Here is a 72,089-nt window from a genome sequence, read left to right as displayed (position 1 = left end):
CTTTGGGGAAGCCGTCTTTCAACTACCTACATTAGAAGTGCTTGAAACCTAAGAGAAACCTGAGCGCTAAGTGCCACACACTCAACTAACTGTGTGAAACAAAGGTCTGGTGAAACCATCTTTCAACTAATATCTGGTTTCCCTAAGGTAAAGTGTTTGAAAACTATGAGGGACCTATGCGGAAAGTACCACATAGTCAACACTGTGCTAGAACCCTGTGGGGACTCCATCTTCCAAACAATCTCTTGCTTTACTCAGAGGTGTTTGAAAACCATGGTGGCTCACAGCGAACGTGCCGCATACTCACCTCTGTGAAACAGCGTTGTCGGGGGACAATCTCCTGACATCTGGTTTCACTCAGTGACAAGTGTTTGAAAACACAGGCGGGGCTTATGCGGATATTGCCGTACACTCAACCCTGTGAAACAACACTGTGGGGAAACGGTCACAGTAGTCTTTCCACTACTCTCTGGACGCTCTCAGAAGTGTTCGAAAACCTAGGAGAAGCCTAACCGCTAAGTGCCATGGACTCAGCTGTGTGAAACAACGTTGTGGTGAAATGACCTTTCCACTAACATCTGGTTTCACTAAAAGTGTTTGAAAAGTACACAGGCTCTATGCAGAAAGTGCCAGGTACTGAACTTTGTGACCCAACACTGAGGGGAAAACATCTTCCAACTAAATCTTTTATAACTTAGAAGTGTTTGAAAGCTTGAGGTGCCTATGTGGAAAGTGCCGTAGACTCAACTCTGTCCAACTGCACTGCGTTAGAAGTGTTTGAAAACCAACGTGGGCAAAGATGTGGAAAGTGACATATGCCAGCCACAGTTAAAGAGTCCTGTAGAGAAACCGGCTTCCAACTAAACTCTTGTATAACTTAAGGGAGTAGTGTTGGAACACAAGTGCCACCTACCCAGCTCTGTCAAACAGCGCTTGGGGGAAACCAACGTTTTCATCGAACGTCGGGTTCAACTAACTTGGAAACTTGCAAACCTAACGCGGGGCCTAGACGGAAAGTGCCATACACTCACCTCCGTGAAACATGTGGTTTCACTAAGTTAGAAGTGTTTGAATACACATGCCGGGCCTAGCCGGATAGTGCCAAACCTTCACTTCAGTGAAAAGCTACTGTGTTTAAAAGAATCTTTCAAGAAGCCTCTGCTTTCACCATCATGGATGTGTTTGTGACCCTTTATGGCGCCACAACGTAAAATCCCATATACTCCACTCTGTGGGGCAACGCTGTGGTGAAAAATTCTTTCAATTCACACCGACTTCATTGAGAACTCTGAAGACCCATGCAGGGAATACAAAGTAAGTACCATATACTCTGTGAAACGACACTGTGGGGAAACGTTCTTTCAACTAACATCTCGTTTCTCTACATTAGAAGTGTCTGGCACTTCTAATTCATGCAGGAACACTTCTAGTTCATGCGGGAACTATGCGGAAAGTGCCATATATATGCTCAACCCGATGAAATAACACGGCGGGGAAACCGTCTTTCAACTATCACATTTCATTTCACTAAGAACTCTTTGAAAAACTATGCAGGGCCTATACCGAAAGTGCCACATACTCAACTCTGTCAAACCGCTCTTTGCAGAAGCCGTCTTTCAGCTACTGTCTTGTATCACTTGAAAACCTATGCGGGGAAGGATGCGGAAGGGGACATATACCAGCCCCTGTTAAAAAATCCTATGGAGAAACCATCTTTCAACCAACATCTTGTTTCACTAAGTTAGAAGTGTTGGGAAACCTATGCGGGGCCTAGGTGGAAAGTGCCATATACTCAACTTTGTCAAAGAGCACTTTGGGGAACATAACTTTCAACCAACATCTTGTATACTTAAGTTAGAAGCGTATGACAATGTTATTTCACAGCGCTGTGTCTGTGCCATTCCCCTATGTTTTCCGCATAGGTTTACTTCGTGAAACAAGAAGTTCTTTGAACGATGGTTTCTCCACAGTATTGTCAAACACCACTGAGTATATGGCACTTCATAATTTCTCGCGAATATTTTCAAAAATTTTACCTTAGTGGAACCGTATGTTAGTTGAAAGATGGTTTCACCACAGGGTTGCTTGACAGAGGTGAGGACATGGCACTTTCTCCATAGGCCCCATATAGGGTTTTAAAACACTTCTAAATTAATGAAACCAGACATGAGTTGAAAGATGGTTTCTCAAGAGAATTTTTTCCAGTCAAGTATCAGGTCACTTGCTTCATCATTCCCCACAAAGAATTTTGAACAATTCTAATTTGCTAAAACAAGATGTGAGTTGAAAGACGGTATCCCCAAAAGGCTGCTTGGCAGAATTGAGGTTATGGCACTTTATGCGTAAGACCCACAAAGTGTTTCAAACACCTCTAACTTAGTGAAAGAAGATGTTACTTGGAGAACGGTTTCCCCACAGTGTTTCATAGAGCTGAGTATATGTCACGCTCCGTGGAAGCCCTGTGTGGGTTTCCAACACTTCTAACTTAATGAAACTAGATGTTTTTTGAAAGTCGGTGTCACCACAGTGTCCTTTGACGGAGTTAATGGCCCTTTCCTTAGAGGCCCCACGTAGGTTTTCCAACCCTTCTAACAGTGAAATGAGATGTTAGTTGAAAGATGGTTTCTGCAAAGTGCTTTTTGAGAGAGTTGAACAAAATGTCACTTAATGCATACACCCCGCAAGTTTTTTTTTTTCAAAATTCTACCTTAGTGAAACAAGATTTTAGTTGAAAGGCTCTTCCCCCATAGTGTTTGTTACACGGAGTTGAATATACGCCAATTTCTTTGTAGCCCCTAGAAGCGTTTTCAAACAGTGCTACCTTAGTGAAACCAGACGTATGTTTAAAGATGGAAGCACCACACTGTTGTTTCACACGGTTGAGTACGTGGCAGTTTTGGTGTAGTCCCGCATGGGTTCTCAAACAATTCTGACTTCGTGTAACAAAAATTGGTTTTCCACAGAGTTGAGCATATGGCACTATCCCCCAAGGCCCCACAGGCGTTTTCCAACACTTGCAATTTAGTGATACCCGATGTTGAGTGAAAGGTTGTTTTCCCCAAGTGTTATTTCACTGGGTTGAGTATAATGGCACTTTCCCTTATAAACCCGCCTGGGATTTCAAACACTTCTAAGTGAAGCCTGAGGTTAGGCGAGAGATGGTCTCACCACTGGAATGTTTCACAGCGTTGAGTGTATGGCACTTCGTGCATAGGCCCCGCGTACGTTTTCAGACACTTGTACCTTAGCGACAGCCAGGGGTAGTGGAACGACGGTCTCCCCAGAGGGTCGTTTCACAGAGTTGAGTGTACGGCACAATCCCTATAGGCCCCGCGTGTATTCTCGAACACTTGTAATTTTGTGAAACCAGATGTTAAATGAAAGATTGTTTTCCCCAGTGTTTCACTGAGTTGAGTTTATGGCACTTTCCCTGCTAGGCCCTGCATAAGTTTTCAAACACTTGTAACTTTGTGAAATGACATGGTAGTTAAAGAAGCTTTCACCACATTGTTTTTTCGCAGTTCCGTTTATGGCAATTTCCGCATAAACACTGCAAGGGTTTTACACCACTGTCACTTAGTGAAACAAGATGTGAGTTGAAAGAGGTTTCACAAAGGGTTGTTTCACAGACTCTATAGAGCCATCCGCATCGGCCGGGCATGGGTTTTCAAAGACCTCTAACTTTGTGACAAAGAGATACTAGTTGAGAGATGTTTCCCCTCAGTCTTGTTTTGCGAAGTTAGGTATAGGGCACTTTTCCCTTAGGCCCCACAGGGGTCTTCAAACTCCTGTAACTTAATGAAACAAGGCGATACTTGAAAGAGGGTTTCCCCCACAGTGTTTATGAGCATGAGCACATGGCTCTTTCCGTGTAGGACGCGTGCATGTTTCCAAACTCTTCTCCCTTGGGGAAACAAGGTGTTACTTGTAAGAGGGTTACCTCACAGTGTTGTTTCAGAGTTGAGTATATGGCTTCTTCCACCTAGGCCCTGCATGGGTTTTCAAACACTTGTCCCGTAGTGAAACGAGCTGTTAGCTGAAAGATGGTTTCCCCACAATGTTTCATACAGTCGTGTATATGGCACACTTGATGTGGGCCCCGCTGCGGTTTTCAAACACACTAAGTTACGGAAACCAGATGGTAGTTGATAGACATTTCCATCAGACACCTCTTTCACCGGACACAAAAGTGAGCACAAAAGTGCCCCTGCGTGAGTTTTTAGACACTTTTCACGTGGTGAAACAAGACGACGGTTGAAAGATGGTTGCCCCACAGTGTCGTTTGCCCGAGTGGGCTACATGACACTTTATGCATAGGCCTCGCATAGGTTTTCAAACACTTCTAACAGAGTGAAACCTTATGTCATTTGCAAGATGGTTTCTCTACAGTATTTTTTTCACGGAGTCCAGTCCATGCCGCTTTCCACATAGTTCCCAGCATGTGTTTGAAACTCTTCTAACTTAGGGAAACAAGTTGCTAATTGAGACATAGTTCTCCCACAATGTTGTTTCACAGAGTTGAGTAATGGCACTTACCGCATAGGTGTCGGCATGGGTTTTCAGACATTCTAATTCTAAATCACACACTAATTTGTGGGATCAGATGGTAGTTGAAAGACGTTGCCACCACAGCGTGGTTTCACCGAGTTGAGTGTATGGCACGTCTCTCGGAGCACCCCGCGTAAGTTTCCCACCACTTGTAAGTTGGTGAAACCGAAGGTTTGTTGAAAGACGGTTCCCCACACTGCTGTTTCACTGATTCGAGTATAAGGCACTTTCTGCATAGTCCCCGACTTGCTTTTCAAACAACTCTTCGTGCAACCAGATGGTGGGTGAGAGATCAATTCCCCCCTCAGTGTTCTTTCATAGAGTTGAGTATACGCCACTTTCCCTGTAGGTCCCGCGTGGGTTTTCAAACTCTCTCAACGTTGTGAAACGAGAGGTTAGCTGAATGATGGTTCAGTAAACTGGTTCCCAGAGTTGATGTGTGGCATGTTCAGCGTAAACTCTGCATAGGTTTTCAAACACTTTCATCTTCGTGAAGACGTGTATGTGAGTTGAAAGTCAGTGTCGAGTATATGCCATCTCCTCAGAGTTTCCCTCGTAGGTTTTCAAACACATCTCAGTGGAACAAAATGCGTCTTGAAAAATGGCGTATTTATGGAAAGTGCCACATGCCCGGCGTTGTGCCAAATCACTGTGCTGAGACAGCTTTCAACTCACATGTTCACCAAGTGAGAAGCATTGAGATCCTAGACATAGAAGTATAACCAAAGCGGCCTTTACTCACTTTGTGAAACATCACTGCAGACAAACCAATTTTCAAAATGACACCTGGTTCAACGAAGTTGGAAGTGTTTGCAAACGCTCGTGGGGCCCACACCGAAACTGCCTGTGAAACACCAGTGTGGTGATGCCTTCTATCAACCAACATCCTGTTACACTAGGTTAGATAGAGTTGAAAACCCACGTGGGGTCTAAACCGAAAGTGCCATATGCTGAAGTGTATGAAACGCTGTGGGGAACCCACCCGTCAACTAACATCCTATTTCAGTAAACGTGAAGTGTTTGAAAACCTATGCGGGGCTTATGCGGAAATGCATACACTCAACTCTGTGAGAAAAGACTGTGGCGAAACCAATCTTTCAGCAAATATCTGGTTTCAATAAATGAGAATTGTTAGAAAACCCATGCGGGGTCCACACAGAAAGTACCATGTACTCAACTCGGCTCACTAGGTTAGAAGTATGTGATAACCAGTGCAGGGCCCACGCAGATCGTGCCATATAATCAACTCTGTCAGACAACACTTTGGGGAATCCATCTTTCAACGAACATCTTGTTTCACTTAAAAGGGCTTGAAAAGCCAGGCGGGGAACTATGAAGGGGTTGCCATCTACTCAACTTTGTGAAACAACAGGGTGGAGAAACATCTTTCAACTAACCGAAGGTTTCACGAAGTGAGAAGTGTTTGAAAACCCTCTTCCGCACATGCGGAAAGTGCCATGTACTCAGTTCTGTGAAGCACTGTGGGGAAAACATCTTTGGACTCACATCTCCTTTCCCCGTTAGAAGTGTTTGAAAACCTTTGCGGAGCCCAGGTGGAGAGTTCCGTATACTCAACTTTATCAAGCAGCTCTTTAGATCCTTCACTTAACATCAAGTTTCACCAGGTTGCAATTATTTGAAACCAATGAGGGGCCTACGCCGAAAGTGCTGTACACTCGGCTTTGGGAAATAACATTGTGGGGAAACCATCTTTCCACCAAAATCACCTTTCGGTTAGACTGGTTGGAAAACCAACGCAGGGCCTATGCAGAAGGTGCCATATGCGCAACTCTGTCCAACAACACCGTGGAGAATCCATCTTTGAACTAACATCTTGTTTCACTGTTAGAAGTGTTGGAAAACTTATTGGGCCTTCTGCAGAAAGTGCCGTATACTCGACTCTGTGAAACAAGTGTGGTGAAACGGTCTTTCAGCCAACATCTCATTTCCCTAAGGTGGAAGCGTTTGCAAAACCATGCGGGGCCCAGGGGGCAAGTGCCATATATAATACACTCAACCCTGTCAACCTGCACATTGCGGAAACCATCTTTGAAACTAGTATTTTGCATCACTAACATAGAATCGCTTGAAAACTTGTGCGGGGAACCACGGGGAAACTGACATATACTCGACATTGGGAGGGAATACCGTGGAGAAACCACCTTCCAACTAACATCCTGTTTCCCTAAAGGTGTTTGAACACTATGCAGGGCCGACCCCCCCCCACCCCCCCCAAAGGGCCATGTACTCAACTCTGTGAAAAAACACTGTGAGGAAACTGTCCTTCAACTACCATCTGGTTTCCTTGAGTTAAAAGTGTTGAAATCCTATGAGAGGCTTAACCCTGAAGTGCCACAGCCTCAAGACTGTGAATATCAGTGTGGTGAAACGATCTTTCAACTAATATCTGGTTTCACTAAGTTTCAAGTGTTTGAAAACACATGCGGGGCCTATGGGAATAGTGGCGTACACTCAACTCTGTGAAACTACCCAGTTGGGGAAATCATCTTTCAACTACCGTCTGGTTTTCGTAGGATAGAAGTGTTTGAAATCCTATGAGAGGCCTAAGCCTGTAGAGTCATAAACGCAAAAGTGTGACTATCAGCGTGATGAAACTACCGTCCAACGAGCATCTTGGTTCACAAAGTCAGAGTGTGTTTGAAAACCCATGCAAGGCCTGCATCGAAAGTGCCACGTAGTCAAGTCTGTGAAACAACGTTGTGGGGAACCCATGTGTCAGTTAACCTCTCGTTTCAGTGAGTTCGATGTGTTTGAAAACTTATTCGGTTCTACCCAGAAAGTGCCCTCTGCTCCACTCTGTAAAACACCAGTGTGGTGAGCCCATCTTTCCACTAACATCCGGCATCACTTTTAGACGTATTTGAAAACCCATGCGGGACCTACGCGAAAGTACCTTACACTCAAATGTGTCAACCAACACTTTGGGGACACCGTCCTTCAACTAACATCTTAGTTCGCTAAGTTAGGTGTGCTTGAAAACGATGCGAGGTCTACACCAAAAGTGCCAGATACTCAGCTCTGCGAAACGAGACGGTGGGGGAAAAACCTTCTTCCTCCTAACATCTGGTTTCACTGGGTTAGAAGTGGTTGCAAATCTGTGTGGTTAGGGCGATGAGAAGAAGTGTCACATACTCAACTCTGTGAAACAACCTGGTGGGGAAACTGTCCTTCAACCGACATCTGGACTTACCAAGTTACAAGTGTTTGAAAAGCCATGCTGGGTCTCTGAGGATAGTGCTATATTCTCACCTCTGTGAAACCACCCTTTGGGGAAGCCGTCTTTCAACTACCTACATTAGAAGTGCTTGAAACCTAAGAGAAACCTGAGCGCTAAGTGCCACACACTCAACTAACTGTGTGAAACAAAGGTCTGGTGAAACCATCTTTCAACTAATATCTGGTTTCCCTAAGGTAAAGTGTTTGAAAACTATGAGGGACCTATGCGGAAAGTACCACATAGTCAACACTGTGCTAGAACCCTGTGGGGACTCCATCTTCCAAACAATCTCTTGCTTTACTCAGAGGTGTTTGAAAACCATGGTGGCTCACAGCGAACGTGCCGCATACTCACCTCTGTGAAACAGCGTTGTCGGGGGACAATCTCCTGACATCTGGTTTCACTCAGTGACAAGTGTTTGAAAACACAGGCGGGGCTTATGCGGATATTGCCGTACACTCAACCCTGTGAAACAACACTGTGGGGAAACGGTCACAGTAGTCTTTCCACTACTCTCTGGACGCTCTCAGAAGTGTTCGAAAACCTAAGAGAAGCCTAACCGCTAAGTGCCATGGACTCAGCTGTGTGAAACAACGTTGTGGTGAAATGACCTTTCCACTAACATCTGGTTTCACTAAAAGTGTTTGAAAAGTACACAGGCTCTATGCAGAAAGTGCCAGGTACTGAACTTTGTGACCCAACACTGAGGGGAAAACATCTTCCAACTAAATCTTTTATAACTTAGAAGTGTTTGAAAGCTTGAGGTGCCTATGTGGAAAGTGCCGTAGACTCAACTCTGTCCAACTGCACTGCGTTAGAAGTGTTTGAAAACCAACGTGGGCAAAGATGTGGAAAGTGACATATGCCAGCCACAGTTAAAGAGTCCTGTAGAGAAACCGGCTTCCAACTAAACTCTTGTATAACTTAAGGGAGTAGTGTTGGAACACAAGTGCCACCTACCCAGCTCTGTCAAACAGCGCTTGGGGGAAACCAACGTTTTCATCGAACGTCGGGTTCAACTAACTTGGAAACTTGCAAACCTAACGCGGGGCCTAGACGGAAAGTGCCATACACTCACCTCCGTGAAACATGTGGTTTCACTAAGTTAGAAGTGTTTGAATACACATGCCGGGCCTAGCCGGATAGTGCCAAACCTTCACTTCAGTGAAAAGCTACTGTGTTTAAAAGAATCTTTCAAGAAGCCTCTGCTTTCACCATCATGGATGTGTTTGTGACCCTTTATGGCGCCACAACGTAAAATCCCATATACTCCACTCTGTGGGGCAACGCTGTGGTGAAAAATTCTTTCAATTCACACCGACTTCATTGAGAACTCTGAAGACCCATGCAGGGAATACAAAGTAAGTACCATATACTCTGTGAAACGACACTGTGGGGAAACGTTCTTTCAACTAACATCTCGTTTCTCTACATTAGAAGTGTCTGGCACTTCTAATTCATGCAGGAACACTTCTAGTTCATGCGGGAACTATGCGGAAAGTGCCATATATATGCTCAACCCGATGAAATAACACTGCGGGGAAACCGTCTTTCAACTATCACATTTCATTTCACTAAGAACTCTTTGAAAAACTATGCAGGGCCTATACCGAAAGTGCCACATACTCAACTCTGTCAAACCGCTCTTTGCAGAAGCCGTCTTTCAGCTACTGTCTTGTATCACTTGAAAACCTATGCGGGGAAGGATGCGGAAGGGGACATATACCAGCCCCTGTTAAAAAATCCTATGGAGAAACCATCTTTCAACCAACATCTTGTTTCACTAAGTTAGAAGTGTTGGGAAACCTATGCGGGGCCTAGGTGGAAAGTGCCATATACTCAACTTTGTCAAAGAGCACTTTGGGGAACATAACTTTCAACCAACATCTTGTATACTTAAGTTAGAAGCGTATGAAAGCCTATGTGGGAACGATGTGGAAAGTGACATGTATTCAATACTGTGAAAGAATACAGTGGAGAAACCATCTTTCAACCAACATTTAGTTTCACTGAGAAATGTTTGGAAACCTTACGTGGGACCTATGCAGAAAGGGCCATATACTCAACTCTATCTAGCAGCACTTTGGGAAACCAACTTTCAACTAACATCTTGTTTCACCATGCTACAAGTGTTTGAGGAACCTTTTTGGGAATGCTGAGGAAGGTGACGTATACTTCGACTCTTTGAAAGCACTGTCGAGAAACACTATTGCAGCTAATATCTGGTTTCACTAAGTTAGAAGCGTTTGAAAACCTATGCGGTGCCTATGCGGAAAGTGCCATATACTCAATTATGTGAAAGAACACTGTAGCGACGTAGTCTTTTAACTGATATCTTGTTTCACTGAGAACTGTCTGAAACCTACGCGGGGCCGACAAAGTAAGTGCCGTATACACAACTCTGGGAAAGAACATTGTGGGTAAACCATCTCCTAGGTAACATCTCGTTTCACTCAGCAGTGTCTGAAAACTTATGCGGAAACTATGCAGAGAGTGCCACATAACTCGGTCAAACTGCACTTTCGGGAAACCATCTTGCAACTAATATGCAACCACACAGTACAACGTTTTACACACAAACACCACACTTGTGTCACCCCTACCTGCATACACGAACACACAACACACAAATACAAAATATTTATGAAAAATACACCACCCACGACCAAAATACCTTACCAAGACCCAACACACAGACTTGCACACCCTGCACATACCACACACCTTGCACACCGCATTGGCCACATTAATACTACATATGCACCTACATCACACGTACACCATGTACACACGCATGCATTACACACACCACATATACACCACACACCATGCATATACCACCAACTTCCCCAACACAGATCACAAGTTCCCTTTAAGTCACTATGGACCCCTCGAACGCTTGCCAAGGACCACAGGGTTGTAGTTGCTGTGGATCCCAGTGGCCTGAGCCAAAGACCCAGTGTCATCCACACCCTATGCTTGGGGTTCTTTATCAACATGCCCCCACTCTGAGGTGAAAGTCTTACCTTATCAAAGTCAGGCCATAAAGTCCAGAAGAGGTGATTACTTCTTCAAATGCACAGATGTACAAAATGCGAAAGGAATCACAAAGATTTAAAGAAACATGACTCCGCCAAAGGAATATAGTAAACTTCCAGTAACTGGCCACAAAGTCATGGAGATCTAAGCCTTGTTCAACAATTCATTCAAATAGTTGTTCTAAAGATGATCATGGAGCTAAAACACATGTAAACAATTTAACAATAGGAAGACAACACAAGAAGAAACTGAGAAGGTCAACAGACACTATTTTTAAATACAGCAGTAAGAACTTTGGGACCCGGTAGAATGCAGTAACTGAATAGTTCAGTAGAGAGCTTCACTCTGATACTTGACAAAGCAGATTAAAGAATCAGTGAGCTGAAACACAGATCATTTGAAATTATCCAACTAAGGAGGCGCCTGGGTGGCTCAGTGGGTTAAATGTCCGACTTCGGCTCAGGTCATTATCTCGCAGTTTGTGAGATCCCCCATCGGGCTCTGTGCTGACGACTCAGAGCCTGGAGCCTGCTTTGGATTCTGTGCTTCCCTCTGTCCCTGCCCCTCTCCTGCTCATGCTCTGTCTCACTCTGTAATAAAACATTAATTTTTTTTTTGAAATTTAATTGTCATCTCCTATCCAAAGAGTAGAGTAAAAGGAAAAAAGAATGACAAAGAATAAAGAAAACCTATGAAACTTAAGGGCCCCACCAAAAAAACCAAAACAAACAATGTAAATATCATTGGAGTCCCAGAAGGAGGAGAGAAAAAGGGGTAAAAAAGCTTATTCAGAGAAATAATGGCTAAGAACTTCCCAAACCTGAGGAGAGATTTGGAACTCCAAGTTTATGAAGCTAATAAATCACCACAGTTTTCAATCCACAATAATCCTCTCCAAGACACATTATAATAAAACTGAATAAATCGAAGTCAAAGAAATAAGTTAAGAAACAATGGGAGAGAAAACAAAACAAAAAAAACAATACTCCCATACCAGGTAAACCCCATAAAGCTAAAGTAGATTTCTGAGCACAGATCTTGCAGGCCAGGAGAGACGGCAATGATATAGTCAAAGTACTACAGGAAAGAAACTGCCAACCAGGAAGACTTAACTGGCAGAGTTGTCTTCAGAAATGAAGGCAGAATAAAGACTTTCCCTCACAAAGAAAAGCTGAGGGAGCTCACCACTGCTAGACGTGTCTTGTAAGAAATACTGAAAGGAGTCCTTCACGCTGGAATGAAAGGATGCTTATTACTAACATTAAAACACATGAAAATATAAAACACACTGGTAAAGACAAACATACTCTGATTCAGAATACTCCTACTCCAATATGATGGTGTGTTAACTTACTTAATTCTAGTTTAAAGGTTAAAGGACAAATGTGTTTAAAAAATAGCTATCGGTACAATAATTTATTAATGAATATACAATATGAAAAGAAGTAAATTTTGACCTCAAAAATATAAAAGGAGGAGGCAAAAGGGTAGGGTTTCTGTATGTGATTGAAATTTAATTGTCATCAGTATGAAATAGACTGTTATATATGTATGATGTTTCGTGCAAGTCTCATGGTAACCAGAAAGCAAAAACCTACAATATGTTCACAATAAACAGAAGAGAATCAAAGCCTACCACTAAAGAAAAACATCAGTTCAGAAAGGAAGGCAGCAAAAGAGGAAGAAAGGTAGAAGGGAACCACAAAAGAGCCAGGAAACAATAAGATGGCTTAAGCAAGTCCTTACTTATCAGTAAGTACTCTAAGTGAAAATGTATTGAAAGGATTCCTGGGTGGCTCAGTTGGTTAAGTGCTCAACTCTTGATTTCATCTCAGCTCACGATCCCAGGGTCACGAGATTGAGCCCCATGTTAGGGGCTCCCTGCTCGCCATGGAGCTTGTTTGAGAGTCTCTCTTTCTCCCTCTACCCCTCTCCCCCCATCTCAAATAAAACTTGTTTAAGAAATGCATTAACTTCTCCCATGAAAAGACATAGAGTGACTGAATGGATAAATATATATAAGACCCAAAGTATGCTTCCTACAGGAGATTTACTCCAGCTTTAATGTACATAGTCTAAAAGGGAAGGGATAAAAAAAGATATTCCATGCAAGCGGAAACCACAAGAAAGCAGGCAGGGGTAGCTATACTTACATGAGACAAAATAGACTTTAAGCCAAAAACAGTAACAAGGGGCAAAGAAGGTCATTATACAATGATACAGGAGTCAATTGATTAAGAAGATATAACTCTCATAAATATATAACCACCCAGCATGAAGAACACCTACCTATATTAAACAAATACTAATAGACCTGAAGAGAAAAACAAACAACAATGGAAAACTTTAATACCCTACTTTCCACAGAGGATAGGTCATCCAGACAGAAAATCAATGAGTAAATATTGGAAAAGAAGGGAAATAATAAAGATCAAAGCAGAAACAAAGACAGCAGATGGGGCACCTGGGTGGATCAGTTGATTAAGCATCTGACTCTTGATCTCATCTCAGATCATGTTCTTGTGGTTCGTGATACTGAGTCCCATGTCAGGCTCTGACAGTGTGAAGCCTGCTTGGGATTCTCTCCCTTTCCCTCAGCCTAGATAGATAGGTAGGTAGATAGATAGATCATTAGAATAGATAGATAAACAAACAGCAGACAAACCTTAAAGAAAGAAAGAAAGAAAGAAAGAAAGAAAGAAAGAAAAGAGAAACCAGAAAAGCAATAGAAAAGATGAACAAAACTAAAAGCTGGTTTTTAAAAGAAAGGGTTGAGGAAACTGTGCACTGAAAGAAAACAAAAGAAGACTCAAACAAAATCAGAAATGTTTCTATTTCTTCCTGATTCAGTTTTGGAAGATTACATGTTTCTAGGGATTTATCCATTTCTTGAAGGTTGTCCAATTTTTTGGCATATCATTGTTCATGGTATTCTCTTATAATACTTTGTATTACTGTGGTGTCTTTTGTGACTTCTCCTATTTGATTTCTGATTTTATTCGGGTTTTTCTTTTTTTTCTTGATCACAATGGATCTGAAATAACTAAAGCAATCTTGAGAAAGAAAAACAAAGCTGGAGGTGTCACCATTCCAGATTTCAAGATACACTACAAAGCTGTAGTAATCAAAACAAGATGGTCCTAAAAAAGAAAAATAAATAAAAGCAGTCTCTAAAGTTAAAAGGAAGAAAAAGAAATAATGAGAATATAAAAAGTAAAAAAAAAAATAAAAGAGTATGGTGCTGGCACAAAAAAGACAAACAGATCAATGGAACAGAAGAGAGCTCAGAAATAAGTATACACTTATTAGGTCATCTATGACAAAGGAGGCAAGAATCTAAAATGGGGGAAAAGATAGTCTCTTCAATATATGGTGATGGGAAAACAGGACAGCCAGTTGTAAAACAAAATTGAGCCACTTACTGAAATTATACACAAAAATGAACTCAAAGTAGATTAAAGATCCAAATGTGAGACCTGAAACCATCAAAATCCTAAAAGACCACACAGGCAGTAATTTCTCTAACATCAGTCATATCAACATTTGTTGAGATGTATCTCCTAGAGCAAGGGAAGTAAACATTCAAAAAAGAACAAAATCTTGCCATTACATGGATGAAACTAGGGACTATAATGCTAAGTAAAAGAGAGAAAGACAAATACTCTATTACTCATATTTGGAATTTAAGAAACAAAGCAAATAAGCAAAGGGAAAAAGAGAGAGAGACACCAAGAAACAGACTCTTAACTACAGAGAGCTGATGGTTACCTGAAGGGAGGTGGGTGGAGGGGATTGGTGAAATAGGTGATGGGGAATAAGGAAGGCACTTGTTATGAACACAGGCTCATTAAAATAAAAACTTTATTTTATTTTTTAACATTTATTTTTGGAGAGAGAGAGCGATAGAGAGGCAGAGCACAAGCAGGAGAGCAAAGGGGTTGAGAGAGGAGACAGAATCTGAAGCAGACTCCAGGCTCTGAGCTGTCAGCACAGAGCCCAGTGCAGGGCTCAAACCCACGAACCCTTGAGACCATGACCTGAGCCAAAGTTGGATGCCCAACCAACTGAGCCCAAATAAAAACGTTTTTAAAAAGGCAACTTATGAGATGGGGAGAAAATATTTCCAAATCATAACCAATAAGGGGTTAATATCTAAAAACATATACGGGGGGCGCCTGGGTGGCTCAGTTGGTTAAGCGGCCGACTTCGGCTCAGGTCATGATCTCGCGGTTCGTGAGTTCAAGCCCCGCGTCGGGCTCTGTGCTGACAGCTCAGAGCCTGGAGACTGTTTCAGATTCTGTGTCTCCCTCTCTCTCTCTGCCCCTCTCCCGTTCATGCTCTGTCTCTCTCTGTCTCAAAAATAAATAAACATTTAAAATAAAAAAACATATACGGAACTCATACAATGCAATAGCTAGCTAGAAAACTCAATTGAAAGATGGTCAAAAGACCTGAATAGACCTTTTTCCAAGACATAAAAATGGCCAACACACACCTGAAAATGTGTTCAACATCGCTGACTAACAGAGAATGAGGCACAACTTTATACTTGTTAGGATGTCTATTATCCAAAAAACAAGAGGAGAGAAGGAAACGCTCATATGCTGTTGGTGGGGATGTAAAGTGGTCCTGCTACCACTAAAAACACTATGGAGGTTCCTCAAGAAATTAAAAATAGAACTACCTTGGGGAGCCTGGGTGGCTCAGTCATTTGAGCACCCGACTCTTGATTTCAGCTCAGGACATGATCTCAGGGTCATGGGATCTAGCCTTGCATTGAGCCTGCTTAAAGATTCTCTTTCTCTCCTTCTGCCCCTCCTCCATCTCTCTCTCTCTCATAAAAAAATATAGAACTACTATATGACCCATCAGCCCCATTTCTGAGTATATTTATCCAAAAGAAATTAAATTATTATTTCAAAGAGATATCTGCACTCCCATGTTCACAACAGCACTATTTGCAATAACCAAGGTATGGGAAAAACCTGCTTCCATTGATGGACTGAGGGATATAGTAAATGTTACACACACACTATGTATATATATGCACATCCCTGGTTGCCACGAATTAGAGAGAGGGGAAAATGGGTAGAGGTTGATAGAAGCAGATAAGCTTTTGTTATAACATGAACAAGGTTTGAAGATCTAATGTATGACATGGTGGCTATACTTGATAATTCTGTGTCCTATAATTGAAATTTGCTAGCAAACGAAAACTTAAGTGTTTTCACATATATATAGGGATTGAATATATTAATTGCTCGGCTCATGGAAATCCTCTCAGAATGTATACATATATCAATTCATCACATTGTACACTTTAACACTGAAAAACAAAAAATGAACTAAAGTGTAGTCATTCCCATTTTCTGACTTGTGATCCCTACCCTTATCTTTTACATCTTGTTAAAAGCATGTCCTCAGTAAATGATATAAAAGATATATTCTTCACAGAGTAAAAACCTATATTATTTTAATAGATTTTTAAATTTTTTTTTCAACGTTTATTTATTTTTGGGACAGAGAGAGACAGAGCATGAATGGGGGAGGGGCAGAGAGAGAGGGAGACACAGAATCGGAAACAGGCTCCAGGCTCTGAGCCATCAGCCCAGAGCCCGACGCGGGGCTTGAACTCACGGACCGCGAGATCGTGACCTGGCTGAAGTCGGACGCTTAACCGACTGCGCCCAGGCGCCCCTAATAGATTTTTAAATAAAGTTTATTTATTTTGAGAGCGGGAGCATGAGCAGGGGAGAGGCAGAAAGAAAGTGAGAAAAAAAATCCCAAGCAGGCTCCATGCAGTCAGCCCAGAGTCCCACCCAGGGCTCAAACCCACAAACTCTGAGATCATGACCTGAGCTGGAATCAAGAGTTGGATGCTTAACTGACTGAGCCACCCAGGCACCACTTTAGACTTGTTTAAGACCCAAAGAAAACTGTTTTAAAGATGCAACAACCAAAATTTCTATAGAGAGTAGATTGGATACAGCATAAATGACAATTAACAAGGAAATTAGAAGAAATAATTGAGAATATAAGAAAGAGACCAAAAAAAAAAAAACAAAAACAAAAACAAAAAACCATGGATACACGAGAGAGGTTAAGTAACAAGAAAGCTAGATAAGAAAGTCTAAATATATTTAATCTGAGACACCAAATCACAGATTCAAAAAGCCAAATGAATTCAAATTACAAAATATTCATTGTTTATTAAGGTAAATAATAAGACATCAAAACCTAGACACATAATAACATAACTGCAATAAACCCAAAACAAAGGCAGCTCAGTCAGTTGAGCATCCGACTTCGGCTCAGGTCATGATCTCGCGATCCGTGAGTTTGAGCCTCACGTCAGGGCTGTGTGCTGACAGCTTGGACCTGGAGCCTGCTTCAGATTCTGTGTCTCCCTCTCTCTCTGCCCCTCCCCCACTTGTGTGCGCTCTCTCTCTCTCACTCTCTGTCTCTGTCAAAAGTATGTAAACAATAAAAAAAAAAAAGTAAAATCCTAAAAGTAAGCGAAGATTGTGCAGGAAAGGGGCATGGTGGGGAATAAATTATGTTCAAAGGAGAAACAGGTAGACAGCTACTTTCTCAATAGCAACTATGAAAGACAAAGGACAGTGGAATGACACTTCCTATATGATCAAAGAAAATAACTACCCACCTAGAACTATCTATTCAGTGAAAATGAATAGACAGTAAGAGGAAATAAAAACATTTCTTAAACAGAGATTCATTACCTCAAAAGTAAGAGGAAATAAAAACATTTCTTAAACAGAGATTCATTACCAGGCCATTCTCACTCATGAAAATTCTGAAGTATGTACATAAACCAACAGAAGAAAAATGGTCCCAGATAGAAATTCTGAGATGCAAGGAGAGGAAAAAAATAATTAAATATATAGGTAAATTGAAATGAACATCGGACGTATCATATCAGTTACAAAAATGTTGAGTATTTTTAAAAGACACAAGACAGAATTAAAACACAAAGCAACAACACACCTAAGTGCAGAGCGATGTTAAGTGAAGTTAAAGTGTTCAAATTTCCTTGCATTATTATTATCCATAGAGACAAGAAAATCCTCACCAAGATATTAGCATATGGAGAGTAGCAAGGTATAAAATCAACGAATGAGGCGGAAGGAACTTCCAGAAGGGCGGGAAGGGCGTGGGGGCCGCCTGGGAGGCCGCCTGGGAGCCCGAAGCAAGATCGTGAAGGGCCAGAGTCTGAAGAGGTAGGCGCTTGGAGAACAGCTGGTGGCCAGATGGCAGCAGAGGAACCTCAAGAGGTTGGCAGAGCGACGACCATGGGAGTTTTGGTGCCCGCTGAGGGGGGCGAGGGAAGGGGAGGTTTATGCCCTGGACTTCCAGGGCCAGGAGTCACGGGGCCACGATGACTGGGCATATACAGCGATGGAGGGAGTCAGAAGGATACAGGTGGACAAAGCCCGTGGACCAGTGGCGGTATACTCTGGCCACCTGCACAGACACAGACCTGTGTAGACTCGGTAAAAGGCCTAGCGTCATGAACGCCCCACAATAGAAGCCCAGGCCTCTGCACACGATCATGGATGGGTGTACACGTAAGCACAGGGGCCCAGAGCCACGCACGCATACAGGCCCCAAAGGCCTCTCCACGCGGTCACGTACATGTGCACACAATTCCGGCTCAGGTACACGCAGGAAGGGCCGCCAGGGCCGGGCACACACCGTAACACAGATGTACACGCCCATGCACTCCCGGGAGCTGTAGGTCACACAGTCCCATGCACACAGAACACGGGCGCACACATCCACGCACACACCAGAACCGGACACGCGGACCCTGGCACACGCCAGACAGACAGACACACACATACACACACACACACACACACACACACACACACACACACACATTTGATCGCACACTCGGGAGGCGCGGAGCTGTGGCCAGAGACTGCGGCCAGAGGCGCCCCCAGGCCCTGCGCTGCGCAGGGAACGGATCCGGTGTGGCGTGGGGCAGGGGCCTGAGACGCCAAGCCCAGCGGAAGCCTGCACCTCTGCTCGCCGCGCTGGGGCCTCACCTCGACACCCCAGTCCCCCCACGCGTGCCTCCCGGGGGGCCCCTCTCCCGCGCCCGTCCGCTCGCCGGCCCCCCGCCGTGGCCCCGGGGTGCAGCCAGGCGGCCGTGCCTGGACCGCGGGACGGGGTGGAGGTGGGGGTGTGGAGCGGAGATAGGGGCCGGGCCCGGGCCGCGCCGCCCACGTTGCCTGGCGCCCGCCGAAGCCGCCGCCGGAGCCCGGGATGGGGCAAGAGGCTACGGCGGATGCCAGCATCTCTCTGCTGGGGGCCGCGGAGTCGCTGCCTCCGCCGCCGCCCCCGCCGCCGCCGCTGCCGCCCCCGCTGCTGAGACGCGGTGGGAGATGGGTGAGTTGACCCTGGCGTCCTGGGGAGCCCGCGCCGCAGCCCCTGCATCCCCGCATTCCTGGACCTCCGCCTCCATCTCCAGGCTCGCGCGGCGCACCAACCGCCCCCCCACCACGCCGTCAGGGCTCGCACAGCCCCCTCCCTCCCTGAGCTTGACCATAGGGGCGGGGACGGGAGTACTGGGCCCTGGGGTTGGGGGCGTCGAGACAGGGAGGGGAGCGGGATGCCAGGGAGACTACTGGGCTCCGACTGCTCCCTCCCCCAACCCGGCTGCCCCCATGACCTTTCCCAGGCCCCAGAGGGCAAAGCCTCATGTCTTAGATCCCCTCCCTAGGCCTGGGCGGGGGGGCGTCCCCGAGGCACGGGGCTCAAAAGGCGCTTTGTGCGCTGTGCCCCCCACCATCCAAGCCTCCGGAGCAGTTCCAGAACAGGGCGGGTGCGGAGGCTGGGACTGTGGCTGCTTGTGGGGACCAGGCGGAGGGGCGTGGGGAGAGCACCCCTAGTCCTTTCCTTGGGGTTGGGGTTGGGGCGAGGGCCGGGCGCGTCGAGGTTCAGGCGCTTTTCACTGCACTGCCCAGGGTGGGGAAGGGAACCTGGCTGGGGGAGGGGGCTATCAATATCTGCAAATAGAGAGTTCTGGAAGCTGGGGTGGGGAAGAGAGCTTGGGTGTAAATGGGAACGGTGGCGCCTGAGCTGGGTGGGATGCCAGGAGAAGCAGAGGTGGGTCTCAGGCAGCCCTAGTAGCGGGAGGTCAGGTGACTCTCCTGGCTCTGGAAGACTCCCTAGAAGGCCTGTGGGCAGGAATACTACCCCAGAGAGACCCCCTCCATGGCCCCCCAGAAGTGGCACTGCCCCAACCCCATAGCACTCCTTGCCACTCCTGGGACACCAGTCCTGACCTGCCTTGATGGGGAGCTGTGGATGCTGGCGGGTCACCTCCCCGGGCAGGGCAGGTACTGAAGATCCAGGCCTCCAGGTCCTGAGGAGATAGGCACAGGGTCTTGGGAAAGTTTGGAAGAGGTTCTGGCAGCCCAGGGAGGAGAGAGAAGTTGCTGGAAGAGTTGGCTTGCTCAGCACTGAAGGGAAAGGCACTCTAGGTAGAGGCAATGGCTGGAGCAGAGGCTGTGAGATGTGAGCGCCTGGTCGGGGTGGAGAGTTGTGGAAGGGGTGTCTGGTCAGGCAAGGGAGTGACCCACGTGAACGAAGGGAAGGAGGGCCAGGTGGAGGTGAGGTGTCAGGCCATCCCAGCGAGCTGGCACAAGCAAGCTCCCAAGGACAGCGAGGCGCTGATGGGGTGGGCAGTGCTGGCATCTGGCTCAGCAGGCCCTCTGGAGTCTGCCCAGGGTCCCTGCTGTGGTCAGGACTGCTTGGCCCACATCTGCCGGTGGCTGGACCACCCCAAGCAAGTCCACTTTCTGAGTCTCAGTGTCCACATGTGTCAAATGGGGAGACTCCTCCACAGGGTTGTGGGGAGGTCTGCATGAAGTGATGAGTGTAGGGAGCCCAGCACCTGAGAAGGCCTCGGGAAATCCTTGGCTGCTGTGCCAGTTTGTGTACCTGGAAAACGGGGGCGTTGATGTCAGCTGGTGTGCCAGGTTCACTTTACCCGGTGGCGATGAGGATCCTGTGAGGGCTGGATGTGACCCGGGGAAGCCAGGGGCAGGGGGCACTGCAAGTCCGTGTGCTCATGCTATTCTGGAAGAAGAGAGAAGCAGTGGGCCGTGGCCGGGGCGGGGTGGTCCTCCTTGTGCCCCTATGGGCACCTTAGCCGTGGCAAAGCCTCTTTGTTCTCCATGCTGCACGATGCACCCCTTCCTCCTAGTCAGCCCTAGCCCTGCACATGGGGGACCAGGGCTCCCTTCCAGAAGGGTCTTGAGACACTGAGACCAACAAACACAATATCTTCCTGTGAGGGGCACTGTCATGGGCAGCCGGGTGGAGAGGACCCAGACCTTAGCCCCAGGAGAATGGAATGTAGTTGGGCAGCAAAACCAGTCAGGTCTCCATGGTCTTGGGTAGCCCTGTGCTGGCTGCTTAGGGGTGTGTGTGTGTGGGGGGGGGCAGGGGGGTTGGGAGTTGCAATAATTGCACCATGGGACAGTCAAGGGCAGAAGTGAAAAGCAAGGACTCCAGATCCAGTGGCCCAGGTTCAAATCTCAACTCTGCTACTTCTTACTGTGTGAACGTGAACTGGTGACTCTGCCTCTCTGTGCCTCTGTTTTCTTGCCTCTAAAATGGGAACGAGGCACATTAGTCCTATTTGAACAGCTCGGTTCAGTTTCTAGTGGGCATTTACGCCCCATTTTCCAGAATGGGTCTCCCAGTTCACCCCTGCCTCCTGGAAGACTACACAGCCTGCTCCAGTAGGCTATCATCTTTTTTGTGTGTGTGAGTCCCAATAGGTGGGGACCTGCCTTTCTGTGTCCGTTGCTTGGGCAGGAGGCAATGGTGTGCTGGCAACAGGCCCTCTGGGAGAAAAAGGTACCTGATCAACAGCTTTGGCAGGTTTCCATGGTTTAAATCTTCCGGCAAGGCCCATTTGAGGCTACCAACAGCTTCACCATCTCGCAGTGGGAGCTGGTCCATGCCAGCTTTAGCACCCAGGCATTCAGTAGGTGCTTAATAAATGATGGTTGAATAAGGAGAGAAGGCTCCAAAGACTTGGAGAGCTGCCAGGCCATACCGTAGCTGAGAGAGGGAGGCATCAGACAGGCTGAGGCCAGGACAAGAGACCACTCTGAATAAGTAACCCGTGGTGAGATGGAGGGCAGAGGGGAAGGAGGACTGGTGTCCTCCCTTCCTGGGAACCTCTGCACCTCTGACCCTGCGTCACTTCTGCTCTGGATCCTCTTGACCTTGGCCTGGTTTGGGCCGTCTGTCTGCACAGAATGACCTAGCTGGATCCCAAGCATTAACCTGACAGAGCTCCGAGAAATGGTCCAGACGGGCCTCAAACGTCAGATTCTATTCCCTTGCTTATGCTGTTCCCTCTGCCTGAATGTCTGTTCCACCCACCTCTTCCTATGTGCCCTGAAACTCTGTCACCCTTCAAAAGCCTCCTCCACCCCAAATCCCACAGACCCTTCTCCCCTTCTGCTGTTTCTCTGGCCTTACAGCCCCTCTCGTGTGCACCCTGCCTGCCCATAAAAATATTAGTAGCTAACATTGCATCTGTACAGCAACCTGTGATAGAGGTACCGTGATAATCCCTTTTGTAGATGGGGGAATGGAGGCTCTGTCTTGTTAACGACCACCCATCCTTTGCCTCTCGGCTTGAGCATCCGTTCGTTGTGCAGGGAGGCTCCTTGCTGTGGGCTGGGCAGAGCACCACTTCTCTTTCTTCGGTGTGTTTGCTGTGGCGTGTTCCACTAGGCCGTGAGTTCCCTATCCTATAGGAGCTTGAATGAATGACTGAATGAATGGATGCATGAAAATGAATGAGTGAGTGACTGACTTTCAGCCCCAGGGAGCATCCCTGTTCTTTTACCCATTCCTCCTCCCTTTCTATCCCTGTGGGAAGAGACCGACCCTCCAGAGGGCAGCCTCACACCATGGAGGGATGGTCACAGGGACCCTGCTTAGCCACACCTGCCAGAAGGGAAGGGGAAGTGAGGCTTTGGGCGGGGCTGAAAGCAGGCATGGTAGAAGGGTAGTGGACCAGCCTCCTGTGGTCTAGAGCGGGGCTGACATGGGCCCACAGCCCTGCCTGTAACCCAGGAAGTTAACGGGGTCCCAAAATACTTTTCCTTGCACCGCCCCAAGTGGAAATTCCCCTGTTGGCCCACTTATTTTCATTTTATCTAGAGAAATAAAGTTGGAAATAATCATTCACACACCCTAATTACTCCGTTGCTTTCTGAATTTAGAGCCGGTTTGGCTCTAGACTTTGGCTCCTGCTGAAGGAGGAATCCCCTGGGAGGGGCAGGGTGAGGGCCAAGGCAGGAGGCCAGAGTCTGCGCTGACACTGGGGCCTCCTCAGGGTCTGCCCTCCAGTTGCCCTCTCCTAGCAGGCTGGGAACTTCCCAGAAGCAGCAGCCCAGATGGGGGTCTGAGCGAGGGAGGGTGGCCAGAGGCAGTCTCCAGGATTCTGGTTGACCGAGACCCATAATGGATGACTTCCCAGGCTGTTCTACCCCACCTGGACCTCTGAGTCATAATAATTTGCTGCTATTTATCGAGCACTTACTATGTGCTGGGCGCTGGGCCAAGCACTTTGTCTGCATCATCCCACCTATGCCTGCTAACTTCCCTTGAAGCAGGTACTATTATTCTCCTCATTTGGCAGTTTGAGGGTGCCTGGGGGCTGGGCTCAGGGCCGGGAAGTGGTGGGGCACTGAGACAGGCCTCCCCAGCCATTTTTTTTTAACTTTTTTTAACGTGTATTTATTTTTGAGACAGAGAGAGACAGAGCATGAACAGGGGAGGGGCAGAGAGAGAGGGAGACACAGAATCTGAAACAGGCTCCAGGCTCTGAGCTGTCAGCACAGAGCCCGACGTGGGGCTCGAACTCACATACCACAAGATCATGACCTGGGCCGAGGTCAGACGCTTAACTGACCGAGCCACCCAGGCGCCCCTCCCAGCCATTTTCATGCCCTAAAGCAGCCCCGAGGGCCTACGGAACCGGAGCTCCAGGTGGTGACCCGTGGGCCCCGACTGCTGGGGGCTGGGAGAGAATACAGGGAATGAAAATGAAGCATGTTGGCTGGAGGACCTGCCTGGGCTGCAGACCTTTCTGAGAGGCGAACTTGGGGACCAGGCAGCAGAACACAGAACCTGGAGAGTAGAACCCCGTGATCCAGACCAGAGAAGCAGGATCACGGAACTTAGAGGAGGAAGATGGAGCAGCAGACCTAGACTTTGGGCCTTCTAGAACCTGGAACACTCAAGTCGGCCGGAAGCTGGAAGATCCAGTCTGTGCCCCCGGTGGTCAGTGGGGGAAACTGAGGTCCGGCAGGAACGGGGAGGCCTTGAGCATTGGTGAGCTGCAGTGGCACGCAGGTGGTCTCTGCTGAGCCAGGACCTCCCCACAGCTCGCTGCTGCCTGACCTCGGGCGAGTCCTGTCCCCTCTCCAAACCTCAGGTTCCCCCTCTGTGAAATGGTCATGTGACGGTGAGACAAGATGGAGCATCTCACCTGGTGCTCAGGCTCTCCCGGCAAGCTAGTGGCATGGCTAAGGCCTGGACCCTGGCCACCTGACTCCTGAATGACTCTGTCCCCTTGTGGTGATGATCTGGTCACTGCTGTTCCTTTCTCTTCTTTCTCACACTCAGTGGGACATTTGGGTACTTGCGGCCCTTTTCTGGAATGCTCTCGGGATCTAGTAGAGGGAAAAGACTAATCAGAGGAGCAAGAACAGACTGGCGGCTCCATATGAAGGAGCAGGGGCCCGGTGCCTACAGCCCTGAATGGTGGCCTGTGCCGTTTGGTGAGGGCTTCTCGAGTGTCCCCCAGTGGAGACGGTCGGGTCCTGAGCCGAGGGCGCCGCGGCCCCTCGAAGGCAGGGGTGGGCAGAGGTGGATTGGGAAGGGAAAAGAGAAAGGACTCATTGTTCCAGCTCCACGGAGGCTTCCCAGGTGCACCTGCTCCAGGCCACCTATCCTGAAGGAGGTGGACGACCTTGCTCGGGCTCCCAGAGAGCTGGAGCTGTAGGATCTGGGCCAGGAGCAGCCCGGTCACTTCCCCAGATCCCTGTGAGGCGGCGCTACCAGCCCCCACTTTTCTGCCTCCAAGAGAGCAGGATTCCAGAGTTGGGGGCGGGGGGCGTTGGGGCCAGGGTTCCAGCCCATCCTTTGAGCCAGCAGCAGCCAGGCATGGTGCCAGGCACTGAGCACCCAGGGGGGAACCGAGATCCCTTCCTGTTTCCCCTCCTTCCTTGCCGGGTCTCCTTGGGACCATCAGCCATCCTGCTCAGAGCGCTTGGAAGGCTGGAGTCCTTCCCCGTGGCTCTGCTCTCCACCACATCCCTCCCATTGTGGGGGACCCATCGAGTTCCTGTACATGAGCCACCTCATCGGGGTGTGCCTTGCCCAGGCAGGACTAGACTTTTTCGAACCCCAGACCAGTTCTGAGAGCCCAGCAGCACTGACTGAAGGTGCAGGTGTGTGGATTTGGGGGCGGAGGGGGAGGGTGTCGTTTATTCATTCAACAGGCCAAGGTCAGCGCCTCCTTTGCATCAGGCTCTGTGCTGGGGCCCCAGGAGTGTTGGGCAGCACCGCCCAGTGTGGGGTGAGGAGCTCTGGGGGGCAGGCCAGGGGTGAGGCAGCTCAGTCCTTCCTCAGCCTGGGGGAAGTGCAGTTCAGCTGAGCCTCCCTGGGCAGGGAGTGAAAGATTCCACAGAAACTTGGAGCCTCCTAGAGGATTTGGACTTTATCCTGGGAGCAGGTGTTCCAAGCTGAGAGGGGCAGCATCAGATGTGGCTTTTGCTTGGCTCGTGGGGCTCAAGCCAGGAGCCCCTTCCCTGGCAAGGCTGCTGCTGTTGTCCAGGTGAGCGTGGATGGTGGCGCAGGCAGCGTGGGCCAGTGGCACAGGGGGCCAGGTGGGACAACAAGTACCTGGGCGTGGAAGAGACGTGCCTGGCGATGGGGAGCGCGAGGTCAGCGAGAAGCCAGATTCAGGATGACTGCCGGGCTCCTGGCCTGGGAGACTGGGTGGATGGTCACATCTCGGGTTATCAGCTCAGGTTTCGGGAAGCACTATTTGAGCGAGTTCTTTGTGGCTGGTTTTGCGGCAGAGGGTCCCAGGCAGGATGGGAGCTGACTCTGCGCCCAGGCCTCTGCCCTCCAGCTTGGCCCAGACCCCACCAGGTCTGCTCCTCTCTCTCCCTTAACCCTACAGGCACTTTAGCTTCTTGAGTGAAGGGCTGCACCTCACAACTGTGCCCTGTCCACATGGGGGAGCACCACTCCACCCCTGCTGCCTGGGTCCACGGGGACCGCCCTCTGCCCTGGCACCCCGACCCTGTGCTTTGATGTGTCTCATCCCCTCGCTGTGCAAGGGCATCCCCCCATGCCTCAAGGCGCAGCTCCTGGAACAAAGCCTCTCTGCACTACAGCTTGAATCTGTCACCCTCCTGGCCCTGTGCTAGAGCAGGCTCCCTGAGGACAGACGATGGCTGGGGCACACCCTCCCCTCCCCTCCCCTACCTCAGGCCTGTGGGCTAGAGATGGAGCTGAAGCTCCGTGCTGAAGTGGCCCTTTGTACATTGTCCCCCTGGGGGAGGGGGGAGCCTGGGGGAGGGGCTGGCACTGCCCGACACCCTGTGCTGATCTCAGTGGCACTGAGGATCCAGGTGGGGAGTGGGGGGGGGGCGGGAGGGGGTGGGTTCTCTGGGCCTGGGATCAGGGGAGAACACCCTACAGGTTGGGCTCGCACTGGCCGGGCCTGCCACCCCACACTAGAAGGTACTTGTCATTCAGAGTCTGTCATCACTTCTCAGGCAAGGTGTGTCATCACACAACAGTTGTTTAGGGAGCACTGCTCCGGGCCAGGCTTTGTCCTAGGGGGTTGGGCGCCACTGCGACCGGTGACCGGTGACTGAGGCTTACAGGCTTAAGATGACCCTGCTCTCCTGTTGATATTCTGAGCGCCAGGGTGTGGGTGGGGGAGACAGACCACGAACAGGTAAACAAGGAGCCGGCTAGCTTCCACTGTGAGTGCTGGGGAGCAGAAGACCCGGGCGGGGGACAGCTAATGTAGCTGGAGGGCCAGTAGGGCCCCTCTGAGCACGCAGCCACATTCCAGGCCAAGGAGTAGCCAGTGGGAGCACCCTGCGATGGAAAGGTGGGGACTGTGAATGGAGCCCAGTGGACAAGGGCGGCGAGGGCAGCAAAGATTCAAGGACCAGCTTGGCGGGGTCTGCGGGCTCAGAGAGGAGTTTGCATTTCATTCTGAGGGAGACTAGTGTGCGGGTGGGGTAGAGGGGAGGGGGGACGTGGCCTGGTGGGGACTTTGCAGTGACAGAATTTGTGGGGCCCAGTGCCAAATGAAAATGTAGGTCCCGAGGGGCGCCTGGGTGTCTCCCAGGGTTATGGGATTGAGCCCTGCGTCTGGCTCCGCATAGAGCCTGGAGTTTGCTTAAGAATCTCTCTCTCTCTCCCTCTGCCCCCCTCCCCCACTCTTGTGTGCTCTCTCTCTCTCTCTTTCTCTCAAGTAAAATAAAATAGGGGCACCTGGGTGGCTCACTTGGGTGACCACTTCTGCTCAGGTCACGATATCGAAGTTTGTGAGTTTGAGCTCTGCGTCGGGCTCTGTGCTGACAGGTCAGAGCCTGGAGCCTGCTTCAGATTCTGCGTTTCCCTCTCTGCCCCTCCGCTGCTCACGCTCGGGCTCTCTTTCTCTCAAAAATAAACATAAAAAAATAAAATAAAATAAAATAAAATAATGAAAAAAACCGAATGAAATCACAACTATATTCAGTTAATCTGAGAAATGCAAAGTTGGTTTAACATGTGCAAATAATGTAATTCCCCACAGTAACAAATACTTTATTTTATTTTTACTTTTTTTATTTAATTTTTTTATTTTTTTAGAATTTACCTGCAAATCAGTTAGCATAGAGTGAAACAATGATTTCAGGAGTAGATTCCTTAGTGCCCCTTGCCCATTTAGCCCCCTCCCACTACCCCTCCAGCAACCCTCAGTTTGTTCTCCATATTGGTGAGTCTCTTCTGTTTTGTCCCCCTCCCTGTTTTTATATTATGTTTGTTTCCCTTCCCTTATGTTCATCTGTTTTGTCTCTTACAGTCCTCATACGAGTGAAGTCATATGATTTTTGTCTTTCTCTGACTGACTATTTCTTAACATAATACCCTCCAGTACCATCCATGTAGTTGCAAATGGCAAGATTTCATTCTTTTTGATTGCCGAGGAATACTCCGTTGTATCTAGATACCACATCTTCTGTATCCTTTCATCCGTTGATGGACATTTGGGCTCCTTTGCATACTTTGGCTATTGTTGATAGTGCTGCTATAGACATGGGGTGCATGTGTCCCTTAGAAACAGCACACCTGTATCTCGTGCATAAATGCCTAGTAGTGCAATTGCTGGGTCGTTGGGTAGTTCTATTTTTCGTGTTTGGAGGAAACTCCATACTGTTTTCCAGAGTGGCTGCACCAGCTTGCATTGCCACCAACAATGCAAAAGAGATCCTCCTTCTCCACATCCTCGCCAACTTCTGTTGTTGCCTGAGTTGTTAATGTGAGCCATTCTGACAGGCGTAAGTTGGTAGCTCAGTGTGGTTTTGATTTGTATTTCCCTGATGATGAGTGATGTGGAGCATTTTTTCATGTGTCGGTTGGCCATCTTGATGTCTTCCTTGGAGAAGTGTCTACTCATGGCTTTTGCCCATTTCTTCACTGGATTGTTGTTTGGGTGTTGAGTTTGAGACGTTCTTTGTAGATTTTGGATACTAACCCTTTATCTGATATGTCATTTGCAAATACCTTCTCCCCTTCTGTCAGTTGCCTTTTCGTTTTGCTGATTGTTTCCTTCGCTGTGCAGAAGCCTTTTAGTCTGATGAGGTCCCAGTAGTTCATTTTTGCTTTTATTTCCCTTGCCTCCGGAGACGTGTTGAATAAGAAGTTGCTGCGACCAAGATCAAAGAAGTTTTTGCCTGCTTTCAACTCGAGGATTTTGATGGCTTCCTGTCTTGCATTGAGGTCTTCCATCCATTTTGAGTTTATTTTTGTGTATGGTGTAAGAAAGTGGTCCAGGTTCATTCTTCTGCATGTTGCTGTCCAGTTTCCCAGCACCGCTTGCTGGAGAGACTGTCTTTACGCCATTGGATATTCTTTCCTGCTGTGTGAAAGATTAGTTGGCCATACATTTGTGGGTACATGTCTGGGTTCTCTATTCTGTCCCATTGATCTGAGTGTTTGTTCTAGTGCCAGTACCATACTGTCTTGATGATTACAGCTTTGTAGTATAGCTTGAAGTCTGGGATTGTGATGCCTCCTGCTTTGGTTTTCTTTTTCAAGATTGCTTTGGCTCTTCGGGCCCTTTTACGGTTCCATACACATTTTAGGAGTATAGGTTCTAGCTCTGTGAAGAATGCGGGTGTTATTTTGATAGGGATTGCATTGAACATGTAGATTGCTTTGGGTAGTATCGACCTTTTAACAATATTTGTTCTTCCTATCCAGGAGCTTGGACTCTTTTTCCATTTTTTTGTGTCTTCTTCCATTTCTTTCATAAGCTTTCTATAGTTTTCAGTACATACATTTTCCACCTCTTTGGTTAGATTTATTCCTACGTATTTTGTGGCTTTTTGTGCAACTGTAAATGGGATCGATTCCTTGATTTCTCTTTCTGTTGCTTCATTGTTGGTGTATAGGAATGCAACCGATTTCTGCGCATTGATTTTATATTCTGCAACTTTGCCGAATTCATGAATCCATTCGAGCTGTTTTGTGGTGGCATCTTTGGGGTTTTCCATATAGAGTATTGTGTCATCTGCGAAGGGGGAAAGTTTGACCTCCTCCTGGCCGATGTGGATGCCTTTTATTTCTTTGTGTTGTCTGATTGCAGAGGCTAAGACTTCCAATATTATGTTGAGTAACAGTGGTGAGAATGGACATCCCTGTCTTGTTCCTGACCTCAGGGGGGAAACTCTCCCATTTTTCCCAACTGAGGAAAAATTATTAGCATCGGGTTGTTCATATATGGCTTTTAGGATCTCAAGGTATGCTCCTTCTCTCTCCCTTTCTTGAGGGTTTTTATCAAGAAAGGATGCTGTGTTTTGTCAAATGCTTTCCCTGTGTCTATTGAGAGGGTCCTATGGCTCTTGCTCTTTCTTTTCTTGATGTGATGAATCACGTTTTTTTGAGGATATTGAACCAGCCCCGCATCCCAGGTATAAATCCTGCTTGGTCGTGGTAATACTTTTCATGTATTGTTGGATCCGGTTGGCTAGTATCTTTTTGAGAATTTTTACATCCATGTTCCTCAGGGAAAGTGGTCTATAGTTCTCCTTTTTAGTGGGGTCTCTGTCTGGCTTTGGAATCAAGGTAATGCTGGCTTCATAGAAAGAGTTTGCAAGTTTTCCTTCCATTTCTATGTTTTGGAACAGTTTCAAGAGAATAGGTGCTAACTCTTCCTTAAATGTTTGGGAGAATTCTCCCTGGAAAGCCATCTGGCCCTGGACTCTTGTTTTTTGGCAGAGTTTTGATTACTAATTCGATTTCCTGACTGGTTCAAATGTTCTATATCTTCCTGTTTCAGTGTTGGTAGTGTATAGGTTTCTAGGAATTTGCCCATTTCTTTCAGATTACCCATTTGATTGGCATATAATTGCTCATACTATTCTCATTATTGTTTTTATTTCTGCTGTGTTGGTTGTGATCTCTCCTCTTTCATTCTTGATTTTATTTATTTCAGTCCTTTCCTTTTTTTCTTTTTTGACCAGACTGGCTAGTGGTTTATCAATTTTGTTAATTCTTTCAAGGCACTTGATTCTGGCTTGATTGGTCTGTTCAACTGGTATTTTTGTGGGGTTTTTTGTTTGTTTGTTTGTTTTGATAGCATTAATTTCTGCTGTAATCCTTATTATTTCCTGTCTTCTGCTGGTTTGGGGTTTTATTTGCTGTTCTTTTTCCAGCTCCTTAAGGCATAAGGTTAGGTTGTGTATCTGAGATCTCTCTTCCTTCTTTAGGAAGGCCTGGATTGCTATCTATTTTCCTCTTATGACCACCTTTGCTGCGTCCCAGAGGTTTTGGGTTGTGGTGTTATCCCTTTCATTGACTTCCATATACTTTTCAATTTCCTCTTTCACTGCTTGGTTAGCCCATTCATTCTTTAGTAGGATGTTCTTCAGTCTCCAAGTATGTGTTAACTTTCCCAATTATTTCTTGTCGTTGATTTTGAGTTTCATAGTGTTGTGGTCTGAAAATATGCACGGTATGATCTCGATCTTTTTGTACTTAGGGCTGATTTATGTCCCAGTATATGGTCTATTCTGGAGAACGTTCCATGCGCACTGGAGAAGGATGTATATTCTGCTGGTTTAGGATGAAATGTTCTGAATATATCTAAGTCCATCTGGTCCAGTGTGTCATTCAAAGCCATTCCTTGTTGATTGTTTTGATTAGATGATATGTCCATTGCTGTGAGTGGGGTGTTGAAGTTTCCTACTATTATGGTATTACTATCGATGAGTTTCTTTATGTTTGTGATTAATGGATTTACATATTTGGGTGCTGTCACATTTGGCGCATAAATGTTTACAATTGTTAGGTCTTCTTGGTGGATAGACCCCTTGATTATGACATAATGCCCTTCTGCATCTCTTGATACAGTCTTTATTTTAAAGTCTAGATTGAATGATATAAGTATGGCTAGTCTAGCTTTCTTTTGTTGACCATTAGCATGATAGATTGTTCTCCATCCCCTTATTTTCAATCTGAAGGTGTCTTTAGGTCTAAACTGGGTCTCCTGTAAACAGCATATAGATGGACCTTGTTTTCTTATCCATTCTGTTACCCTATGCCTTTTGATTGGAGCATTGAGTCCATTGACATTTAGAGTACTGAAAGATATGAATTTATTGCCATTATGATGCTTGTAGACGTGGAGTTTCTGGTGGTGATCTTTGGTCCTTTCTAATCTTTGTTGCTTTTGGTATATATATAGATAGATAGATAGATATAGACACATACACATACATATATGTATATGTATATATATGTATATGTATATATATGTATGTATGTATATGTAATTTTTTTTCATTTCTTCCCTCAGAAAGTCCCCCTTAAAATTTCTTGCAGGGCTGGTTTAGTGATCACAAATTCCTTTAATTTTTGTTTGTCTGGGAAACTTTTTCTCTCTCTTATTTTGAGTGACAGCCTTGCTGGATAAAGAATTCTTGGCTGCATTTATTTTTTATTTTATTTGTTTAATGTTTATTTATTTTTGACAGAGAGAGAGAGAGAGGGAGAGAGAGAGAGAGCATGAGCAGAGGAGGGGCAGAGAGAGAGGGAGACACAGAATCCGAAGCAGGCTCCAGGCTCTGAGCTGTCAGCACAGAGCCCGACGGGGGGCTCAAACTCACAGACCGCGAGATCACGACCAGAGCCGAAATCGGACGCCTAACCGACTGAGCCACCCAGGCGCCCCCACATATTTTTCTGATTCAGGACACTGAATATATCCCGCCACTGCTTTCTGGCCTGCCAAGTTTTTATGGGTAGGTCTGCTGCAAACCTGTTCTGTCTTCCCTTTTAGGTTCGGGAACTTTTTTTCCCCCTTGCTGCTTTCATGATTCTCTCCTTGCCTGAGTATTTTGTGAATTTGACTATGATATGCCTTGTTGATGGTCGGTTTTTGTTGAATCTAATGGGGGTCCTCTGTGCTTCCTGGATTTTGACGTCTGTGCCTTTCCCCAGCTTCCGTACATGTTTTCCGCTATGTTCACATTACCCTAATACCCCTATTTCTCTCTCTTCCGCTTCTGGGACCCCTATGATTCTGATGTTCATTTTTAATGAGTCACTGGTTTCTCTCATGCTTAAATAGTGCTCTTTTGCCTTAATCTCCCTCTTTTTTTTTCTGCTTTGTTATTCCCTGTAAGTTTGTCCTCTATATCGCGGATTCTCTGTTCTGCCTTGTCCATCCTTGCCGCCACTGCATCCATCCGTGATTGCAGCTCAGTTATAGTATTTTTAATTTCATTCTGGCTATTTTTTACTTCTTTTATCTCTGCAGAAAGGGGTTCTAATCTATTTTGGACCCCAGCTAATATTCTTATTATCGTGATTCTAAATTCTGGGTCAGACATCTTGCTTCTATCTGTGTTGCTCAAATCCCTGGCTGTCGTTTCTTCGTGTTCTTTCTTTTGGGGTAAATATCTGATGAATTCTGTGGTTCAGGTTGTGCAGATTGTTGTGTTGGTCCTCCAATCAGTGCTCTAGGTGTGTAGGATGGTTTTGTGTTGGCCTGGCTGTATTTCATGGATGGGAGACACACACAAAACTTCCACGCTGTTCTGCCATCTTGGCCCCTCCCCCCATTCACAAATATTTTAAAAACTTATCTCAGGGTGCCTGGGTAGCTCCCACGGTTAAGCATCCAACTTAGGCTCAGGTCATGATCTCACAGTATGTGAGTTTAAGCCCCACGTGGGGTTTGCATTGGGCTCGCCACTGTCAACGCAGAGCTTGCTTCAGATCCTGTCTCCCTCTCTCTCTGCCCCTCCCCTGCTGGCTTGCTTGGGCTCTCTCAAAAAAACCCAGAAAACTTATCTTAATAGATGTGAAATAAACTTCTGTTAACATTCAATATTCATTCATGACAAAACTTAGAAAACTAGTATTATAAGGGAACTTCCTCAATATACTTGTAGCAGAAAGACCCTAAGTGACTCCATAATATCTGCATTTTATTGTCACCTTTTCTTTATAATTCTTTTCTCTTAAGATCTGTGACTTGACTCTAGCTACTAGAATATGGCAAATGTAAAGGAATGTTGCAGACCTAATTAATTCAGTTAATTCAGAGTCAACCAAAAGGAGGATTATGCTAGGCAAACCTGATCTGATCACGTGAACACCCTTCAAGGAGGACTGAGCCTTCTCTGAAGTGACATTCTCCTTGCTGGCCTCCTAAACTAAGCGGCCATATCGAGGAAGTCTACGTGGCCACGAACAAGGAACAGCCTTGCTCTAGGCTGAATATTTGTGTCCCCACTCACCGAAACTCATGTGTTAAATCTTAATGTTCAACGTGATAGTATTTAGAAGTGGGGATTTGGGAAGTGATTAAGTCATGAAGGTGGAGCCCTCATGAATGGGATTAGTGCCCTTATAAAGGAGGGCTGTGAGAGCTCCCTTGGCCCTGCACCAAGCAGGAAGACCAGCGTCCATGAACCAGGAAGCAGGTCGTCGCTGGACACTGAATCTGCCTGTGTCTTCATTTTGGACTCCCCAGCCTCCAGAACTGTGAAAAATAAAACTTTTTTTCATAAGCTGATGGTATTTTGTTAGAGCAGCCCAAAAGGACTAGGACATGTCTGGGAATGCTTCAGATCTAAGCCTCCAACTAGCCAACAACTAGCAAAGAGCTGTGGAAATGAGTCCAGTCATACAGTCACAAGGAGATTCTCTTAAAAACAAACGCAATGGGCTTGGAAGTAGATTCTTCCCCATCGAAGCACCCAATGGGGAAGCCTTGTGAGAACCTGAACAAAGGACCCAGCTAAGCCATTGTTCAGCTTCTGACCCATAAAAATGTGAGATACATGTGTGTGGCTGTAAGACACTGTGTTGATGGTGATTTGTTATAAACGTCAAGAGCAAACTAAGAGATTGATAAAAGATATACACTTCTAAAAACCCCACTATCTACATTGTTCTAGAAAACTAGTTTTACATGTTGCAATTTCAAGAAGACATGAACACTCACTATCCTCCCATTTACTCAACGTCATTCTTGTAGTAGGAAAAAAAATGAAAGCTCTAGGAATTGGAAAGAAACGAAAATGCCATTTATAGATGATATGTCGCTGCATGCCCCAAATCCAAAGGAATCTGCAGATAAGACACTCGAGTAAGAAACAATATATTGTGGGGAATAAGCTTAGACAATTAAAAGACTAGTTGTTTGGAAAAATCAGTATAAGAAATGTCTTTCCTGACAAGCTATTGGCAGATTCAATGCAATTCCAAAGAGAAACGGCTTTGGAGATCTTGCCAAGTTGATTAAAGAAGACCTGTGGAGCCCTTCCTTCCTGTCTTCTTTCTCATGCCCATTTTAGTTCCCAGTCCTAGAAACAGAGGCATGGAGTTGTGGGGGTCCAGAGTGAGGTGCTGGAGCTTAGACAGAATGGGGAAGACATTACGTGTGGGACAGTCACCCTGCACAGTGTTGGAGCTCAAGTGAGAGCATCCCTGAAAAGTGAATGATATAGAATAATGAAGTATCACAGACTGGACAGGGTGGGGAGGCATCTGCACAGGGGAAGAATAGCCCAGCGTGGGTTTTCAGAACCTGCAGGGGGGCAAACCATCTGCAGAAGAGGTGGCTTGGCACAGGGTGTCTGAGAAAGGAGATATGTACATGTCTCAAAGTACTTCCCCACAAAATACTAAATAATTGGAAAGTGGAAAGTTAACATTCCAGGTGAGAAACCTGGCAGATACTACCTCCGGTGGCCAACATTAACATCACCAGTATTGGGACAAATCAGAATTGTAGGTCACACGATAAGATGCAATGAAAAGAGTAGGTTGTAGTGATACTCTTGCTAAAAATCTATGATCTGAATTTTACCGTAAGGAAACCTAAGAAAAATCCACATTGAAAGACATTCCACATTACTGGAATTTACTTGTCAAAAGGTTAAAAGTCATGAAAGTCAAGGAAAGACAAAGGAACTGTTCTAGAGTGAAAGAGACTAAGACACACAACTGAATTCAATACATGGCTCTGAACATGACCTTCCTTGGTATTACGTATACTACAGATAAGTGACCAAACTTAAAAAGAATTATGAGGAATAAATGATAGAATTATACTGAACCCTTGAACAAAAGAGTTTTAATGGGTGCACTGACTACACACAGATTTTTTTTTCAGTACTGGAAATATATTTTCTTTTATAATTTTCTTCATGGTATTTTTTTCTGTAGCTTACTTTAAGAATATAGTACGATACATATCATATACAAAAAGATCATTGGTAGTAGCAGTGGTTAAGTCTTTGGGGGTCAAAATTTGTTCATGGCTTTTTGACTGTGGGGGGCAGGGGTCAGAGACTTTAACCCCATTGTTCAAGTGACAAGTGTATTAGAGTTAATGTTCTGATTGTGAAGGTTGTATGGTAGTTATGTGGAATCTACTGACTTGTAGGATTTAAATGCTACAGGAATCAGGCATCCCATTAGCAATTTACTTGCAAATGGCTCTGGGGCAGGGGAGGGGAGTTTTTTTTTTTTTTTTTTTCTCAATTTTTTTCTTTTCTCTAAATTTGTTTCCAAAAAGCAAATCAAAAATTAACTAAATAAATAAATAAATAGAAAAGGTGAAAAGTCTTAGGCAAATCCTATTTTTCCATGTGGAAAGAGCTATGAATCAGTGTTGACAATTAAAATTATAAATAAGTTTTATGGCACTATAAAAAATTGTTATATGTACAAACATTGGCAATAGCCGTAGCAGGAATACATCAAACTAACGTCTAAATCTTTAGGCCCACATATAGTGATAAAAATTGGAAAATTCAAAAAAGCCATTCATGAACATTACTGAAGTATTAATGACAACTTGGTTGTTTGGGTGCTGTTCAAACAGCAGGGAGTGGAACATCTGATGTATGTCAAACCCTTTAGTGCTGGTTTCCATGTACAAAATGTGCTTAAAAGTTAATGAAATGCCAAGAAACATAGTTTAAAATATACAGATTTTCATTACACACATATGACACAAAAACATTTTCCTTTAATCAAGATTTTTCCATATAGTGTGTTCAATTGGGAAACAATGACAATGTTTTGTAAGCACCCAGTAAATTTTTTCTATTTATTTTTCAAATCATATAATTTTTGTTCAAAATCTGTACATATTCTCGTGACGCTTTCCATACTGGATCTTGATTTAGAATTGAATCATCAGTAGATACTAAAGGAGTTCTACAGTATCCTCATTCAAATTCGGTAGCAGCTGAAAAGGAAAAGAAAGAATTATCTTCTTTCTCCAAAATACTTTTCACTACAAGTCCTTAATAAAAAAAAGAAAGAAAAGAAAAGAAAAAGAAAAAAAGAAAGTTGGGGTCTTTATGAAAAGGTGTTAAGAAAATTGAAAAATAACTACGTACAACTGCAATATGAAACCCAAGATTAGTATTAAATATATTTTGCTCAGGTTTGCACACTGAATTAATTGCTATTGTGGATAAATATCAGAGTTTCTGTTTTTTTCATTACAAGGTGAAATTACAAGATGAGGACATAGTCCACCCTGAACAATCATAAACTATAAACTGAAAAATCAAACAGGCATTTCCAAACATTTCTGAACAGGACCTTCCTTGATATACAGATGTAAGTGACAGTTATAAAACACAGCACTACTGGAACATACAGAAGGGACATCCCAGTTTTGCGTCAATATTGTCTGCTTTTTGGTGAAGGTGATATGTAAGCTGACAACTGAAGGACAAGGAAATAGTATGCTAGGTAGAGGGAAGAAGCACAAAGAGCTAGATGTGAGGAAGAACACTTGTGCAATTATGAGTAGTTTGACAAGGTGCGAGAGCAAAGCAACAGAGTAGGGCAAATAGTGAGACAAGGCTGAATAATCTGGCAAGAAGCAAACTGATTTGAGTGTTTTCATTCCATGCTAAGGAATTTGAAGTTTTACCCAAGGGCAAAAGCAATGACAAAGTCAATGAGTGAAGATTGAAACCCGTTACCTGTCAAGTGACAGCTATATGACCTCTAATTACTTAACCAAGCATTACCAAGACGACTGGCTTTTTGGGTCTTCTATCACTAGCGGAAACAATTTGATAAAGCACACCTTTTCTGACACTTGTGCAGGTTGACAGTTCCATAGGAATGGCACCAGTGAAGGAAGATTATCGCCAGAAATAACAGATATATAGACTTAGGGAGATCGAAAAACTTCTTTAACGTTTATTTATTTTTGAGAGAGAGAGAAACCACAAGCGGACAGGGGCACAGAGAGAGGGAGACACAGAATCTGAAGCAGGCTCCAGGCTCCGAGCTTTCAGCACAGAGCCCTCTGTAGGGTCTGAACCTACCTGAGCTGAAATCAGTCGCCCAACCGACTGAGCCGCCTGGGTGCCCCTAGACTTTTGGGAGATTTTAAAAGAGCTATGAAACATGAGGACTAAATGAGGAAGAAGTGTGTTCTTCATTATGCTCATGCTTTTACATTTTTTATTAGATATGTACCAAAAAATGTGAATGCAGTATCCATTATCCGAACAATGGAAAGGGATGCCATTTACTACTTATAGTTTATTTCAGAAATCAATGATATCTAACTTCATACATTTTTGGCAACATACCTTCTTCTGGTGCTCTGGTTACTCCTTTCTCCAACTCCAGCTGCATCTGAAATAAGTCAAATATTATTTAGAATGTGTACGGTAAACAAAAGACATTGTAGGAATTATATATAGCTTACGACATGTGGTCTTGAAACAATACTTGTAGAGATTAAACCAAAGTTAGGGATTGCTTACATAGAAAGACAATCATATGAATAAAATAAATTCCTACCTATTTTATGTTAGTTTCACATAATTGAGAACAGATACATACATACATACACACACACACGTATATATGTGTGTATATATGTGTGTGTGTGTATATATACATATATAAATATGTGTATATTATATATACATATATAATGCCATTTAGGTGAATCTGATAAAAAGCACAATTAATATTGATCTATTGAATGTGTATAATCTCTGAAAGGTGATGTTTGATCTTACTGGTACAAAAAAGTTTAAACAAGAATCATATTGTATACTGAGTTATTACCTGAAAATGATTAGAAAACCTGCCATTTATGAAAGTTTAATCAGTTTTACCTTAATGAATTGTTCCTTAAATTGGGCTTTCCATTCTTTCACTTTTAGAAAAACAAAATTTGAAGGAAGGCTTTTGCTATTAATTTTTCAGGACTGACTCTTAAATACATATAAAATGAAGAAAGTGGGACTGTCATACTGTCATGTGGAAATTCTACTGGCAAAAAATTGAGTAATAATATTTTGCTATCTGTGTTATGACTAAAACACTTCTTTTCATATGCACACAAAGATTTCAGAAAATCTCTTTGAAGAAAGGAAAAATAGAGGGTTACAACAGTTTTCAAACTTAGCTTCTGATTTATAACTTTCTCAATTAGAGAGAAGGAAAACAATATACAATTTTCAATTGTAACTTTGTTTCCTTTCTCCAAATTAGGACCAAGTTTGGAAACACTTGACTTATTAAAGTTATGGTTATCTACTTACTTATGAAATGTGTACGAATATTTCCAACTACAGGTGACCCTTGAATAACACAGGGTTTGTGGTGCAGTCAAAAACCTGCATATAATTTTTCATCCCCCCAAAACTTAATTACTAATCGCCTACTGTTGACCGGAAGCCTTACCGGTAACATAAACAGTCAATTCGTACATGTTTTGTACAGTAGAATAAGCCAGGGCAAAAAAATGACATTGAGAAAAACAGAAGGAAGAGGAAATACACTTAGAGTACTATACAGTATCCAAAAATAATCCATGTGTAAGTAAGGTAGACCCGCACAGTTCGAAACCATGTTGGTCAAGGGTCAACTGTATATTACAACTGTTCCTATCTAGAATGTTCTTATTTAGATCTTTCTTATACAAGGTAGCCTCGCCCTGAATGCCCCAAACGGGCTCCAAAATAGCGTACTGAACATAATCAACACTGGTGATAAGGATTCCAAAGTCTTTACAAATGTAGGTGTGAGGACAAATGTTTTGGCTGACATATTTCCCAATATTTTCAGAGACTGTTTTCCCTAATACTTTTTTTTAATTGAAGTATAGTTGACAGACAATGTTACACTAATTTCAGTATTCAAATTCAGATTGGACAATTGTAGACACTATGCTATGCGCACTACCGTACATGTAGTTACCCTCTGTCACCATACAACATTAATACAATATTATTGACGATATTTCATATGCTGTATTCTTCATTCTTGTGACTTACCTATTTTATAACTGGAATTTTTACCTCTTCCTCCTCTTCGCCTATTTTGTCCTTACTCTCTACCCACCTCCCCTCTACCAACCACCAATGTGTCCTCTGTAGTTATGATTCTGTTGACTTGTTTGGTTTTTTTATAATCCACATGTAAGTGAAATCAGATGGTATTTGTCTTTCTCCGATATATTTCACCTAGCATAATACCCTCTAGGTCTATCAATGTCACAAATGGCAAGATCTCATTCTTTTTGATAGCTGAGGTATATTTCATTGTATACATATTACACGTCTTCTTTATCCATTCATCTATCGATGGACACTTAGGTTGCTTCCATATTTTGGTTATTGCAAACAATGTTTCAATAAACATAGGGATGCACACAACTTTTCAAATTATTGTTTTCATTTTCTTTGGGTAAATATGCAGTAGTTGAATTAATGAATATCTATTTTTAAGTTTTTGAGGAACCATAACACTTTTTTGACAATAGCAGGCCTTATAAAATGAATGGGACATTATAAAATTCAGGCCTTATAAAATGAATGGGACATTACTATGCCAGACTTATAAAATTAATAACTCAATACCAGATGATGGGAGAAGGCTTTATTCAAACAATTTTATATTACCATTAATAAATACGATATAAAATATAAACCACGTTTTTTCATGACATGACTTAAGGAACTACCAAGGTAATGTTGCATCTTTTCCCCAAAAGCTCTTTTCCTAAATATTTACCTCTGTGACCTTTATGTTTATTTCTAGGTAAAAACTGTGTTTCGATGGTGAAAATAGCTTTCAAGTCCATGAATAAGGACACATGTGTATTTTATGTATACCTTTCCATTTATCAGAAATATAAGAGGGTGAGAAAATTATACACAGAAAAACTATATATCAGCAAATTTTAATTCAAAGAACATTTTTAAAGAATTTTTAATTAGAAGGATTTTCTCATTACTGTTAGCATTCAAATATGGCCCATAGAAATCTAAGGTTAAGATGGGGACACTGCAGGATTGAGGGACAAGGAAGTCACAGCCATAGTCTCCATCTCTCCTTTAGACAGCTCTACTTCTCTGTTTTACACAATACAGTTTAATGCAAAAAAAAAATTGCGTTCTATTCTTTGAAAAAAATTATTTTGAAGGTATAAAAGTCACTAATTTAGTCAAAATCCCGAATATTGCGTAATAGACAAAAAGGGCTCAGAGAGAGTGTACTTTGCCTGAGGTCATGAAACCAACTAGATGCAGACCAGGAATACACTTCTGGTCTTACCAAGCCTAGAGTTCTATGCCAGTTACTTCCTCATAGTCAGGAAAAAGATGTATATTTTAAGTATAACTCAGAGAAAATGAATACATAAAACTTTGTCATGTGGCTCAATAATGTTTAGGTATGAGGCACACAATAGTAGCTTTGTAACTAAATTACAAATTTTAAAGTCATGAATAAAAATAAAGGAACAGAAATTATGTTAACTCCTTTTAGTAGCAGTCAATTTTTAAGCACAACTTTTTTAAACCACAGGACAGAGAACTTGAGAGAGAAAATCTTCAGGTGAAGCAAGCAAGCTGAAACTGAGGAAATTCTTCCTGAAAGAATGATTTATTTCTTCCAAAGAAAATTTGGCTTATCAAAATCGATCAACAAATGAGTGAACCCATGGTGTAGTTATTTATAGCAAAATTTAAAACCCAACAGATTTCTCTTTCCCATCTAGCATGCTTCTGTCTAACCTCTCATCATTAGTTGGTATGTACAAAAGACACAATTCACTTTATTTATAATTTAAATCCAGTCAGAAATAATAGGTGAACCTTCACTTCTCACATTTGGACTTATCTCTCTCTCCCTCCCGACAGGAAGGGAGACTTACCTAACGGGTGAATTTGGGAGAAGGAGCTAAGCAGTGCTTATGTGTTTCTGAGTCTCCTCTTTGAAAAGATGTGCCTGCCCACAGTAACATGAATTTGGGTCTGCTCTCAGCTCTGTGGTAAGCACTCTGCCCCCAGGGTGAGTGTCAAGCATTTGTTTCCTCAATTTACAACTGTGTGGGGAAGTGCCCAATTTGGGAGGAAGCCCAGTGTGGCTAACATAACCTAAATCATATCCTCCAATTTGTTAGTGTGTATTAGTAATAAAGCTACTAAGTTTCTCTCCATCTCCCTGTCTGCTGTGTTCTGAATTTAGAAAGAGAAGAGCAGTGTTACTTGTCGCCTACCCAGTGTCACCTGTCAAAGCTCCACCAAGAAAAATACTAGACAACACTTACAGAAAAATTCTCTTCTTCCTTGACTTCATAACTAATGTACATTGTTCAAAAGCAATGCCCACTCAAAAGAGAGAAAAAGTTGAAAGAAACCATTTTAGAAACAAACATAGAAAGTCAGACAAACTGAGGACACAGAGGAATACCTTCCAAATGAAAGAACATGACAAAACCTAAGGGAAAAAAAACTAACAAAACTAAGAAAAAAAACTAAGAAAAAAAAAAAAAACAGAGATAAGTGATGTACCTCATAAAGAGTTCAAGGTAAAGGTGATAAAGATGCTCAGTGAACTTGGGAGGAGAATGAATGGATCCAGTGATAACATCAACAAAGAGATAGAAAATATAAAAAAGAACCAATCAGAGCTGAAGGATACAATAACAGAAATGACAAATACACTAGGGGGAATCAACAGCAGATAAGAAGATGCAGAAGAACAGATCAACAATTTGCAAGACAGGGTAGTAGAAATCATCCAAGCTGAAAAACAAAAAGAAAAAAGAACTTTAAAAATGAGACTAGGTTAAAGGACCTGTGGGACAACATCCAGTGTAATAATACTTGCATTCAAGGGGTTCCAGAAAAAGAAAAGAGAAACGGGCAAAGAACTCATTTGAAGAAATAAAAGCTTCATTTTAAAAATTCAATGGGGCGCCTGGGTGGCGCAGTCGGCTAAGCGTCCGACTTCAGCCAGGTCACGATCTCGCGGGTCCGTGAGTTCGAGCCCCGCGTCAGGCTCTGGGCTGATGGCTCAGAGCCTGGAGCCTGTTTCCGATTCTGTGTCTCCCTCTCTCTCTGCCCCTCCCCCATTCATGCTCTGTCTCTCCCTGTCCCAAAAATAAATAAACGTTGAAAAAAATTTAAAAAAAAAAAAATTCAAATATTTGCTTGATTCAGCTATTTATAAAATGCTCTACAATCGCTCAGCAAGATATTGTATAAAAATTGAAACAGAGGTGCTATTAGTCAAAAAAAAAAAAAAAAAAAGAAAAAGAAAAAGAAAAAAGAGTGCCATAAGAGAGCAATTAAAGATGTATTCTCATGTAAGAAAATAGCAAAAATTTTACTTAAAAGAGAAATTAACCTTTTTAGTGTTACAAGTTGATTTAATTCATAAAAAAGGACTTACCATGGATTCTTTTTTTTGTTTAAAGTAGCCTCTATGCTTAGTGTAGAGCCCAATGCAGGACTTGAACTCATGACCCTGAGATCAAAACCTGAGCTGAGATCAAGAGTTAGACGCTGAAATGACTGAGCCACCCAGGCACCCCCTTTGATTCTTTTAAATAGTAAACATTCATATGTCATTAAGTGTTTGGAGGACGATCATTCACTGACATACAGTGGTGCAAAAACTGGATGATAGCAAAACCTTCAAATGTTTATGAACCACTGCCAACCAAAAATAAGTCCAAGCATCTAAGTGTACCTGTGATCAACAGGCAATAACATTTACTTTCTAAAATCAAATTTAAATGAAAGCTTTTCAAGAAATTTAACATGGGTCAGTTTAGTTATATTTATTGAATACAGTTAATACTAGGTGTCTCTTGTGGCGCACCTGGGTGGCTCAGTTGTTTTCAGTGTCCAAATCTTGATTTTGATTCAGGTCATGATCTCATGGTTTTGAGACTGAGCCCCACATTCGGCTCAGTGCTGAGCATGAAACCTGCTTGGGATTCTCTTTCTCCCTCTCCTTTTGCCCCTCCCCTGCATGCACTCACTCATTCTCTCGCAAAAATAAAATAAAAATAAGTATCTCTTGGAAATGAGAGATCAAGGGAATAAAAAATATACACATATATAAAATTTATATATATATATAAAATTTACCTCAGTTCTTTCTTAGCACATATAATTATGACTTTTACTTCGTATGTATTAGTTACTTAACTCAGAATTTAACCAAATTAAAAGCAACAATTATATCAAATATCTGAAACCCAAAGTAAAACAGATAATACAACCAACCTTCCACAAGGAAGTCTCCCAGTAGTCATATGACGGCCGTGGGTTTAAGGTAGGAATCACTAAGTTTCCTCTTAGAGTAAGGTTTCCATTGAGCACTGAATTATTTTCAAAATGTCCACAATAAGGTGTTTCCAGGCCTGGGCTCATAGTAAGAGTCCTGAGTGAAGTTTGATGCTGCTGTCTCTCCGCAAGAAGTTTTGTATTGCTCTCCGACAGCCTCTCATTAGTCTTGTGAAGATTAAAAAACACAAATACATTTTCTTTTTCCCTAAATCATTCCTAAATGACTTACATCTTTTTAAGTTTCCATAATAGTAAATAGCATTTGCCATTGAAGAGTGTTTTAACACTGAACATGTGACAGAGCACACCTACTATCTAAAATTATACTTTTAAAATTGTTCTAAAGAAATACTTATGTTTCCAGGGGGATCCCTAACTAACAATTCAAATTAGGGAAGGGAGAGAAGTGGCTATCAGTGATGTACATGGCTTAACGAATAATACTTGCTGTCTTCTGGAATGGCTGTACTGACAACATCCTTCAGGATGCCAGTATATATACACACATATTTAGTAAACCTGTTTAGAGATATAAAAATAAACCATCCCTCAAAGACATTTTCAAGCGTTTGCTTTCACCACTCTTGTGAAAATAAGTGCTTTCACCACTTACTATCTCAAAGAAACTGAGCATTTGACACCGAGGAATCACTGAGACCAACAATCTCTAGGGGAGATAGTAGATGGCGGACGTGTGATCAGAAAGAATTAAAACAGCTACAGAGGCAATTAGCTTATAACAGTTACCAAGGCACTGGAGGCAGAATCTGCCCTTTCTGTCTTCAGTCTTCCACATACCTCCCTCCCACCACGGTGCTCTTTTTAGCCACTTTGGGAACTATACTCCCCTTCAGCCCTGTGTGAGTCTTTCTGTATTTCACATGTATGCCATTATGTAAAGTAGAAAAACCATAAAGGATAGTTTGTCTCAAGGCCCACTCTAGTAATAATACCAAAGTTCACAATCAAGGGAATAAATGTACCAAGCTGCCAGGATGAGTAGTAGTAGTACTTGACCTTTTAGGTTAAAGATGTCATCTTCCAAAAATGGACTCATCGACATTTCTATTTAGGGTACTTCTGACAAGCAATTTTATAATAATATGCTTCTAAATGAGAAAGCTTCAAACAATGCACTTAAAGACTAGCAGATCTGATCAATTGAAAATATACAGGGCGGGGGGTCCGGGGGGGTGGGGTGGGAGAAGAGGTCCTGTAAAACCAAAAAGAAGAGGAGGGATGCAAACTGGACTAACATTTCAAAGGTAAGTTCACTTAGAAACATCATTTTCCAAAATTACACAATCTACTTGGCTTTCACTTCCTACTCATCTCATGATCTTGGCTCCACAGAAATTATGCTTTAGAGGCAAATTAATAAGCTAAATTTCTTGTCTATGATTCTGTTTTGTCTTACCTGTTCAGCTCATTTCTCAAGGTCTTTCTAACTTTTAATTCTAGGTAGAGTTGCCTGTAGGTTTCCAACTCTTTTAGTAGAATCTTCTTGAGACGTCTTCATTGTATAGACCTGAGATTCCAGATCTTTAATTCTAAGTTCCATTTGACTTCTCGTTGAAGCATGAGCATTTTCTCTTAACTGGTCCAAGTTTTCTTGAGCTGCTGCTTGTGCCTAAAGCAAATTAACAGGATAGTTTTAAAATAGCTATAATCTGAATAATTAATTATACCTGTTTCCTTTAGTTCTGAGTCAATGATTCAGAGAGCAATTTTAAATGAAAACAAAAGCTCAAGTGTAAAATATTTATCATCAATGTCAACTGAATTAAATATGATTTATAAAATTAAAGTTCAATCATTCTTGTATTAGTATTCATGCAATCTGATAATTCAAATAATAGAATCAATGACAAAATTTAAAAGTCAACAATAAACTTAAGAATAATCCAAGTACAGTGCAATTTTTAAATCATAATTTTTCTTTTCCTCTTAATAGTGAGACTAGTTGTTTAAATCATTTTTTTCTTATCTTCTTGATTTAGTAGGAACAATGATGAAAACTGAAATCTTTAAAGGGAAGAACAAATGCCTCCGGAAATCTACAAATTACCATAAAGCAAGTAGAGGAAACCCATACATCTATCCAAAATGTAATTTGCAGTGAAATGAATGAAAGCACATTACAGATCAATCAATTAACCTGTAAAATCAGGTTGACTTCGTGTAATTTTTGTACTATGTCCAGTCGTGCTCTTTCTTCAATCTCCCGTTTATACTGTTCCACTTGACTGCGTTTTACCATATTTATTTCCATAAAATGTTTCAATTTTACTACTTCTTGTTGTAACTTGTTGTTATTGCTCTCTAGTTTTTCACGTTCTTCTTCGAAAGCTTTCATTGATGATAACTCTTGTTGAAGAAGTTGATTTTTTGCATCCAGGTGTAGACATTTTGAAGATGTAGTTTCCAGTTCTGTTGTAAGGACATCAGCCTGCATGAATAAAACACTATAGTTTGGAAGTGGAGTGAAAAGAGTCTAACTCAAAACTACTATCAAAAATTTTTTTCAGATTTTAAGTAATCTCTAAGCCCAGTGTGAGGCTTGAACTCACAATCTCAAGATCAAGAGTAACTGAGCCAGCCAAGCACTCAAAATTTTAAATAAACTCATTTGCAATAAAATATTAGAATGTGGAACCTTAAACAACTCAGAAAATCAAGAGCAAAGTTAAAGCCATCAGGTGTTACTGAAATAGATCTTTGCTATCATTGTCTTTACTACACAACATTTGCACTTGATTCTATACTTTTATTTTTCTATCATTCTTTCATATCTTTCTTTCATAAAATAAGTCCCCTCTTAAGAGAAAGTCTCTTAGCCCTCCACCCATCTTAACACTCCATAATTTTTAAAGAAGTTTAGCAATATCATATTGACTTATGTATGCCCGCATCCAAAAATATGTCCCAAGATAAGACTCTGAAAATAAGACTCTAATTCATGAATCTGTAATGATTCTAATGCCATGGCCTATTTCTGAGCTGCAAATGTTTTAATGCTAATTTGAACTGCATTCCCAGGAGAAATGATTCTCCAGGTTAAGATCACATCTCCCAGTATAAAACTTTAATTGGATAATCCACATATTTTTTTGAGGCAAAAAAAAAAAATTAATTCAATACTGTTATCTTGTAATCCTTTGTTACTTTCTAGAAAATAAGAGATCATACTAAACAGCAACAACAACCACAACAACAAAACTGGCTGGAGTTTCAGTGATGCTGAGTTGGAAAGGTCTTCCATCCATTATATATGATTGTAAGACAAGGTGAGTGGATGTGGTCATTTTATAAATTTGTTCATACTTCTGTGAAAATCCCTCCCCTTAAATATATGCTGGCTTCAGTAACTGGTTTCTAGTGAAGAGAATATGCAGAACTGCTGTGATTTTTAAGGCCAGCTTGGAAAATGTGATACAGCTTCCATCTGACTTTCTTTCTCTAGGGAAGCTCACCCTTAGAACCCAGCCACCACGTTGTGAGGAATCCCAGGCTACCTAGTCAGTCTTCATGTAGATACTCCAGCTGAGACTAGCCAACGTCCTAGTCAAAGGCCAGCTTCAACAGCCAAACACGTGCATGAACAAGTCTTTAGATGATTCTAGTCTCCAGCTTCCAGTTATGCCAGCTGATGCCAAATGAAGAAGAAATGAGTTGCCCTACTCTGCTTTGCCTAAACTAAAGATTGGTGAACAAGATAAATGCTGTTTTGAACTACTAGGCTTTGAGGTGTCTTATTATGCTGCAGTAAATTACTACCACAGATACTGATACTAAAAACAGTGTGCTGCTATTGAAAAAAACCTGAAACTAAACTTCCTTTGAACGAGGTAGGTGGAACCTGGAAAGATGTAGAAAAGCATAAGAATGAGACCCAAAAAGGGCCTCCATGAAACTCTTAGTGGAAGCCTGATGGCCTGTGAAGAGGATGACAGCAAGGGTTTCTAAGCAAGTGCAGAAAATGACACTGGAGGAAAGGGAAGTCATGCTACAAAATACCTGAAAGTAAAACGGATAGGAAAGAGAAACTAAAGAAAGACTATGCAACTGAAAGGAACCAGGACTTACTGGGTTCAAGTATCTGTTTCTCATTTACAGCCTCTCTACATGTGGAACTGTCAAATAATGCCAACATGAAGAAATGGCTTTTGGGTTACGAGAAAATCCAGGGTGCTACCAGGAAAACAGAAAGATTTAAGGTATGCCTCCAATTTCTTTAGGGATTTTAAGAGTATAAGATTTTTTTTTTAAAGTAGGTTCCGCACCCGACATGGGGCTTAAACTCAGCACCCAGAGATCGTCACATGCTCTACCAACTGAGCCAGCCAGGAGCCCCAAGAGACGAATTTTAAAGGCATTGTCATATAAGAGCTTCACAGGAAACCTGAAGTGAAAAGCTGATCTCAAAAGGACTTGGGAGGGTCCCTTTGCTACAACACGGCATGAAATCCAGTAATATTTATAGAAAACTAAAAAAGGTAAGAGATTTATAGTAGCAAACATGCTATTTGCTAGCTTGGACTAAAAGAGACCAAATCATGCAAAATGAAAAGAGGCCTTTGTGTCTTAGAAGTCCCACAAGGAGGAAGCAGGATGAAAAAACAGCTGCAAATACAGGTCATTCCTTATGAAAAGGAAGGAACCAAGAGCTCAAAGAGTAAAGAGAGGGAAGAGACATGGAGAAAGTATTCCCGTGGTTAGGACTAAGTCCTAACTTAAGAACTGACAGCATGCATCAGGCTATATTTCAAAACTCTTATGGACTAGGGGGCTTCCCATCTTCTTTTTCTGAATGGGAGAGTCTTCAGCAGTTGACTAGAATGTTGCATTTGTGAGTGGTAATAACGGTCTCTCGTTCTCAAGTCCTCATATTGAAAACACTTGCACTCAAGGTGCTATACTTTAGATACCATAACCCAGGCAGCTTATCCCCACTGCACCTGAATAAGATGGTAAGATCTTGGACTCAAGTCCTGAACCTGATGCCATGATAACTGAGACTTGCAGGAGGTATGGGGTGGGGGGTGGGGGGAGTGAATGTATTGTTCAGGTGGGAGGAATACAAACATTTGTGGCCAGAGGGTAAATTAATCTGCTTTTTAAAGGTGTCCATAGGTTTCAAATATTAATTCCATTAAAAAAAAAAGACCATGGAAGATCCTTAGTGACTTGCTCCTAATGAACAGAATATGTGAATATGATGCTGTGTGTATTCCAAGCCTAGGTGACAAAAGGCGATACAGATTCTGCCTTGCTCTGTATCTCAGGCTGCTTACTGGGAATCTAGCTCCCCATCTAGTGAGGAAGTCTAGGCCACAAAGAGGGTCTAGGTGTGTCAGTTTAAGTGTTTCTGCTGCCTCCTGAACTGAAGTCCCAGGCAACAGCCAGCATCAACAACCAGACGTTAGTGAACAAGTCTTCAAATGGATCCAGCCCCAAACCTTTCAGTTGCCCCACCTGAAGCTGAGCGGGGCAAACACTAGCTGTCCTGGCCACATTTTTCCTAACAGATTTGTGAACAAAAGAAATCTAACTTTTGGGGAGTTCGTTAAGAAAGAAACAAAAATGATAAATGGAACAGTGGATAAAAAAAAAGAGATAAGACACATAAACTTGTATAGGAGAAGTTGGTCTCCATTAAAGTAGGATGTGATAAATGTTAAGATTAATTTATTAACAACCAAGAGTGCTAATGAGAAGCAGATAACTAGAAGCAAGATCTAAGAAGTTTTTCTCTCAGTTTTTCCCCAGTTAGGATCATATTAGCTGTTCATTTTCCATATATGGCCTTTATTATGTCGAGGTATGGTTCCTCTAAGCCTACTTTGTTGAGGTGTGCTGCTCTTCAAAACATCCATCAGGAACATATGATCCTGTCAATCGATGCAGAAAAGGCCTTTGACAAAATTCAGCACCCTTTCTTAATAAAAACCCTTGAGAAAGTCGGGATAGAAGGAACATACTTAAAGATCATAAAAGCCATTTATGAAAAGCCCACAGCTAACATCATCCTCAATGGGGAAAAACTGAGAGCTTTTCCCCTGAGATCAGGAACATGACAGGGATGCCCACTCTCACCACTGTTTAACATAGTGTTGGAAGTTCTAGCATCAGCAATCAGACAACAAAAGGAAATCAAAGGCATCAAAATTGGCAAAGACGAAGTTAAGCTTTCACTTTTTGCAGATGACATGACATTATACATGGAAAATCCGATGGACTCCACCAAAAGTCTTCTTGAACTGATACATGAATTTAGCAAAGGTGCAGGATACAAAATCAATGTACAGAAATCAGTTGCATTCTTATACGCTAACAATGAAGCAACAGAAAGACAAATAAACTGATCCCATTCACAATTGCACCAAGAAGCATAAAATACCTAGGAATAAATCTAACCAAAGATGTAAAAGATCTGTATGCTGAAAACTATAGAAAACTTATGAAAGTAATTGAAGAAGATATAAAGAAATGGAAAGACATTCCTGCTCATGGATTGGAAGAATAAATATTGTCAGAATGTCAATACTACCCAAAGCTATCTACACATTCAATGCAATCCCAATCAAAATTGCACCAGCATTCTTCTCGAAACTAGAACAAGCAATCCTAAAATTCATATGGAACCACAAAAGGCCCCAAATAGTCAAAGTCATTTTGAAGAAGAAGACCAAAGCAGGAGGCATCACAATCCCAGACTTTGGCCTCTACTACAAAGCTGTCATCATCAAGACAGCATGGTATTGGCACAAAAACAGACACATAGACCAATGGAATAGAATAGAAACCCCAGAACTAGACCCACAAAACGTATGGCCAACTAATCTTTGACAAAGTAGGAAAGAACATCCAATGGAAAAAAGACAGTCTCTTTAACAAATGGTGCCGGGAGAACTGGACAGCAACATGCAGAAGGTTGAAACTAGACCACTTTCTCACACCATTCACAAAAATAAACTCAAAATGGATAAAGGACCTGAATGTGAGACAGGAAACCATCCAAACCCTAGAGGAGAAAGCAGGAAAAGACCTCTCTGACCTCAGCCGTAGCAATCTCTTACTCGACACATCCCCAAAGGCAAGGGAATTAAAAGCAAAAATGAATTACTGGGACCTTATGAAGATAAAAAGCTTCTGCACAGCAAAGGAAACAACCAACAAAACTAAAAGGCAACCAATGGAATGGGAAAAGATATTTGCAAATGACATATCGGACAAAGGGCTAGTATCCAAAATCTATAAAGAGCTCACCAAACTCCACACCCGAAAAACAAATAACCCAATGAAGAAATGGGCAGAAAACATGAATAGACACTTCTCTAAAGAAGTCATCTGGATGGCCGACAGGCACATGAAAAGATGTTCAACGTTGCTCCTTATCAGGGAAATACAAATCAAAACCACACTCAGAGATATCACCTCACACCAGTCAGAGTGGCCAAAATGAACAAATCAGGAGACTATAGATGCTGGAGAGGATGTGGAGAAACGGGAACCCTCTTGCACTGTTGGTGGGAATGCAAATTGGTGCAGCCGCTCTGGAAAGCAGTGTGGAGGTTCCTCAGAAAATTAAAAATAGACGTACCCTATGACCCAGCAATAGCACTGCTAGGAATTTACCCAAGGGATACAGGAGTACTGATGCAGAGGGGCACATGTACCCCAATGTTTATAGCAGCACTCTCAACAATAGCCAAATTATGGAAAGAGCCTAAATGTCCATCAACTGATGAATGGATAAAGAAATTGTGGTTTATATACACAATGGAGTACTACAGGGCAATGAGAAAGAACGAAATATGGTCCTTCGTGGCAACGTGGATGGAACTGGAGAATGTGATGCTAAGTGAAATAAGCCATACAGAGAAAGACAGTTACCATATGTTTTCACTCTTATGTGGATCCTGAGAAACTTGACAGAAACCATTGGGGGAGGGGAAGGGAAAAAAAGAGGTTAGAGGGGGAGAGAGCCAAAGTGTGAGAGACTCTTAAAAACCGAGAACAAACTGAGGGTTGATGGGGGGTGGAAAGGAGGGGAGGGTGGTTAATGGGTATTGGGGAGAGCACCTTTTGGGATGAGCACTGGGTGTTGTATGGAAACCATTTTGACAATGAATTTCATATATTGAAAAAAAATAAAATAAAAATAAGTAAATAAAATGAAAATCCATCAAGAATGTATGTTAGAGTTTGTTATAGTTTGTCAAATTATTTTTCTGCATCTATTGCAATGATATGATTTTATGCTTTTTTGAAAATTAATATGAGGTATCACATTCATTGATTTGCAAATATTGAACCACCCCTGCAAACCAGGGATAAATCCCATTTGGTTATAGTCAATGATTTTTTTTAATGTTTATTTATTTTTGAGAAAGAGCACAAGCAGGGGAGGGACAGAGAGAGCTGGAAACACAGAATCTGAAATAGGCTCCAGGGTCCCAGCTGTCAACAGAGCCTGAAACTGGGCTCAAACCGGCGGACCATGAGATCGTAACCTGAGCTGAAGTTGGATGCTTACCTGACTAAGCCACCCAGCTGCCCCTGCCCCTGGTGAATGATGTTTTAATGTATTGTTGGATTCAGTTTGCTTATTTTCTTGAAGATTTTTGCATGTTCATCAGAGATGCTGGCCTGTAATTCTCTGGTGTCTTTATCTGGTTTTGGTATCAGGGTAAAGCTGGCATAGAATGAATTTGGAAATTTCCCTTCCTTTCATGTTTTTCTGGAACAATTTGAAAAGGACAGGTTAAACTTTTTTTTTTCTTTTTTCTTTCTTTCTTTTTTTTTTTTTTTTTTTTTTTTTTTTTTTTGGTATTAGCTCTTCTTTACATGTTAAAATTTACATCTGAAGTCATCTGGTCCTAGACTTGTGTTTGTTGAGAGTTTTTTTGATTCCTGATTCAGTGTCCTTGCAGGTTATTGATTTTTTTTCAATTTTTCTATTTCTTCTTGTTTTAGTTTGGTAAGTTATATGTTTCTAGGAATTTATTCATTTCTTCTAAGTTGTCCAATTTGTTGGCATATATTTTCTCACAATATTCTCTCATAAATGTTTGTATCTCTGTGGTGTTGGTTCTTATTTCTACTCTAACATTTGTGGTTTTATTTATTTCGGTCTTTTCTATTTTCTTGTTGATAACTCTGGCTAACGCCTTATCAGTTTTATTAATTTTTACAAAGAACCAGCTCTAGGTTTCATTGATCTGTTCTAGTTTTATCTGTTTTTTGTTTGTCTATCATTCCTTTCTGCTTTAATCTCTTTTTTTAATTTTATTTTGAGAGAGACCACACATGAGTGGGGGATGGGCAGAGAGAGAGACAGAATCCCAGACAGGTTCCATGCTGCCAGCAGAGAGCCTAACACGGGGCTCGATCTCACTACTGTGAGATCATGACCTAAGCCAAAATCGAGAGTCAGACACTTAACCAGTGAAGCCACCCAAGGGCCCCCTGCTCTGATCATTATTACTTGCTTTCTTCTGCTGGCTTCAGGCTTCATTTGTTCTTTTTCTAGCTCCTTTAGGTGTAAGATTAGGTTTGAAATTTTTCTTGCTTCTTGAAGTAGGCTTATATTGCTTTGTACTTCCCTCTTAGGACTACTTTTGCAGCATCTCAAATGTTTCAGACCATTGTTTTCTCATTTCCATTTGTATACATGTATTTTTAAAAATTTCTTCTTGTATTTCCTGCTTAACCCATTCCAGTGTAGTAGCACGTTATTTAACCTGCATGTATTGTTTTTTAATAATTAATGCCTGTTTTTTGTGATCCATTCTTGAGAATATTCCATGTACACTTGAAAACAACGTGTATTCTGTTTTAGGATGGAACGTTCTGAAAAAATCTAAGTCCAATCTGGTCTGCTCTGCCATTCAAAGCCATTGTTTCTTTTTTTTTTTAATATATGAAATTTATTGTCACATTTGTTTCCATACAACACCCAGTGCCCATCCCAACAGGTGCCCTCCTCAATACCCATCACCCACCCTCCGCTCCCTCCCACCCCCCATTAGCTCTCAGTTTGTTCTCAGTTTTTAAGAGTGTCTTATGCTTTGGCTCTCTCCCACTCTAACCTCTTTTTTTTTCCTTCCCCTCCCCCATGGGTTCCTGCTAAGTTTCTCAGGATCCACATAAGAGTGAAAACATATGGTATCTGTCTTTCTCTGTATGGCTCAAAGCCACTGTTTCTTAGGTGATTTTCTGTTAAGATGTATTTTTTGGTGATTTTTTAAATTAAGATCTATTGATGTAAATGGGGTGTTAACTTGCCTTATTACTGTATTATTATCAATTAGTTCTTTTATGTTGGTTGTTTTATGTACTTGAGTGTTCTCATGGTGGGTGCATAAATATTTACAATTGTTAGATCTTCCTATTGCATTGTACCCTTTATGATGATATAGTAGCATTCTTTGGCTCTTGCTACAGTGTTTGTTTTTGGTTAAGTTTATTTATTTTGAGAGAGACAGAGTTGGGGAGGGACATAGGGGGAGAGAAAATTTCAAGCAGCCAACATGCTGTCAGCCTGGAGCCCAACATGGGGCTCAAAGCCACCAGCCATAAGATCATGACCTGAGCCAAGACCTCGTCGGTCGCTCAAATGACTGAAGCACCTAGGTGCCCCACAGCGTTTGTTTTAAGGACTCTTTTGCCTAACAAAAGTATTGCCACTTTTTCTTTTAACGTGATAAATTTTTCTCCATCTCCTCATTTTCATTTTTTTTAATAGAATTTATTGTCACTTGGCTAACATACAGCGTGTACAGTGTGCTCTTGGTTTTGGGGGTAGATTCCCGTGGTTCATCACTTATAGACAACACCCAGGGCTCATCCCAACAAGTGCCCTCCTCAATGCCTACCACCCACTTTCCTTTCTCACCCACCGCCCCCCCCATCAACCCTCTATTTGTTCTCTGCATTCAAGAGTCTCCTATGGTTTGCCCCTCTCCTTCCTTCTCTGTTTGTAACTAGTTTTCTCTTTCCCTTCCCCCACGGTCTTCTGTTAAGTTTCTCAAATTCCACATATGAGCGAAAACATATGATATCTGTCTTTCTGTGACTTATTTCATGTAGCATAATACCTTCCAGTTCCATCCGCATTGCAACAGATAGCACGATTTCACTCTTTCTCCTGGCCAGGTAGTATTCCAGTGTATATATAAACCACATCTCTTTATCCATTCATCAGTTGATGGGCATTTAGGCTCTTTCCACAATTTGGCTATTGTTGAAAGCACTGCTATAGACATTGAAGTACATGTGCCCCTATGAATCAGCACTCCTGTATCCTTTGCATAAATTCCCAGTAGTGCTATTGAGGGGTCATAGGGTAGTTCTATTTTCAATTGTTTTGAGGAACCTCCGCACTGTTTTCCAGAGCGGCTGCACCAGGTTGCATTACCACCAACAGTGCAAGCATCCCCTCACTTTTAATCTGCAGGTGTCTTTATGTCTAAAATGAGGTTTTTATAGGCAGCATACAGATGGGTCATGTTTTTTAATCCATCCTGTCACCCTAGGTCTTTTGGTTGGAGTGTTTATTCCATTTATATACAAAGTAATTATTGACAGCTATCTATTTATTGTCATTTTACTACTTGTTTTGTGGTTGTTTCTGGAGATTTTCTCAAATCCTTTATTGTTTTTCTCTCTTTGATGTCTTTCTAATTTGCTTTAATGATATATTTGGATTTCTTTCTCTTTATTCTTTGCATGTTTATTAGTGGGTTTTGGTATATGATAAGCGTTAATTTGTATATCACCTCCTCTGCGTGTAGCAGTCTATATTAAGTTGATGGTCAATGAAGTTAGAACTCATTTTTTTTTCTCCTCCCCATGGTTTAGATAAGCTATTATATTGTATATCCTGTTTTGGGGCATTCCTTGACTGATTTTTTTACAGAAATATACATTTTTACTGCTTTTACATTTTCTGCCTTTATACTGTCACTTTTGATCTCTCCTTTCCACTCAGAGTCCCTGATAATATTTCTTACAGGCTGATTTAGTGGTCACGAACTCCTTCCACTTTTGTTTGAGAAATTCTTTATCTCTCCTTCTATTATGAATGATAGCCTTACTGGATAGAGTATATTTGGCTGCAGATTTTTCTCATTCAGCACTTTGAATATATCATGCCTTTTCCTTATGCCTTACAAAGTTTCTCTTGAAAAATCTCCTGCTAGCCTTGTGGGTTTCTCCTTGGAATTTAATGACTTGTTTTGCTGCTTTTAAGATTTGTAGCAGTGGGCCACCTGCGTGGCTCAGTCGGTTAAGCATGACTTGATCTTAGCTCAAGTCGTGACTTCGCAGTTCGTGGGTTCAAGCCTCCAGTGGGCTCTGCACTGACAGCACAGAGAGTGCTTGGGATTCTCTCTCTCTCTCTCTCTCTGCCCTCCCCTGCTTGTGTCTGTGTTCTGTCACAGAAAAATCAAAAGCAAAAACAAAACAAAACAAAAGAACAAAACACTAAAAAAAAAGATGTTAGCAGTATATTTTGCAAATTTAATTACAACATGTCTTGGGTGTTGATTTTGATGGAAGTTCTCTGTGTCTCCTGGATCTCGATGTCTGTTTTCTTCTCCACATTAGGGAATTTTTCAGTTATTGTGTCTTCAAATCAATTATCTGTCCCCTTCTCTCTGTCTTCTTCTTCTGGGACTCCTATCATATGAATGTTTTTACATTTGACGGAGTCACCGAGTTCCTTAGGTCTATTCTTGCATTGGATAATTCTTCTTTGTCTTCTTCAGCTTCGTTGTTTTCCATTACTTTGTCTTCTAGGTCATTAATTTGTTCCTCTGCTTCTTCCAGCTTGCTGTTCATTTTATGGCACTCTTCGTCTCTGATCCTTGAACTCTTTTATGTCTGTGGTAAGGGTCTCACTGATGTCTTCCATTCTTTTCTCAAGTCCACTGAATATCCTTATGATCATGGTTTTAAATTCTCCATTAGGCGTGTTATTTACATCTGTCCCATTTCGGTCTCTGGCCATGGCCTTATCCTGTTCTTTCCTTTGGGATAAATGCCTCTGTCTTTTCATTTTGTCTATCTGCCAGCTTTTGTGTCTTAGAGAAGCCAGTTATGTCACCTGCTCCCGAAAGTAATGGACTTAGGAAAAAGACGTCATGTAATGTCCAGGGTCTAGCTCTTCAGGGAGTGTCACCAGTGTGTGCTGCATGTGTTCTGCTGTTGTGTTCTGGCTATGCTATCCTTCAGGCCAGTTGTCTGCAGAGGCTCTCCTTGCCTGGTCTGGTGAGTGTTTGGTCCCTGGCCTGAATGTAGCGAGTTTTAACCAGGTGTGCTCTGGTCTGCTTATGAAATGAGACCTGTCACCACCTCTACTGGAACTGAGGCCAAGGGAAACTCTTTGTTTGGGAGATGTGGTGTGGGCAGGCGCTTGTCCTGGTCTTCTGGGGGAGGGGTCTGCTGTGCTGGAACTCAAGCAAGAGTGATTGAGAAGGGTAGTTCCATCAGAGTGCAAGGGGGCGGTGCTTGGTGTAAACAAGTTAGGTAGCCAGTGTTACCAATGCACTGCTTCCTGCAGGTGGCTTTATGTTTGTGGTGAGGGGCAGGAGAAGGAGATGGTGGCAGCCAGCGGCTTTGTTCCTACACCCAGGTCTCTCTGAACTTTGCCTCTGAGGGACGTGCTCTGAGAAGAGCAAATAATCTCCCCACTGTGTGCCCCAGGCACTCCTCAGATCACTGTATCCATGCTGTATGCTCCCACGTTGTTTGCCTGCCCTGTGTCCGAGAGCAGTGCTGTACCTCAGGGCTGTAACCCAGCTAAACCGGATGCCCTTTAAAACTCCAGACTTTAAGCACTACTGGTTGCAAGAACTCACTTAATGCAGCCCCTCTTGTTTTCCAAACCAGTGGGTATGGGGAAATGTTCTCTTTGTGCGTTCCTCTCTCTCACCCTTATCCACAACCTCGACTCCCTCCCCTCTGCAGCAGCCAGGATCTGTTTCTCTTCTAGACATTTCGGCATCAAGGACCTTCTTTGATGTGGCCTCTTCTCTCCCTTTTGTTGTGGAGTTTGTTCTGTCAGTCTTCAGGTCGATTTCTGGGGCATTTAGGGTGAGCTGATTGTTATCTAGTTGTATTCGTGGGACGAGGCAAGCCTAGAGTCCTCCTACTCCTCTGCCATCTTCCTGTGTCTAAGATAGTTTCCTAAGATTCCCTTCATTACAACAATTCTTACAAGTAAGCAGGAATGCCTCTTTAGAATTTCCCCTCAAGTTAAGGTAGAAGCACAGAGACATATGATTTGAAGCACAAAAGTTGAAAAACCAGAAAGAGTCAATCTGATAACCAAAATTGGGCCTTTGATCTGATTTCAAAGGAAATAGGCAGCTTTGAGTATTTTTTAATCCATTGAATACTCAATCTTTATTCTCCTTCCCTCAGTGAGGAAATAAAGAGAATGTTATGAAATCATTTTTCATCTTCTCAGTAGCACAACAAATGTACTGTCCTTTAGCACTACTTAAATTAACTGCACATTCTCCTTTACCTTACTCCAACCTTGTTTGTGGGGGGAGGTAAGACCATTTCATCTTTGTGTTGTCCCACAATGCTTCTCCATATCATACAAGTTGGCTTCAAAAATTTTTTGTCATTCAAATTACCAATCTACTATTTGTCTCTGATAAATCACCTTAATACTACCTCACTTTGTACAGCTGTATTATTTGAATAATGTAATGTTTATTCCATTAATGATACGCTGAGCTATAACGCATAGCTATGCATATCTTTCTATTTAAGTGAAAGAAAGCGATACTACTGTGTTTTCCAAGAATGTAGGATCTGTGCCAAGAACAGGATTAACACCAGTGTTACACACAAGAACCAGGTCAGAAGAGGATCTCATTGTGAATTGCAAGATGATGGATTAGCAAGATTGCTTAACAGGAAAGAGGAATACCCCAGAGTTAATCTTTTCCTTCTTAGATGGTGAAAAGTATGGGTGAGTCTATGCATTATAATGAGAGAATAAAATATAATGAAGTAAATGGTAGACTGAGTCAAGACATCCTATGGCCAAGATTTGATGGCAATGAAAGTGGGCAGCACTGACTGAGAGACTAAAAGTTTGCACAGGCGGGGAACATGGGTGGCTCAGTCAGTTGAGCCTCAACCTCTCAGGTCATGATCCCAGGGTCATGGGATCAAGACCCCTGTCAGCCTCCACACTAAGTGTGAAGCCTGCTAAAAATTCTCTCTCTTCTCTCTCTCTCTCTCCCACACACACACACCCCCACATCCTGCTTGTGTATGCTCAAAAAAAATAAAATAAATAAAATAAAAATATAAAAAAAAATAAATAAATAAAGTCTGAACACACCAAAGAAAGAGCATTTTATCTTTTTGAGCCTGACTTCACATCGAGTCATGGGGTCAGCAAGGCATAGGCTGGCGAAAGGGTCCTTCAGGAAGCAAAAATCTCTATAGGAGCAAAGTTAAGTTCTACTACACTGACTTTTTATTATTACATAAGTGACTGGTAATTTGAAAGATAACTAGGAAAAAGTTTTCATAAAATTTGATATGGTACTGGCATAAGGACAGACATATAGATCAAAGTATTAACATTGAGAATCTAAAAATAAACTCTCACATTATAGTGAACTGATTTACCACAAGGGTGCCAGACAATTAAATGGAATAAGAATAGTCTTTGTAACAAACAGTACTGGGACAAATGGATATCCACATGCAAAGTAATAAAATCAGACCTCTACCTCATAGCATATATACAAAATTAACTTAAAATCTAAGAGCTAAAATGATAAAACTCTTAGAAACAAGCTTACGTATATATGTTTGTGACTGGATTCGGCAATGATTTCTTAGACATGACACCAAAAGACAAAAGCAGATTGTCTACTTCATCAAAATTAAAAACTACTATGCTTCAAATATCACCATCAAGAAAGTGAAAAGGCAAGTGACTAAATAGGAGAAAATACCTGAAAATCCCCTATCTGCTAAGGGATTTGTATGTAGGATATTTAAATAGCTCTTCCAATAATGAGAAGACAATCCAATATAAAAATGGGCAAAAGAATGGATTAGTTCTTTAAAGACGATACAGAAATGGATAATATTCACGTTAAAAGGGAGATGTTTGGGGTGCCTGGGTGGCTCAGTCAGTTAAGCTTCTGACTTGGGCTCAGGTCATGATCTCACGGTTCATGGGTTTGAGCCCTGCATTGGGCTCTGTGCTGACAGCTGGGAGCCTGGAGCCTGTTTCAGATTCTGTGTCTCCCTCTCTCTGCTCCTCCCCTGCTCACACTGTCTCTCTCAAAAATAAAAGAGACACGTTCAACATCATTAGTTATAAGAAAATGCAAACCAAAAACCACAAGATGCCATTTCATACCCACTAGAATTGCTATCATAAAAGCAACAGATAATGACAAACATTGGCAAGAATCAGGAAAATGGGAACTCTCACAAACTGCTGATGAAAATGTAATGTTGCTGCCACTTTGGAAACTGCCAGACTTGCCAGTTCCTCAAAAGGTTAAACTAGAAAAACAATTTTTCTAAACGTATTTGAGAGAGAGTGCACAAGTGGGGTAGAGGGACAGATGAGAGGGAGGGGGAGAATCCCAAGCAGGCTCCATGCTCAGAGCAGAGCCCAATGTAGGGCTCGATTCCACAACCCTGAGATCATGACCTGAGCTGAAATCAAGAGCTGGCCACTCAACCGGCTGAGCCACCCAGGTGCCTGCCCCTCTTCAAAAGTTTGAAAAAACAAAACAAAAACAAACAAAAAAGGCTTATTTAACAGAGTTACCATATGAACCAGCAACTGTGTTTATAGGTATATACCCAAGAGAAATCAAAACATGTTCACATAAAAAGTTGTTCTTTACACAAAAAATAACCTCAAAATGGATGAAAGACCTCAATGGAAGACAGGAAGCCATCAAAATCCTCGAGGAGAAAGCAGGCAAAACCCTCTTTGATCTTGCCTACAGCAGCTTCTTATTCAAAATGTCTCCGGAGGCAAGGGAAACAAAGGCAAAAATGAACTAGGGGGACCTCATCAAAATAAAAAGGTTCTGCACAGGGAAGGAAACAATCAGCAAAACTAAAAGGCAACGGACAGAATGGGAGAAGGTATTTGCAAATGACATATCAGATAAAGGGTTAGTATCCAAAATCTACAAAGAACTTCTCAAACTCAACACCCAGAACACAAGTAATCCAGTGAAGTAATGGGCAAAAGACATGAATAGACACTGCTCCAAAGAAGACATCCAGATGGCCATACAAATCAAAACCACACTGAGATAACACCTTGCGCCTGTCAGAATGGCTCACATTAACAACTCAGGCAACAACAGATGTTGGCGAGGATGCAGAGAAGAGGATCTCTTTTCCATTGTTGGTGGCAATGCAAGCTGGTGCAGCCACTCTGGAAAACAGTATGGAGTTTCCTCAAAAAACTAAAAATAGACCTACCCTATGACCCAGCAATTGCACTACTAGGCATTTATGCAAGGGATACAGGTGTGCTGTTTCGAAGGGACACATGCACCGCCATGTTTATAGCAGCACTCTCAACAATAGCCACAGTATGCAAAGAGCCCAACTGTCCACCGATGGATGAATGGATAAAGAAGATGTGGTATGGGGCGCCTGGGTGGCTCAGTCGGTTAAGCGGCCGACTTCGGCTCATGTCATGATCTCGCGGTCCGTGAGTTTGAGCCCCGCGTCAGGCTCTGTGCTGACAGCTCAGAGTCTGGAGCCTGTTTCAGATTCTGTGTCTCCCTCTCTCTGACCCTTCCCTGTTCACGCTGTCTCTCCCTGTCTCAAAAATGAGTAAAACGTTAAAAAAATTAAAAAAAAAAAGATGTGGTATATATGTATATATATTCCATGGAGTATTACTCGGCAATCAAAAAGAATGAAATCTTGGGGCGCCTGGGTGGCGCAGTCGGTTAAGCGTCCGACTTCAGCCAGGTCACGATCTTGCGGTCCGTGAGTTCGAGCCCCGCGTCGGGCTCTGGGCTGATGGCTCAGAGCCTGGAGCCTGTTTCCGATTCTGTGTCTCCCTCTCTCTGCCCCTCCCCCGTTCATGCTCTGTCTCTCTCTGTCCCAAAAATAAATAAACGTTGAAAAAAAAATTAAAAAAAAAAAGAAAAAAAAAGAATGAAATCTTGCCATTTGCAACTATGTGGATGGAACTGGAGGGTATCATGCTAAGTGAAATTAGTCGGAGAAAGACAAAAATCATATGACTTCCCTCGTATGAGGACTTTAAGAGACAAAACAGATGAACAAAAGGGAAGGGAAACAAAAATAATATAAAAACAGGGAGGAGGACAAACACAGGAGACTCATAAATATGGAGAACAAACTGAGGGTTGCTGGAGGGATTGTGGGAGGGGGGATGTGCTAAATGGGTAAGGGGCATTAAGGAATCTACTCCTGAAATCATTGCTTCACTAAATGCTAATTTGGATGCAAATTTTAAAAAATAAAAACTAAAGATACAACAAAAAGAATAAAGCCCCCCACCCCACCAAAAAATTTCTCAACCCAGGAAGCCTCTGGTTTGGGGATTCAGGAGATAAGGACCTTCTAGAGAAGTCAGAGCTATGGACTGAGTTGGCTGAAAGCTATCTAAGTTTTTGTTTCACAGGGAAGACCTTAAAGGGGCAGCTAATTTCATGCCATAACCCTAATTACCTTCTATAGGGATCTACAGAAAATCCCTCATTATTCTTTACTAGGCTTCATCAGTTTTGGATATTCTTACAAATTTTAGTTTTTGAGACCTTAAAGATTTCTTTAGGACACAGTAGCAGGACAACGCCTCGCACTCTCATTCATAGAAGACTGATCAACAGAGTGTCATGTTACTCGCATGAAAAGTTCCCTAATACAATGTGACTCATTTATAAGAGGTCTAGAAAAGAATATATTTTTCAATGTCTCTTCAGCCACAAAAAGGACCAGTCAACAGAATGTTCCAATTCCCCTGACGAGTATAGCTGTCTAATGAAACTTGCATGTATATTATATAGCTTGTGTGACTGATAGAAACGGGTTGGTCAGTGTATTTACCTCATTGCTCCCAGTTAGGATTTACAATGTGAATCCTACAAAGGAGGGTGAGAGTGGGATGACATTAACTGTTCTGCTTGGAAACAGTTGGGGTTTCACTACATATCAATAAATTAGAATCTTGAATGGCACATTAGTCTTTTCTGAGATTGAATTGTGAAATCTCTGAAAGGCTGATTAACTCAAGTGAGTGGAAAAAGAAAATGAGTTTCTGAACTTGCAATGGTAGGAGCACTATGTTACTAGGTAAGGCCCTGACTGAGCAGCCATTTCTACTTTTTCACTGGCATTTCTTTTCCTTTACAAATCCAACAAAGAGAAAAGTCCATTCATTTGAGAAGGACATTTGCGTAACAACCTGCTAGTCATTCTTGATGAAGACAATAAATTGCAAACTTGTAATTACAAATTACAACTAATCATCAACATAACCTGTTCTCAAACTCTCACTGAAGGGTTGAGACTACAAGAGAGTCAGAATTCAAGATGAAATGATCACTCAAAGTGTGCAGAAGTTTGAAACACGCTGAAAAATATTAGCAGGGACTCACACATCTGTATGCCAACGTTCCCAGCAGCATTATTAACAGTAGCCAAAAGGTGGACTAAACCAAACGCTCACTGTGCTATATATAAAACGTTGCTTTTCTTTAGACTCTCACAGTGTTTTTATGAAAATCTCACTATAAATATCATTACTTTATGAATTCAATCAACTTCATCTCTATAGAAGAATTCTATCGCTAGTAGCAAGTAGGAACAAGATCAACCTAATATTTTGATCAGTGAGACTTTCCATATGATCGAAAACATTCTTATGTACTACAACTATTGAAATAAGGATTCCTTTTCAGTAGGACAGACATCAAGAGACTGACTTACTAAACTTGTCCTTAACAAGTTGCTCGGAAGATTGTGAACTTGGGCTGCTTGCTGTTTAATGGTTTCTTCTGGCCTGGTATTTTGAACTTCTAGCCTAAAATGCAGATCTTAAGGTAATTATTCCCACACATAAATTTACAAAAATAACGTATAATTTCTGAACAAATGAGGGTATTACAGAAATTCTTAAAATTGTATCAAGAGGAAGATTTGGCAATTGAGCCATTTTTCTCGTTGTGTTTTGTGGATAAGGTGCAAAATTGAGATATAATATGCCACAATTCTGCATTTCAAAATAACTCAAAGCTGGAATTTGTATCCAGCTTAACAATGATATACTGGCATAACTGGCTCCGGAGTGCAGGAGGAAAAGCCCGAGTCCCACCCCTGGCCTGTGAGGAGCAGGAGGTCTGATGACACAGGGCTGGAGGGGGGAGGTGATGATGTCCCCTCATCCACCTGCGATAGGGCCTAGCATGACACCTGCACCATCGAAGTGACACTTAGAGGGCTTCCCTTTTTTTCCTCAGTATCTTTTTTCCCCATTACATCCAAATGCCTGACATGTGCCTTTCCATTTAAAGAAGCTTATGATGAGGTAGTTAAAAAATAATAATCTTTATGGCTTAATGTGTTTCAGTGCGAAAAGGCTACAGAAGACACTACTGTCTAAGATGTAATGAAACCTAAAAATAAATAAAAATAAAAACAACACAAATGGAATTAAACCAGTTATATTTGAATTAATTTAAAAAATTGAAAAATAAAAGAAACATAAGCGATTTGCAATTCTACCTCCTTACAAATTCCCTAATGGACACTGCACTGAATTTCCCTTCATTTCCATGTGTGTTTTGATTTTTACATATATATATATATATATATATATATATTAGAACATATATATTTATATATATATATTAGAACATATATATTTATATATATAAATTATGCAAACATATATATATTATATATATACATGCAAACATATATATATTTATATTATATATATAATATATATACACATGCAAACATATATATATTATATTTATATTATATATATAATATATATACACATGCAAACATATATATTTATATATATAAATATAAATAAAAAATATATACATTTACATATTATATATATATATATATATATATATATATAGTAGAACAAAAATTATAGAACCCCAGTTTGAGGTGATCCAGGCTGTCCACCGGGTTCCGCAGAAGCTGACAGACCCCAAGGGCTTGGGCTACTCCCAGCCCTGGCTGGAGGCTGCGGTGGCCCCTACTTGATGCCCAGGCTGCTGTGTGGTCACGGGTCTGCAGATCTGGACCTGGGGAGCCGCCCTGCTTGCATGCCAGGGAGCGCAGGGCCTCGGCCTTCACTTTTCCCAGGAGGCCTGACTTGGGCAGAGTCAGGGCTATGCACCCCTGGAAATATGGAGCAGGTATCCGTTTCCAGGAGAGACGTGCTCAGGGCATCCCTCCCCTTTCCTGCGCTGGTTGTTACCACCCTCTTGTCTCTCCCTTGCACGATCACGTGCAATATGGCCACCACAGGGTTCCCTTCCCTTTGGTTGCCTTTCCCGAAGGGCCAAGAGAAAGTCAGGGAAGCCACGGAGATGTGGGCCCTTATTTGCCTTCTGCTTTTCCTCCCGCCCTCTCCACATTCCACATTTCCTCTTATTCTTCCCCTTTATCGCCTCTCACCTTCTTCACCCATCCCCCTCTTGAGCCTGGGGGAAGAGACTTTCTGACCCCTTCCAGCTGGTGGGAAGAGAAGGATCGAGCCTGTCCAGAGCACCATGCCCCTCCCCGGGGCAGGAGAGCACCAATTGCGCGGTTCCTGAAACCCCCAGTCTTCTGGGGGAGCCTCTCAGACAGGTGGGTCCATCCATCCTCCGCCCCCACCCTGCTCCCAGTCCACCACTCAGGGTGACTGAGCAGGATCCAGGAGTGCAGACTCAGGTCTGGACCCAAGGCACTGCTCGGAAAGCGGGTGAGGGGGTGGCGGGAGATCTTGTAGACACTGGAGATGTGAGGATGTCCTGTGCCTGGACAGGACCAGGTTCTTCAGGATGAGAATCGTTCAAAGAGGGAGCGGTGAAGAACCACAGAAGAAGGAGCTTAAGGATGGGAATGCAAGAAAGTGAAGGACATGACAGAAGAAAGAAATTAGGTGCAGGATTTTGCTCCCTTTTTCTGAGTCTTCATAATCTGCAATTAATCTTTGGCATGGACCATGGCAGCTGTGGCCCGGAAGGGGTGGCCTTGGGAAAGGACAGGGGACAGTGAGAACTCATACTCACTGCTCCTGGCAGGATAAGGGCTGATCTCGGGCCCCATTCTGACCTCAGCTCCTCCCTGGGGCCATGATGAGGGACTGGGTCTCTGATCTCCAATGTACTTTTCCAGCCCTCACATTCCGTAATTGTGGCCTGGAATGAACGCTGGTGTCATCTCGTCCTTCTTAGAAGGCAGCCGCTGTCTCCATGCATTTCTGTGCGTGACGTTGCCTTCCTCAGTACTCACAACCTGCTGCTTCCCTTCTATCTCCTATGATCAGTGTCCTTTCCCTTCTCCTGTCACCTCCACCGACCAGACTGTTGTGTCATATGGGTGGAGGGGGGGAACGATCACGGATATACAGCCAGCCTCCCTAACCAATCAGTTGATCAAGTAACCAATGCAGCCAACCCCCCTGGGATACCTGCCACAGGCCTGGGGTTGTGCTGGGCCCTGTCAGAGGGAATGGCAACCACTGCCACACACAGAGTGTCTGTCCTGTGCCTGGGACGACCTTAGGTACTTGGAGATACTTAATCCTCAGAACAACCCTGTACCTTTCCTAGCCCCTAAGAGGATAAACATGAAATTAAAAGTACTTGGTCCAAATTCCCCTAATCCACACCTACTATAGAGGTTCTATAGTAGGTGAAGCCACATGAACACTGTACCTGCCAGCCTTTGCCTGAGCCCTGGAAAGACTGGGGGAGACCCCGGGCAGGCCTGAATGGAGGTCACAGGATGGACCAGGACCGTGTGGCTGGAGCAGCAGGTTGTGACAGGGGCAGGGACTCCTGTCTGCTGCTCGGAGTCTCTGGGCCTGGTCAGTCCCAGGGGAGAGCTCAGTGGGGCCGTGAGAGCCAGTGTGTGTGGCCAGCCTAGCAGCCTTCACACAGGCTTCTAGAATTCCCGCCAACCAGGGAGGGTCTCAGGGCAGCTGCACACAGGCCTCTCTCACATGGACTCACATGTGCAGGATTTATTCTGATCCTGAGAGAAATGTGCTCCAGGGTGCACCTCCCACCTCACTTCTGCAGGAGGCTGAGAGGGTACATTTTCTGTGATGCCCACTCTGGGAGCATCCTTTCACCCAAGGGCAAGGCTGAGGGTGTCCCATGCAGGTGCTGGTCTGAGACCTGAAGGTGCAGAGAGAGAGGGTCCCCACATCCCCAGCCTCCGGCTCACATGGTAGCACTTGGTCTCCAGTTCAAGTGTGTGACAGTGTGTCTCCCCAGACTTCTTCTGTCACAGGTCATACCAAACCCAATGTAGTAACTTCCCTGTTCAGTTAGCAAAATGTGCAAACCAAATGTAATTGAGGCTTTGATGCTTGGTGGAGAAGCAGAAAAGAGCTGGTCTTGGGGGAAAGATAATCTTGAAGAGCAAAACACACTTGAAGCCCATACACATAGTATCTCCTACTGTTATGATGCTGACACATGAAAAACAAAACAAAACAAACCTTCACATATATTTCCTCCTTCTCTCGGATTTCATACCCCATTCCTCAGTCTCCAAAGCAGCAGGGATATTCAACTGCTTGAATGTTTAACTTCATTTACTTTAATTAACTTAAGCATAAGCAGGCACATCTGATCAGTGGCTGCTCCCCTGGATAGTGCAGTTAGGGACACTGGTGTATGGATTTCTGTAGAATATTGTCACGGTGATGCACGACATTATGCATTTGTCAAAATTCATAGAATGTCAAAGCACAAAGAGTGAATTTCAATGGAAGCTGCGACTTTAATTTAATGAAAATGTATCATTATGATTTTGCTAATTATACCAAAGGTACTACACTCGTGTTAGATGTTATCAATTGGGGAAACTGGAGGGGTAGAATATGGGAACGTTCTACATTATCTGTTCAACTCTTACATTCATCTAAACCTCCTGTTCTAAATAATGCCTATTAAGGTTTTTAAAAATCTGTAAACACTGTTTCAGGAAGAGATCTATTAGAGCCAATGTTCACAAATCAGCTAAAGGTCTATACAACAGCGAGATATGTTGTTTAGTGTAAAACGTGTGCCCAATCTTGAGTTAGAAATGTATCTTGACTTCTATACAGTTACAGCACAACTGATTGCCTTGATCATTCCCCTTTGCATACAGAAGAATATGGTTTAAATTTTTATGGTTTTCTATTAAATATGGGCCACTGACTAAAGTAGAATTCTTCTTCTTGAATGAGCTTAATGAGTGAATTTCCACAATACCTCAGTGGGGTCATTTATAGAGTACCCCCTGTTGTTTGCCAGATGTGGAGTTTTCTGAAGCACTGCCTGGTGCCAGTTGATATTCTTGACCTCAGGGGAGCATTTCTTCTTCTTCACCCTTGAAACAAGATCCTGGGAAATGCATTGCAATAGAGAGAACTGTTGACACCTTGCTGTAGAAGTCCATAGGGAAATTAGTGATAATGTATTCACAATCAATCTTTGGATTCCATTATTTGCCAGCTGACCAGCAGAGCCTCGTGAAGCCAAGTTGGATGTCTGGAGATTGTGCAGTTGGGTGTACACTTAGAACACCCAACAGACAGATCTTGTGAGCAAATAGCTTTATTTCCCTGAGGCATTGTAGAAGCACAGCAAGTACATAGTCCATGACTGATGGCCTGGGTCAAAACTCTGCTTAGAAGCTCCACGTACCTGAGAAGGTTGTATAGACCCCTTTGTGACTTGTTTCTCTGTTCTGAGATATTGAAATGTTAATAGGGCCTAATTTTTAGTATTAAGTTGTGAGTTCAAAATGATTAAACACAAGTAAAATCTTCAGAAAAATAAGTGGTGTTTCATAACTTCCCTAGGTGTTCAATCACTGAGTAAGGTAGACACTTGGTAGTGGTTGAATCCAGAGAGGGGATGTGGCTGGCTCCACAGCAGGGGAGGATATAAGCTTCCTGTTAGCCTTTATATGGAGAGATGCTTTACAGCTCAAAGAGAGTATCTGTGATCTCCTGTGGTTTCTGTGTCAGCCCTGTTGAGGTGGGAGGCGGCAGAGCAGGGCCTGTCATCTGTATTTTACAGTGGGGGCGTTCAAATTTAGAGAGAAAAAGTGATTTGCCAAAAGTCACTACACTGTTTAGTTGGGTGTTCAAGACAGAAATTTAGCTGGTTCCCTGGAGAGAGAGATCTCTGAACACCTGAAATCATGCCCTGCACCCCTAACCAGGGGCCCCTCAGTCTCTTCCTCAAATTCTCCTGCCCCATTTTCTGTGAAGGAGACAGTTGATGCTTTGCAGGAGGTGTCTGAGCCAAGAGAAAAACCCAGATCCTAACTCAGTCTCCCATCTCTAGGTTTCAATCCTCGACCCAAAACACGATGCAGTTGCCCCCAAGTGAAGCCCCTCTGAAGGATGAGGGGAAGCCCAACGTGGGCCACCCTTCTCCGGCATCTTCACACCATCAGCTATCCCACGTGGTGTCTTCCAGGTGACCAGTTGAACACCCTCAGTGACCAGGGTTGTTTGGCTCCCAAGCTGACTCAGAAGCCAGGACATTCCAAACCAATGGTCACATGATGGCTCTGCTAAGAATTAGCTTCCCTTCAACTGACCAGCTCTGGCTGAGCAGGTATCGTGAAGTAATTGGGAAAGTGGCCACCTGGGCTAGTGCTTTGGTGGCTTCATAAATTGTCTGTGGCCTTCCATGTCTCACTGGCTATTGATTGAAGTGTCTAAGCTGCATGGACTAAGCCTAGACTTGGCTGAGAATGAACACAGGGCTGTTCTGGCTCTGAGTATCCACTTTCCCTGCTCCTCCCTTCATCCCTCAGATCCAGTTTCTACAGACTCATCATCCTTTTTTTAATCTCTTTTTCTCAGCTTCCTCTTTTTCCATAACTTTATCTTCTAGTTCACCTATTCTCTCCTCTGCCTCTTCAATCCGAGCCGTCGTCGTTTCCTTTTTATTTTGCATTTCGTTTAAAGCATTTTTCAGCTCCTCCTGGCTGTTCCTGAGTCCCTTGATCTCTGTAGCAAGAGATTCTCTGCTGTCCTCTATACTGTTTTCAAGCCCAGCAATTAATTTTATGACTATTATTCTAAATTCACTTTCTGTTATATTATTTAAATCCTTTTTGATCAGTTCATTGGCTGTTGTTATTTCCTGGAGATTCTTTTGAGGGGAATTCTTCCGTTTGGTCATTTTGGATAGTCCCTGGAGTGGCGAGAACCTGCAGGGCACTTCCCCTGTGCTGTGGTATATAACTGGAGTTGGTGGGCGGGGCTGCAGTCAGACCTGATGTCTGCCCCTAGCCCACCGCTGGGGCCACAGTCAGACTGGTGTGTGCCTTCTCTTCCCCTCTCCTAGGGGCGGGATTCACTGTGGGGTGGCATGGCCCATCTGGGCTACTTGCACACTGCCAGGCTTGTGGTGCTGGGGATCTGGCCTATTAGCTGGGGTGGGTAGGCAAGGTGCACGGGGGCAGGAGGGGCAGGCTTAGCTCGCTTCTCCTTAGGTGATCCACTTCAGGAGGGGCCCTGTGGCAGCGGGAGGGAGTCAGACCCGCTGCCGGAGGGTTGGCTCCACAGAAGCACAGCGTTGGGTGTTTGCACAGAGCATGCAAGTTCCGTGGCAGGAACTGGTTCCCTTTGGGATTTTGGCTGGGGGATGGGCGAGGGAGATGGCGCTGGCGAGCGCCTTTGTTCCCCGCCAAACTGAGCTCTGTCGTCCTGGGGCTCAGCAACTCTCCCTTTGTCCTCCAGCCTTCCCGCTTTCTGAGCAGAGCTGTTCACTTATGACCTCCCAGATGCTAAGTGGCGCTTGCTGTCAGAACACACTCTGTCCGGCCCCTCCGCTTTTGCCAGCCAGACTTGGGGGCTCTGCTTGGCTGGCAGGCTGCCCCTCCGCCCCAGCTCCCTCCCGCCAGTCCGTGCAACACGCCCCGCCTCTCCGCCCTTCCTACCCTCTTCCGTGGGCCTCTCATCTGCGCTTGGCTCCGGAGATTCCGTTCTGCTAGTCTTCTGGTGGTTTTCTGGGTTAGTTAGGCAGGTGTAGGTGGAATCTAAGTAATCAGCATCAGGACACGCGGCAAGCCCAGCGTCCTCCTACGCCGCCATCTTCCTATCTCCAGACTCATCATCCTTTTGATGAGTCTAGACCCTTTTGTGGCAGGGGACAGAGCCTTGTCTCCTCTGGGAGGGCTCTCCCCATAACCACATCCTAGATACCCCTTCCCCAGGACACTCCTGACCTAGGATGGCCTCACTTCAACTTTAAAATATCTAGCCCACACCACCTCGACTTTCTCATTCAGCATTTCCACATGTTTGTTTCAGAACTCAGTCCCAATGTTCCAAAGCTGAACCCCAAGACTACAGAACTTCTGGAACCACATGCTTCCTGGAGAAGTCTAGGGAGTTGAAGAGAATGGGAAAGTTATGCATTTCCAAAACCGCCCAAATCAGGAAAATACCAGTGTAAGGAGTACCTGAGCTAGAAGCAGACTCCAGTGGGTCCCCAGCAGGGTGGTTCCAGCACTCCTGACTTAGCTCAGCTCCCTACCTGGACCGTTCAGTGTTTTCT

At 43.2% G+C, this 72,089-nt stretch overlaps 4 long non-coding RNA genes across 4 annotated transcripts; 2 read left to right on the top strand and 2 right to left on the bottom strand.

Moving 5' to 3' along the window:
• Positions 1–36,651: 36,651 nt before the first annotated feature.
• On the bottom strand, positions 36,652–44,443 carry LOC123595665. The gene is made up of 3 exons (XR_006711293.1): positions 44,215–44,443; positions 38,266–38,311; positions 36,652–36,893 (listed from the first exon to the last, which is right to left on the bottom strand). It is a non-coding gene; the product is annotated as an uncharacterized LOC123595665 (long non-coding RNA).
• LOC123595669 lies at positions 36,963–38,996 on the top strand. Its single transcript, XR_006711296.1, has 2 exons — positions 36,963–37,273; positions 38,894–38,996. It is a non-coding gene; the product is annotated as an uncharacterized LOC123595669 (long non-coding RNA).
• LOC123595668 lies at positions 41,101–42,890 on the top strand. Its single transcript, XR_006711295.1, has 2 exons — positions 41,101–41,966; positions 42,164–42,890. It is a non-coding gene; the product is annotated as an uncharacterized LOC123595668 (long non-coding RNA).
• Positions 44,444–45,786: 1,343 nt separating the features above from the next.
• LOC123595667 lies at positions 45,787–65,179 on the bottom strand. Its single transcript, XR_006711294.1, has 3 exons — positions 64,267–65,179; positions 46,436–46,726; positions 45,787–45,907 (listed from the first exon to the last, which is right to left on the bottom strand). It is a non-coding gene; the product is annotated as an uncharacterized LOC123595667 (long non-coding RNA).
• Positions 65,180–72,089: the final 6,910 nt, after the last annotated feature.

The sequence above is a fragment of the Leopardus geoffroyi genome (genome assembly GCF_018350155.1).
Source record: "Leopardus geoffroyi isolate Oge1 chromosome D3 unlocalized genomic scaffold, O.geoffroyi_Oge1_pat1.0 chrD3_random_Un_scaffold_40, whole genome shotgun sequence".
NCBI lineage: Eukaryota > Metazoa > Chordata > Mammalia > Carnivora > Felidae > Leopardus > Leopardus geoffroyi.
Note: the sequence above shows the minus strand (reverse complement) of the source record. Positions and strands in the feature narration are given on the sequence as shown.